The 72089-nt window shown below is 41.6% G+C and overlaps 1 protein-coding gene and 1 long non-coding RNA gene across 3 annotated transcripts; both read left to right on the plus strand.

Annotated features, from left to right (window-relative positions):
• The first annotated feature begins 1881 nt into the window (after window positions 1-1881).
• On the plus strand, window positions 1882-8956 carry MKRN2OS (MKRN2 opposite strand). Of its 2 annotated transcripts, XM_045551520.1 has the most exons (4): window positions 1882-2137; window positions 5669-5718; window positions 7256-7418; window positions 8613-8956. In XM_045551520.1, the coding sequence occupies exons 1-4, from the start codon at window positions 1920-1922 to the stop codon at window positions 8851-8853; spliced, it is 672 nt and encodes a 223-aa protein (XP_045407476.1). In that variant the 5' UTR covers window positions 1882-1919; the 3' UTR covers window positions 8854-8956. The 2 variants fall into 2 exon arrangements, with proteins under 2 accessions (XP_045407476.1, XP_045407477.1); XM_045551521.1 differs by lacking the exon at window positions 5669-5718 and having other exon boundaries at window positions 2080-2137.
• A 156-nt stretch (window positions 8957-9112) lies between these two features.
• Window positions 9113-23529, plus strand: LOC123638139. The gene is made up of 3 exons (XR_006735194.1): window positions 9113-9143; window positions 21527-21572; window positions 23506-23529. It is a non-coding gene; the product is annotated as an uncharacterized LOC123638139 (long non-coding RNA).
• The last annotated feature ends 48560 nt before the right edge of the window (window positions 23530-72089 follow it).

Raw genomic sequence — 72089 nt, forward strand, 5'->3', positions numbered from 1 at the left:
AGTTTTTGCCCTGTGTGGTAGTCATAGGAGGTTGACATGAAAATAATTAAACTAAACATTTGTTTTGTGTAGTGTTCTGTATCTGTGTTTTATAACAATATCTTAAAAAATAGAGATAAGGTAAGAAAGGATTGAAGATGCCTGTGTGGCAAAAGCGGCTGATGTATTAAGAATGTTTGTTATGGCATGCTACTACAGTCCCTCTTCCTGAGAGTGATAAGGCCTCTGATGTTCGTGTCATGAACATAAACACATGCTCAGTGCAAAGTGGCTTGGGTCACTCAAGCAGTCTAACAAACAATTGCAGTGTGGTTTATATTAATAATGAACAATCTGAGGACCTTGTCACCTGAGCTAGTGTCTAGCTATAACCTGTCTGCCTTCACTGTAACAGGAGAAGGTGGGCTGGAATGATTTCCAAGGTCTCTTCTAGCTCTGTGAGTCTGATGATCATTTTCATTTTATAATATTGAAGATGCACTTTTCTGCATTTTGGCATACTGTAATTTATTTAAGTACAAGTTATGAAATAACCTTTCTGAAGTGCCTTTGCCTGCCATGGCACCTTCTCTATGGGTCTTCCCTTTAAAACTGCTTATCTTGGCTAGCACTCTGGGAGGCTGAGGCGGGAGGATCGCTTTAGGCCAGGAGTTCAAGACCAGCCTCAGCAAGAGCGAGACTCCATTTCTACTAAAAATAGAAAAAATTAGCTGGACAACTAAAACTAGAAAAAATTAGCTGGGCATGGTGGTGCACATCTGTAGTCCCAGCTACTTGGGAGGCTGAGGCAGGAGGATTGCTTGAGCCCAAGAGTTTGAGGTTGCTGGGAGCCAGGCTGACGCCACGGCACTCTAGCCCAGGCAATAGAGTGAGACTGTCTCAAAAACAAACAAACAAAACAAAAAACTGCTTATCTGGGGAGCTGCAGGCATCCACAGGGCCTGGGTTTAGTGTAGTACAACCAAAGGTGGATTCTGAAAGGATGAGCTGAACCTGTATTACTGATATGGAGAAAAAGTTTCTAAGATGAAAGGAAAACACAAATTTCAAAACAGCATACAGCATAGCAATATTGGTGTTTTAACAAAGTATGTGGAAATATTCACCTAATGTACCATTCGTTTCTCCAGAGAGTAGAATATGGTGGGTGGGAAAATGTTATGGCAGGAACAAAGGGCACTGCCTTTTTTTCCAAATATTTTTTGTGCAGTTGCTTAAAATTATTTTAAAATTGAAAAATAATACAGTGCATATAGTAAAATGCACAGCTTGATGATTTTTCACAATGTGTATATAATCAACACCCAGATAATGATCAGAACAGCCCCAGGAAACCACCTCTGCCCTCTCCCAGTCAGGATCCTCCACCCAGAGTAACTACTATCCTTATTTCTAACGGTGCTGTTAATTTTGTATGAGCAAGATTACTTCTACAGTATAAAATGTCAAAAGAAAATATCTTTAATGTAAGGATTTATTTATGCAACAACAAAACAATCTATCTTATTCTAGGAACACAAAAAGCTGAGACTCCAATCCTAAGAAGCTTACAGACTAATGGGAAAAACAAAACTAAATGACTAATAACAGAGTTCTGGTAGAAATATGAATCCAATGCTGTCAGCAAAAGGGAAGACTGGAGGAAGCTGAGAAAGGTTTCACAGAGAAGTGGGGCTTTAAAGGATGACTAGGCACTGGCTGTTATCAGTGATAGTAAGTGAGCACAAATGAAAACTAGCTCTTTAAGAAACCAGTTCATGGGGCGGCCTGGTTGCTGGTTAATCCTACCTGGTTTGGCTTCTGGGGCTGTCAATCGGGATGACATCACCGTTGGTCAGGTTACCTGGCAGCCTGCATTTGCCAGCTGTATAACACGGAATAGGAAGAAACTTCCCCTAGCAGCCCGGGAGGTGAAAGCCATGCACTGCGCAGAGGTCGGAAAGCCTTTAATTAAATTCAACCACTGTAAGAAATCCATCTACAGCTTCGGCGTGCCCCAGCGCTGCCCCCTCTGCCAGAAGGACATGGGCTCGAGGAAGCTGGAGGAAGCACCTGTTAGCATCGCTAATCCATTTACCAATGGGCATCAAGAAAAATGTTCCTTCCTCCTCAGACCGACTCAGGGGACGTTTCTTAGGTACAGTGTTTTTCTGAAGTGTTATATTGAATTGTGCAAACTTTTCCTTCTGTGTTTTAGTCACTAAGACTTTCTTTTCCTAATATGTACTATACAGTGTAAGGTTTGGTGGACAATCTTTCCAGTGCTTTGGCCTTAAATCCTGAGATGTAGGCCTAGTGGCTTCACAAATATGGATGGGGTGTGCGTGTGTTCTTGCAATGCTAAGTGCAAGGATATATGCAGAACATATGCAGAGCAAACCTGCGCACACAATTTTATGAGAGAAAAATATGTGCTAAGAAGCTAACTGGGAAGATGGTCCAGCAGCTAATCTTACCGTAGTGATGCCAGTTAATTTGGAGCTTCTGTGGCAAACAGGTACTACGTAGAGGGCCTGAAGAACTGACACTTACACACCATTTTGTACGGAAGTGAATTACATTGAAGACTAGAGCTGGTCCATTTCCATTGCGGACACCAACTGGCTTTAGGAATGAATTCAGAACTCAAAAGAAAGGATTATGCCTTATCGTCCCTTGTGAAGTGTGCAGATGGGCTTGAGATCAGCCTGTGTGAGGCAGGCTTTAAAGGAGCACGGATGCCACCGAATGACGGTACAGGCTTTAGGAAGTGTGTTCAGCACCTACGTATCGTCACAGTCTAACGCTCCGTGAAATCTACCCTCCTAACTCTCCTATCCCCTCATGAGTGCTGGTTTGGGACAAGAAAATTGGAGTTGACTACGCACTTCCCTGCTTACTATCTTAATCAATTTCCTTCCGGTCCCTAGGAACATGAAATGAACCGAAGTGCACTGAAGGTGTCGGTCAAACTGTTGGGTGCTGAATAGACTGCACCCCGGGCTGTCCCGGGAGGACAGTGCAGGCTCTGGTGTCACACAGCCCCCATTTCCTATCCTGGTTCTTCTACTAACTCACTCCAGGACCCTCTTGGAGTCTCCAGTTCCTTATCTGTAAAATGAGGATCATACCAACCTTGCAGAGCCGTGAGGCTTAGTGATAAGGTATAGAAATCTGGCCCACGCATCAGTCATGATGTTTCGCCAACATGCTCCTTCCCACCCTATTTTCAGGTTCATGTCAGACCCTGACTCCACAGCCTGGCAGAACCAGGCTTCACTGCCATGGTAATCAGCATCATGCATCCCAAATTAGTAAGATTCCCTTATTCATGCTAACTCAGAGTCATTAACTGGCTGGATTCCAAAAGCTTTGGAGTAAAGTGGTCAAAATTCAGAATTCATTTCCCATAACATTGGTTCATTCAACAAATCCTTACTGAGCAGCTCTGTGTGGGAAATGCTAGGGATGTCACAGTGAACAAGCCACAGCCCTGCTCTTAAGAAATGACATGACACATGATGGACTTTCAGATTGGCCCTTAATAAGCATTTATTTATTCTATGATGTGGTGGTGATATCGACAGGCCTGGTCTTACTGGGCATTGGCAGAAGGGAAGTGGTGGTGTTGAAACAGGTCATGTGCTTTAGCATCGTCCTATCCCTTCCGGTGCTCAGGCCAGGATCTGCAGAAACCCCAAGACAGCCCCCGGCCTACCAGAGCATCTAGGGCCAAGTTCCAAACTATTTCCTTCCCTCTCATCCAAATTTCCAAACCCTTAGTACTGATTCTACAACTCACCTTGAGACAACTTCATCTACTTGGTAAAAGAGAACTGGCAGTAAGCCAAAGTAATCACCCACATTCTGATATAACTAGGTTAGAATTTCTCAGGGCTGCCATATATGATTGTGCAAGTTGTAGACTGCACAAAGATGCCTGGCCAAGGTAGTGGTGGCTGCTGAAACTCAGCTGCACTCCACTCACCAAGCCAAGCACCCTGTGTAGAACTCCATCTGCAGGAAGAGGGGGCAGTTTTTCCTAATTTGTACAAAGGTGTTGTATGAGAAAGGGGTGGCTGTCACCTTGCCCCTATCACATGCTTATATAACATTCCATAGTTTTTTTGTTTTAGCTTCACAGCACTTATTAGTCTATTAAAAACTTGTTGAAGTAAATCAAAAAATCTTCTCTGGAAGTGAGCAAACTCCATGAGGGCAGGAATCGAATCTTATCTCCTATGGTGTCACTTAGCCCTTCACTTAAAATGACGGGCCCAGAGTGGACATGCAATAAACATCTATTGCACAACGAAGAAATAACTGAAGGAAAGGAGGGAAGAAATGTCTAGAATTTGGGTGGGGGACAAAGTATAGCCACGCGCTCAGGGAGCCATCTCGGGGTAGCACTTTAACGTGCAGTGCTGGTATCAGTCACCAAGACTGTTTGTTTACCCCAGCGTCATTCTCAACCTTTGAACCCACCTGGTCTCAAAAAGCTCAAAGTGGCTGCAACAGGATGACCTGGGAGAAATCACTCTGAAGAAGGTGGGGCAGACACCTGTGTCCTTGGCCATTTTAAAGCCTGGGACTGCTTGCTTTAAGGAGGCACCAAACATCCAGAGCTGTGGTCTGACAAAGGAGCTTAATTGTTTGAAAATTGCCTCTCATTTATTTGACACCACGCGGGGCCAGACACTGACTAGGCATTTTGTTCTTACTAGCAGCTTGCTAGGAGGCTTATGATACTCCCATCTGGCAGATGAGGAGACTGAGATTAGAGAGAGTGACTTGTCCAATGTCCCAGACTAGCAAGTGATGGCCTGGGATCGTCTATGAAGATTCAATTACATGGAGTTATGCAGTTAACGAACAATCTTGTGTACAGAATAATTTCAGAAAACACAGGCTGTTGGGGAGAAGCAGGTGTGGCTGCCATGTTAGTTTTGAAAAGGTGGGAGGTCCACTGGTGCACGGAGGATCCTCCCAGCCACAGGAGCCTGAGGAAGAAGGACTGAGGAGCTCCTTCAGCGGCTGACCTCCAGCCCCTGGCACCCAGAGGTCAGGCTGAATCTCTGCTCTCCCAGGGTGGCCTTCCAGAACACTTCAGTGCTGGGGTTCCATGAAAATCCAGATTGGGCTTGGGGGCAGGGGGTATTTTCTACCTCAAACGTACTCGTCACTTAACCAGCTTTCTTTTTTTTTTTTTTTTTTTTTTTTGAGACAGAGTGTCACTCTGTTGCCCTAGAGTGAGTGCCGTGGCGTCAGCCTAGCTCACAGCAACCTCAAACTCCTAGGCTTAAGCGATCCTACTGCCTCAGCCTCCCGAGTTGCTGGGACTACAGGCATGTGCCACCATGCCCGGCTAATTTTTTTTCTATATATATATTTTTAGCTGTCCATATAGTTTCTTTCTATTTTTTAGTAGAGACGGGGTCTCGTTCTTGCTCAGGCTGGTCTCGAACTCCTGAGCTCACACAATCCGCCCGCCTCGGCCTCCCAAGTGCTAGGATTACAGGTTTGAGCCACCGCGCCCGGCCGTTAACCAGCTTTCAAGTAGGCCTTCCACCTACCTGGACGCTGATGCGAGTTCTGACCCCAGCCCAGAGGGGAGGCCCACGGCCCTCTTCTCACTTCAATACCAACTCTTCCTGCCAAACACACACAAACAAATCCTTGTTTCTTTCAGGGAGTATGATGGGAGATCTGATCTCCATGTTGGAATAACTAACACAAAGGGTGAGTGCATTTTCTTACTTTTTTTCAGCTTGGAAACACCCCACAACACCCAATTAGAGGAGAGCAGCATTTCTAGAGAAGATATATTCATGGCAACATTTAATTAGCAATTCCTTAGTTCACTGGTGTCTCCTATTGCACCTCGAAGTGGGAACTGCTACCCCTCAAAGTCAGAAATACTTGACTTTATGCCAAATTATTACTAATAGTACTAAATATTTGAAAGTTACTTAATGTTTTCTCAGCGAAGGCCTTTACAACCTGTAAAGTTTTCATTGGTTTTTAGGAGAGGAAAAAACAGATGGTTCCAGAGAGGTTGAGTTGACCAAGTTGTACATCCCTGGTGTCCGAACCAGAATTTGGACCCAGGTCCAAATTCCTTTTTTTTTTTTTTTTTTTGAGACAAAGTCTGGTTCTGTTGCCCAGGCTGGAGTGCAGTAGCATCATCACAGTTGCTGGGACTACAGGCACACATCACCATGCCCAGCTAATTTTTTTTTATTTTTTGTAGAAACGGGGTCTTACTATGTTGCCCAGGCTGGTCTTGATCTGTCCTCAATTGATCTTCCCGCCTCAGCCTCTCAAAGTGCTGGGATGACAGGTGTGAGCCACCGCACCAGCCTTGGTTCCCCAGTGCTATATTCAGCCCAGCTCCCACCCACTGGGTCCTTACATTCTAGGGTCTTCAGGGGCTATATATACTACCTTAGGATGTGGTAGGGCTTGCAGTGGTTGGCTTAAAAAAAAAAGCATGTGAAGATTAAACAAAACCATTGCTCTGGCCAGATTTAGCTCTGAGGTCACAGAGTTTGCAACCCCTAAAACCAAAAGCATTCTTGTCTCCCAGTGAAGGGTCAGGGTGGAGGGTCAGGGTGGGTCAGGGTGGAGTCACTCGCAGGAAATTGTGGCCTGGAAATGGTGAGCCAGGTGAGGCTCAGATCACAGGCCCCGCAGGTGAAGTCTGATAACAGCCTTTCCTTATCCCCTGGGGGCAGGAGAAACTGACACTGTGACCAGAAACCTACAACTGGTTTTTTGAACTCAGATTTACCCACATGAGCAAACTTACCATTAATCTTTACCTTTTTAAAATTTATTGCTGAATTAAAGAAACAACACAGACTGATTTGTAAATACAGAACTTCGATAAAAATATTTGGAGATAATATCCCGGCGCCTATTGTTGTCTCCGTTTCCTGGGGGCAACCGCACAGTGCTGAATAGCAGGTAGAGCAAGAACGGGGTTTCCCTGAAGGAAATGCTTTGCTGATAAGGGTGTGTGTGAGTGTGAGCCTGAGGCTACATAAACCCCTCCCTGACTCCAGGCCAGACCCTAACTAAATCTCATTAGATAGATGGAAGGAGATTCTAGAATCTCTCATCTGACCATTGTTCATTGCTCTCTGGCAATAACAGGAAAGTGCCACCCGGATTTAACTACAGTTACCAAGGTGGCTGCTGTCATTTTCTGATGTCCCTTTTTCACAGAGGGACATTTTTCCTTAAGCCTCCATGTGACTTTGGTTCTGGTTTGCAGGAGTTGTGTATAATTACAATGTGTATGGTGTCCAGCGAGATGGAACAGGGTGGGAGCAGAGCATAAGTGTCCCATTATTGCAGCCCAATATGTATGGACTGATGGACCAGTGGGACAAGTACCTGGAAGACTTCTCCACCTCGGGGGCCTGGCTGCCCCACAGGTACGTGGCTCAAAGACCACCCTCCACGGGCACTCACGCACCTCACAAGCTGATCCCCGTGCTCCCTGTGCAGTCTCAGCTCACAGAGGACAGAGCTGCATTTAGTCTCATGTTGAGCCCATACTTGAAATGTTGGTGCCTGTCATGGAACTTAGATGGGTTGAATTACTTTAGGTTTTCTGCAGAGGTGGGTCAGCATACATTTATAAACCAAAATCACAGCATTTTAAGAAAGGACTAGAATCTGTACTCTATTCAGTTATTTTAGTTATTTAAGTATTTTTACATATATTCAGCAAAAGTCATAATATTACATTTCCTTAAAACAAAAATGTTTAAAAACAATCTTCAAAATGTAAAAATATTTAAAGCTCCATATTTTCTTTTTAGTTTTAGCAATTCTAAAATTAATTTCTCAATTCCTCACTCCCTGAACATTTTAGAAAATGTAGGGGGTACTTGTGGATTTAAACTGTTTTGAGGTTTCCCTTGAAGTTAGTTTTATTTATTTATTTATTTATTTTGAGACAGAGTGTCACTCTGTTGCCTGGGCTAGAGTGCGTTGGCGTCAGCCTAGCTCACAGCAACCTCAAACTCTTGGGCTCAAGTGATCCTCCTGCTTCAGCCTCCCGAGTAGCTGGGACTACAGGCATGCGCCACCATGCCCAGCTAATTTTTTTCTATATATATTTTTAGCTGTCCAGATCATTTCTTTCTATTTTCAGTAGAGATGGGGTCTCGCTCTTGCTCAGGCTGTTCTCGAACTCCTGACCTCGAGCGATCCTCCTGCCTCGGCCTCCCAGAGTGCTAGGATCACAGGCGTGAGCCACCGCACCTGGCCTGAAGTTAGTTTAGACACTATGGGATAACATAAAACTTAGATATGGAATTTCACTTCTGAAATACAGAATTTCATTGAAATTAAGTCTTCCAAATTGGCCGTTTACATGGCACTAAGTCGCCACCCTGAACGCCTGGGGCAGTCTGTGCCTGTCTCCTTAAGTAGCAAGTAGAGATGGCGCCTGATGCCAGTGGCGCCCCCAGAATTGCGTAACCAAGGTGCCAGCACACAGAGGGGCCCGGCTCACACACGGGAGCCCAGTTTCAGCTACCAAAGTCCCACAGCAGCTTCACAGCCTGTTCCTGGGCAGCTTTGAAAGTGCGGGCTGCCCTTCCGCGCCCTTGCTCTGGCAGGTACGAAGAAGACGGGCACAACTGCTACGCTTACACGCTCACGTTCATCAACTGCGTTCTGACCACGGAAGGCAAAGAGCCACTGGACAAGAGCGAGTTCACGGAGAAGCACGTGGTCCCCAGGACGAGGCTGGCTTCCAAGTATATCACAGTCTACCGGGCAACAGAGGAGCGTGGCTTCTACGTGACCGACCACGCTGACCGGGAGCGACACCCTTCCTCGGGCGGTGGTTTGTGCTGAGAGCTGCGTGTAAGCGCAGAGGGGCCTGGGTATCAGGGCTATTACCGATTTCCAGACGCATTTAACTGTGATTAATAAAGTGTATGACTTCCCTGTAAACATATTTCAGCTTCCTATGGCATAAGAATTTGTAAAATTAATAAAAACTGCCCTGGTTTTTTTTTTTTTTTTTGAGACAGAATCTCACTCTGTTGCCTGGGCTAGAGTGCCGTGGCGTCAGCCTAGCTCACAGCAACCTCCTGGCTTAAGCGATCCTCCTGCCTCAGCCTCCCGAGTAGCTGGGACTACAGGTATGCACCACCATGCCCGCCTAATTTATATATATATATATATATATATATATATTTAGCTGTCCAGATAATTTCTTTCTATTTTTTTAGTAGAGATGGGGTCTTGCTCCTGCTCAGGCTGGTCTCGAACTCCTGACCTCAAGCGATCCTCCTGCCTTGGCCTCCCAGAGTGCTAGGATTCCAGGCGTGAGCCCTCCCAGAGTGCTCGGATTCCAGGCGTGAGCCACTGCGCCCGGCCTGCCATGGGTTTTAAAGATTCTATATATCACAACTGAATGATTTCATAGTGTTTGGGTTTTTAAACTGAGAATCCATGTTACAGCATAAAGTGGCAACACCTTTTATTCACAGAGCAATGGAAACTATTCCTATAAATTAATCCAGGCTGAACAAATTCACCTTTCAACGTGAATCCAGAAAGTGGGAATTTGAAGATAGGCAGGTGAGTGAGACACAAGTTATGAAGCAATGAGTACCTTGCCCTTTGAGTCTTTATTCTCAAAGTACATGGCAACCTTTTGATAGTTAATAGTAAAACAAAACAAAAACACTCCCCAAAACCCTTTAGAATCTAAGGTAGGCAATGGCCACTCCTTTTGAATGAGCCCTTCCGAGACTATACGCACAAACGGGACTGGTGGGGTGTTGGGTTTGCCACTGCAAGGCATTGCTTCTGCCCACTCAAAACACAGAATTCAGAATGGACACAAAGAAAGGGCTGTCTTCTTTCTCTAATACTTTCAGAAGGAGGAAAGGGGAAACTGGGATGAGTAACTATAAAGAAATGAGGTGATTTTTAACAAGTATATTAGAATTTGTACACCTAAATAATCATCAAACTTCAAATGGCCAATGTGCAAAACCTTCCAGAATTCCTCTCTGGAATTCTTCCCGAACTCACTTTGCTTTTGACCAAATGTGATATACAACTCTGCTTAATCTTATTCCCCAACCTTGGTAAAAAATGTCTGATTTCTAAAAACCAAACCCATTTCAAGGTACCAATGATTACCTCGGTTAAAATAATTTAATGGAAAGTATGCTGAGATGGATCCAACACCCAGGTTCCTACCGAAACTAAATGAAACTTAGGCTTGGCCAATCATGAATGGTCAACTGATCATTAGTTATACAATCAGATACTTTCTACCAGGATAACCCAGATAAGGCACTGCTCAAACTTTAACCAACCAACCAATTTCTTTTCTGTGCTTCCTTCTTCACCCTACAAAGGCCTTCCCTTCAAACTCTTCTGTTGGAGCTCCGAACCACTTTTGGTTTGGTGCTGCCTGACTCATGAATTGCCATTTGCTCAAATTAATTTTCTAAAATTTTAATGTGCCTTATTTTTTAACTCCTGGCAATAAAGATACTCAGAACACTTGCCATAGATCCTTAAAGCTTGTTTTCAAAGAGGTGTTTGGTCTATGTTTCAGCACAGGCAGCTTGGGTGGGAAAAAGGAATGGCAAACCAACGTTTGTGTAAGCCTGGTGGCAGGTACCCCTCCCTTCCCTAATGGAAAAAAGAAGTCCCTCCTATCCCTCAATACCCACCCCAAAGCTGAAACAAAGAAATTCCTCACTCCTCACACTGACATCTCCTGGCTGAAGAAACTCCCATCCCCCAGTCCTAAGAACCTATATAAACCCACTAAGACTTCTGGGCGGTGCGGCCTCTCTGGTACCACTCCGTGGGTCCCGTAAGACTCGCCCAGGTCCCTCTCTCGGGACTCGTTACCCCCACCCGGGAGCGCTCCAATAAAGCCTCTTTACTATCCCTTTCAACTCTGCTCGTCTTTCTTTTTCTGGCGCCGGCTACTTCAAAGAAACCTTACAGTTTGCCCTTACAAGTTCAGGTACTTTTCGTTAAAGAAATACAACAAAATTGCTTACCCAGAATATGATGCCATTTTAAACAGAATGGGGACTGCTTTTCATGGTGTTCAAGAAATCATAAAGACCTCAGAGGGTAAAGAAGAAAGAATTCCAGTTTGGCCCCATTCTCTTCATGCTCTATTTTAGGACTCATCTTCTCTAATTCTGTATCCAATTGATAGTAGCAATAGCGGCTGCATTTAATGAGTATTCATAAGGGACCCCACACCTGCCTAAACACTCCTTGTTCTTCCCTTCTAATTCTCAAGACCATCCTCTGAGGCAAGTCCTAACACTATGCTTGGTGTACAGATGAAAAGCAAGACTGAAGAAATGACTTCCCAAAGTCACACAGCGGCAAAACTGGGGTTCAAATCCAGGTTTGACTGCAAAGCCCATGCCCTTAACCTCAGGGCCACACCGCAGCGAGCACAGTCGCCAGCAACTGCTCCGAGGACGCGCAGTAGCTGGGGCAGCAGTTTGCTGTCATTAGAGAAGATAAGAGAGTAAGGATTTGCTTCCAACATTCACATATGGAAAGAGGTAAACAGTAGGTCATAAAACAATTCAGCTAAAATAAGAATTGTTGGCCGGGCACGGTGGCTCACGCCTGTAATCCTAGCACTCTGGGACGCCGAGGTGGGTGGATCGTTTGAGCTCAGGAGTTCAAGACCAGCCTGAGCAAGAGCGAGACCCCGTCTCTACTAAAAATAGAAAGAAATTATGTGGACAGCTAAAAATATATATAGAAAAAAAACTTAGCTGGGCATGGTGGCGCATGCCTGTAGTCCCAGCTACTCGGGCGGCTGAGGCAGGAGGATCGCTTGAGCCCAAGAGTCTGAGGTTGCTGTGAGCTAGGCTGACACCACGGCACTCTAGCCCGGGCAACAGAGTGAGACTCTGTCTCAAAAAAAAGAAAAAAAAAGAATTGTTAATATCAGGAATGCCTATTTCATGCTAATTTCTCTTAGGGGTTACATCATTTGATTTTCAAGCAAAGCTTTAGACAGTCTCCATTCCCTATTTTAGGGGCTGCTTTCCAACCTGGAGGTGACACTGGCAAGAGCTGGCTTCATTTCTTCTCTTTCACTTCAGCAGGATATAGATTCCCTACTCCTATAAAACCACATACCAATCTACAGGTTTTATCCCTAATCGAGGAAATTAGGCAATGGTTTACACCAAGAGATGGCCACGTTGCTCAGTTCTGTACAATTATGAACTTCGATCAAGTTTCCTTTACGGTACCAGCTAAATGCTAACTGAGGCAGCAAGGAGACAACACTGGCATCAACTCGGTTCCCGGGACAAAGTCTCAGGGTTCTTCCTGGCACCTAGGATGTGCTGCTTCATTTAATAGTTTAGCAATGCCCTGGGCACACATCTGCCACTCAATGGGTGCTCAGGGGATGACCACTGGGCTCCTTTTCACAGCCAGTGTCTCAGTGTCAACCTATTTGAAAGACTAAAACGACACACACAAAGGTGTTGTTTCCATAGCTTCTCTGACATGAATTACTCTACAACCAGGAAAACCACACAGCTCCCTCGGTACAGGAAGGGTTTACTCCAGCATTTCCCCTCCTCCCACTGCCCTGAGCTGTCTTCACTACTTCATCTCAGACTATTTTTCTAGCACTTCCTTCTCCACTGTCTTTACCTACCAGGGCATAAAATAGCCTTTCACTTCCCAGAGAATATAGTAACAGCAATGCTTACACTTTGTTTTATCTGAAAGGGAAAAAAGTATACCTACTATGTGCCGGATGCTTTTGTATGTCATCTCATTTTATTTAGTCTGGTAACAAACTCAGGAGCTACTAACTATCCTCATTTTATAGTGGAGGAAACCAAGGCTCAGAGTGATTATGTAACGTTCCCAAGGTCGCCACTGTTTTCCTAGCGTTGACTAGGAATGTGGACCCAGGTTTTCTGATTCCACCCTATCAGAACATGCCACTTAAAAGTTAGGAAGATCTGCCTTTGAAATGCTGCTTATAAAAATGTAAAGACTCTAAAATTTTAAAATGCTAGAAATCTTTCACTGAAAGGAAATTATGTTTCCAATAAAAATACTACTTCTTAGTTTATCAAAATATGCCTTTTCACATCAAGCATTCTTAAACAAGGTGTCCCTATATTTCACAAAATGGTAGATGGACTTAAAAAATTTTCCAGTTTTAAAATTTAAGATAAATTGGTGGGTTAAAATATCTCTTAATCAATTTTAGAAATGGGCCTCACTTATAATATTAACAGAGTTAACATTCACAGGATGATTATTCAAGTCTGTAATCAGATTCTTAAAAATTCTATTCAGTTGGTAAAATCATAAATGCTTCCATTTATTTACGGATGGTGAGGAGGAGAGAAATTTTATTTCTTTTTAACCCAAGTACTTCACCATAAGAGGGAAAATAAGAACAACATTTAAGGAAATAGAACTTTTTAATTTTTTTACTTATTTATTTATTTATTTATTTATTTTTTGAGACAGAGTCTCACCCTGTTGCCTGGGCCAGAGTGCCGTGGTGTCAGCCTAGCTCACAGCAACCTCAAACTCCTGGGCTTAAGCGATCCTCCTGCCTCAGCCTCCCGAGTAGCTGGGACTACAGCATGTGCCACCATGTCCGGCTAATTTTTTCTATATATATATATATTTAGCTATTCAAATCATTTCTTTCTATTTTTAGTAGAGACAGGGTCTCGCTCTTGCTCAGGCTGGTCTTGAACTCCTGACCTCCAGCGATCCTCCCGCCTTGGCCTCCAGAGTGCTAGGATTACAGGCATGAGCCACCGAGCCCGGCCTTTTACTTATTTTTATTATTATTTTTTGAGACAGGGTCTCGCTGTTGCCCAGGCTGGAGTGCAGTGGCGTGATCATAGCTCATCGCAGCCTCCAACTGGCGGGCTCACGTGGTCCTTGCACCTCAGCCTCCCGAGTAGCTGGCACGACAGGTGCATGCCGCCATGCCTGCCTAATTTTGTTTTTTTGGTAGTCATGTGGTCTCGCTGTTTCCCAGGCTGTTCTCAAACTCCTGGCCTCAAGAGATCCTCCCACCTTGGCTTCTGAAAGTGCTAGGATTAAAGGCATGAGCCATCAGGCCTGGTCAGGAAGTATTTTTTTCATCTTTCTTTTTCTTAAAATTTTTTTTAATTAAAATTTTTATATTGATTATATGCTGAAATGCTAATATTTTGGATGCATTATTAGAATTAATTCCACCTGTTCCTTTTTATTTTATTTTTTCTTTGAGACAGGGTCTTGCTCCATCACCCCAGCTAGAGTGCGTGGTGTCACCATAGCTCACTGCAGCCGACAACTCCTGGGCCCAAGCGATTCTCCTGCTTCAGCCTCCCAGGTAGCTGGGACTATAGGCATGCCATCATGCCTGGCTCATTTTTTTTTTCTATTTTTTGTAGAGACAGGGTCTCGCTCTTGCTCAGGCTGGCCTTGAACTCCTGAGATCAAGCGATCATCCTGCCTCGGCCTCCCAGAGTGCTAGGATTATGGGCATGAGCCCCCACAATTGGCCCTCGGCCAGAAACTTTTTAAAAAGAGAAAACAAATATGCTGTAATGATAAAGGTAAAATCATTAAGACACATTAAAAACAAAATGTTATCAATAACTAACAATGAAACTTCGGTTGTGTATATTATACTCAAAGATGTAGGGAAATCTAACCAGCTTCAACTAACTTCTCTACCCTTGTAAATGTGCCTAAAACCCATGTTCCATACATGTTGGTTTAATCGCTGCAAAGTGTTATGTATTACTTTATGGAAGTGAATTTCTTTATTAGAGAATATAGGCTGTCGGTGCATAGGAGTTACCATTTCCCCTTCTATTTAATAGATTGGGGATGAGGTCAGAAAATGTCAGCCTCTGAAACTGAAGCTAAGGGAATCAACATAAAATAAACAATCATGAGTAACTTTTTTTTTTTTTTTTTTGAGACAGGGTCTCACTCTGTCACCCCTGCTAGAGTATCTGGGCTCAAGGGATCCACCTGCCTCAGCCTTCTGAGTAGCTGGGACTTCAGACGCGTGCTACTATGCCCAGCTATTAATATTTTTTTCTATTTTTTGTAGAGACAGAGTCTTGCTCTTGCTCAGGCTGCTGTCAAACTCCTGGCCTCAAGCAATCCTTCCCACCTTTGCCTCCCAGAGTGCTAGGATTACAGCTGTCACCTCATCTGGCCAATTATTTCTTTAATTGTAGTTTTTAGGACATACACGTGTCCACCTTCCCCCAACACGAATAACCACAGCAGCGAATTACTGGCAGTGTCACATTCCAGGCACTGTGCTAAGCACCTTACAAGCAACCCACCTATTCCTCCAGCAACCCCTACAGGGTGATAACATTATCTTTTACTTAAAAAAAAAAAATTGAGATGATTCACATTACATAAAATTAACCATTTTAAATTGAACAATTCATTGGCACTTTGTATAGTCACAACGTTGTGTAACCACCACCTCTATCTAGTGCCAAAACACTTCCATCACCCCAAAAAGAGACTCCATTCCCACCAAGCAATTGCACTCCAGCCCTCCTTACCCCGTCCCCTGGCAACCACCAATTTGCATTCTTCTCTATGGATTTGTTTATTTTGGGCATTTCATATAAATGTATGAATGGAATCATAATGTGTGGCCTTTTGTGTCTGGCTTCTTCCATCTGGCATGTTTTTGAGGTTCATCATGTTGCAGTAGGTGTCAGTACATCATTTCTTTTTATGGCTCAGAAATATTTCATTGTACTAAGACATCAATGACATTAACTGCATTTTAGAGATGAGGACGTTGAGGTTAGGATCACACAGCTAGAAAGTGGATAAGCTGGGATGCAAAGCTGGGTCTAATTCCAAACCGGAGCTCTTAACCATCCTGCCCCCACTCAAGGACAAACAGATCAAGGAATTGCTGAAACCTAGTACCAAAACCAGAGTTTCACAGTTTCAAAACCCTGAACGCCGTGAACTGCCAACTCTGCCCTGAGGAAGTGGAGCCTTGAAGAGGGCAGGTCTGCTATTCTAGAACCACCTTTACCCACACCACTGCTTCCCCAGGGCTTGACCGGTCTTCCAGGGGTGTGCCCAATCCCAGCGCCCAGGCCCCTTAGGAGGTAGGACAGAGGTGACTTGGTTCAATCCAATGATAGGGCAGCCCCTCCGGCCTACTGGTATGCACCACCATGCCCCACTAATTTTTAAATTTTTTTGTAGAGCTGGGGTCTTGCTATGTTGCCCAGGCTGGTCTGGAACTCCTGGCCTCAAGTCTCCTGTCACCTCATTCCACTTTCTGTGCACAATGTCTGCATTTGTCATCAAATGGGCCTGCTTTCCAAAAGCACATTTCAGTTCTCAAACCAGACTCAGCTGTGAATAGACACAAGTCGACACTGTGTCTTCTCAGCCTCTTGCCAGTTTGGTGGTTTCAAGTTCCTCCTTGCAGGCAGGAAGGGGACACCCCATCACGTGGCAGGCGATTGAGGTGCTTTTTGCATTCTCCTTCTTTATCCACAGAACCACATGACGATGCCAACATTATTGTAGCCCCCAGTTTGGAAATAAGTAAATTGAGGCTTATCAAGAGCAACTAAATTGCCCAAGGTCACACCACCACTGTGAGGCAGAGCTGAGATCTGAACAGTTCTTTTCTAGAAGGTTCATTCCACTATCCAGCCTTCAGTAGAATGATCTCTGGGGAAATGAATTAAAAGCCAAGCTGGGTGTGGTGGCTCACACCCTATAATCTCAGTGACTTGGGAGGCTGAGGCAGGAGGATCGCTTAAGTCCAGGAGTTCGAGGCTGCAGCGCGCCAGGACTGCGCCACTGCACTTCAGCCTGGGTGACACAGCAAAGACCCCATCTCTAAAAGAACTCCAAAAAAGCCGAGCCCTATACATTGCACTGGAGTCCTTAACCCTGGATCCACGGGTAGTCTTTGTGGAGCCTGTGTCCCTTCTGATACTGTTAGCAAAATCATATGCACAACCACGTTCCTGGTGGGGGGCCTCGGGCTGCACCCCAACTTGAGGTGGAGGACCACTGCCCAGCCGTGTAGTAGCACAAACTTATCCCTGCCTAACAAGGTGGGTGGCCTTCCTCATCAACCTCCACCGGACAACAGGGCTGTACCTGTGACCTCTGTGGCATTCCAGGACAGTGCCATCTCAGCTAGGGTGACCACTGGGATGCCTGACAGCCACCACCTCTAAGCCCCAAATACTCCCTCTCTCTACCTGAGCTCACAGGCTACTGTGGGGAGAAACACACAGATATCTTCCCCATCTCAACTCCTACTCTCTGAATTTCACCTTATATTGGCTATCCCAATAAAATACAGTGAATACGTAAGAGCTTGCAGCAAAATCACTCAAGCTGTGTCTGGACTGGACAGAGAATATAATATGGGCTGCCCTCTTAGCTGACCTCCTGATGCTCGTGGTGTTTAGACGTGTGGTGTATTATCACATTGCTTTCCCCATTTTATTAAGTGAAACTGTCGGCAAAGGAAGTGGAAAAGCCCAGGAAATAGGTGAGGTTTAGAGACCTAGGAAATCTCCTGCGTTAGAAAAAAGAAGTTGGAAGTGATAAAGTGTACTGAGAAAGGTAAACATAGTAAAGATACAATCTTGGAGGTGGGCACAGTGATGCACACTTGCAGTCCCAGCTACTTGAGGGGCTGAGGCAAGAGGATCACTGGAGCCCAGAAGTTCAAGGCCAGCCTGGGCAACATAGCAAGAACCCATTCCTAAAATAAAAATAAAGATATAATCTTGGCTAAGCATGTGTTCCCCTTTTGTGTGTACAATTTTTTTGCAGTGGATGACAAAAGAAAATTTGTGATAATACCACTGATTCCTGAAAGTTTCATGGTGTTCCTGAGCACAGCATACTAAAGCTAGTCAGTTCCTTGTGCTGAGGCTGCATGGCCAGCACGTGTGACGCCACTGAGACTAGGCTGATGAAGCAGAAGGCTTCATCGCCTCTGGAGGGCTGAAAGTGATGGAAGTGATAGGATTTGGTGAAGGATTTCAGTTTTAAACAAGTCTGGAAGGGTCAAAAGATGAAGATACACTTAAGCTTGATGCTTTGCAGACTATGGGTGAAGCAATTTTTGATCTAAGTGAGGCTACAGCATCTCCCCCAGTAAACTGCAGAAAACTTTTTTGTCTTTTCTTTTTTTTTTTTTTGAGACAGAGCCTCGCTCTTTTGCCCTGGCTAGAGTGCCGTGGCGTCAGCGTAGCTCACAGCAACCTCAAACTCCTGGGCTCAAGCAATCCTTCTGCCTCAGCCTCCCAGAGTGCTAGGATTACAGGCGTGAGCCACCGCGCCCGGCCTGCAGAAAACTTCTGAAGGTGTTTTTATCACAAGGCAAATTTCCAATACTGATGAACCCATTAATTTTTTTGGAAAACAAATGTCATCTTGTATATATGAGAAGAAAAAAGTGCCAGGACATAAATCCTCCAAAGGTAAACTAATACTGCCTTTAGCTGGAAACTGAGGGCAATGTTAAACCAAAATCCTGGCTGGCATGTTACTCCAGAACCCCCGGGGCCCCTGGGTAATGCTACAGAGTGGACAACCTGCTACAGGGTGTCCAACTTGTATACGCAAAGAAGAAAAATCTTTCCTACAGGCTTCCTTGACTAAAGGTGAAGCTTTTGGACATTATTCTAGAGCTTTCAGTTATAAATAACATCCACATGTTTTTTTTGGCTTTTCAAAACTACATCATTACTGTAGCCTGTCTGTCAAGGAGTCATCACAACCCTCTAGGCATATTAGTTGATGATAAAGTAGCTGATGTAGATTGATGATATTTATGGAAGTTTTTTTTTAAACCATAAAGGCATTTGATGGAATGATTAAGGCTGGAAAGAAGTACTACCACAAATAAATAAAATAGGGAAGAAATGGCTTTTGAAATTTTTTTCTGACTTTCAAGGTTTTCAGAAAGTGATTCAAAGCAAAAAATCTGTGACTTTGCTAAGGAGCCTGGAGAAAGCAACATGGGACAGTAAATAAGTCGAATAAGTATTAGCATCATTAACGAAGAGCCAAGGACTTACTCTAAGAAACTCTTCTAACCGAAGGTGACTACTGGTCTAAGGCAGGGAGGGAGGAAGAGGAGATCCATTATTTGAATGTCTTGAAATCTAGGTTATACAAACATAATGTGTTTGTTGTAAAAGAACAGGATCATGACATGAACAGATGCACTGGATTAAAACATAACTACAAGCAAAAAAAATTTTTTTTTTTTTTTGAGACAGGATCTCACTCTGTCACCCAGGCTGGAGTGCAGTGGCCCAGTCCTAATTCACTGAAGCTATGAACTCCTGGGCTAAAGTGATCCTCCTGCCTCAGCCTTCTGAGCAGTAGCTGGGACCACAGGTGTGCACCACCATGCCCCACTAATTTTTAAATTTTTTGTAGAGCTGGGGTCTTGCTAAATTGTCCAGGCTGGAATTGAACTCCTGGCCTCAAGCAATCCTCCTGCTTCAGCCTTCCAGAGTGTTGGGATTACAGGTGTGAGCCACCGTGCCCGGCCATGAAGAATCTTATGTTATCAGGAATTCTAGATAAAGGGAATGCAAACAGATGCCCACTTTAGTTTTTTTCATCCCATAGCTTCCACATATGGTTCTCAGCCATTCACTTCTGGAGTCTTGAATGTCAGAAGACTGTCCACCAGTTTCTAGAATTTAGACACTGGATGAATCTCAGACATCTGTTTCCCTCACGCCTTCACTGGCCCATTCTGGTTCTCTTCTCCCTGCCACCGAGAAGCACCAACACTCTCTACCCATCTCCCGCCTCTTGCCACCAAATGTCCCCCAGACAACTCTTCATCCCTCTGATGTCACTGAAGCATCTAACTTCAGTATGAATCCTTCTGATTAGCATTTTCACCACATACTCATTCAGCCGTTGCTTGGATGACTTCAGTGATTAGTAAATCACTATCTTGCTTTATGAAAAATCTTGCTGAATGAAAATTCATATCTTGACCGGAAAACTCTGTCTTTCTAACTTCCAAATGCACGTTCATGTGCTGATCTTTCAGACCAAATACTAACTTTTGCCACTATGACAGCTCTTCCAACACCTTTGTGATCTACATATCCTGCTTGCTCTACAATATCTCAGTAGATTCAGCACAACACAAATTTTATAGTCTGTTTTTTTTTCAGATAGAGAACATGACAGTTATGGTAAATAGCCTTAAAAAGTTACAGGAATTAATCAGTCACAGCTGGATTAGAGGAGATCTTCCCTGACTTCCACTTAGGAAAGCTAGAAAATTATGATTGTCAATTCTCAGGTATCATGTGGGAAGGCTATATTTTGTCTCTTTGGTTAATTCTGAGTTATTTTAATTATATAGTAATTATGTTTTTAAGATATAGAATCTCATAGAATTAACTCATCTAGACATGGCAAATGCAGAATCCTTCTTAGGAATACTCACCAAGTGATGATGCCTCAGCGAAGGGAACTCAGTAAAGTATCTGGTATTTCATTCCACCTTCATGATTTTTAGAATATCCTTCCATTGAAACTTTTACTAAACAGACTTGAATACTATAAATGCTTCACCATATTAGAAGTGACTTGAATTTTTTTTTCAAGTTTATTGTTTTTATTTTCTGTTATACAATAAAGCTTTCTTTTTTTGTATCATTCTTTTTTTCTAACTGGATGAAGTAAGTTTTTTCATGGGCTTATTTGCCTTAGAGATTTAGATAAAAATAGCTCTTGGGGATATAAGTTAAAAGAAGTTAATTAATAATATTGTTATAAAAGAATGTTGGTTCTGAACTTCCTAATCACAATTACAAAGTTTTAGAAGGTGCCAGAGACCTGTTAGGGGCCCTTTGGGGATTTTCCCAGATAATTTTGTTTATCCATTTAAAGGAAAAAGAATACTTAAAAAAAATCTTCAGGGAAGCTAAAAACACAGAACAATTTTCAGCCTTCTTAAAATATTGCTGTCATAGAGAATATTCTCGAACAATGGTCTGGGCATGGTTGCTCATGCCTGCAATGCCAGTGTTTTGGGAGGTTGAGACAGGAGGGGAGGACCACTTTAGGCCAGGAGTTTGAGACCAGCCTGGGCAAAAAAGTGAGACCCTGTCTCTAGAAAAGGGGAAAAAAAATCTCCAACAATCAATATTCTGGAGTTCTAGATACCATGTAGTATCTGTCTATATTAACATGCTGTTTTAAAAGTTTCAGATGAAAATATGGCCACAGTAAAATTCCATTATGTTTTTCCTCCCTGTCCTGCCTGTGTTCAAAAAGATGAGCCCTTACACAGAACTCAGCCTAGTACAACTCTGTTCTTCCATTCTCTTGACTTACCTCTCAGAGCTGCAAGCTTGCCATTAACTCCCATTGTATTCCCTGGTATATATTTTTTCAATAACAATTCCTTCAGACATTTTTCTCTTAACTAAAAAACTCTCTATTTTTTTTACCTTAACAGAAATCTGACTTTCACAAGAGAACACTGGTTCCACCGAGGCTTTTGGGTGAGAATGTGCATCCTCCTTTTTATGTACCAGAGAGAGAGGAGTACATGGCTGGAGAGACAATATCATTGTAATAATATAGCAATAATATTATATTGTTTTATATTTATAATTCTATTAATTATATATTATGCAATATACTATGTAATAAACCATATGAAATGTATGATATATATTAATGATATACACACATATGTTATATTAATATAATTATATATTTATAATCTATTAATTATATATTATGTAACAGACTTTCCAGCACTTTCCCCTCACCACATCAGTTTGGACAACTATTCATGCATACAAATACCTTCACAAGACCTAAGAAAATCATCTGAGAGAGTACAGTACCTGAATGTAGCACAAAGATAAGAAAAGATGCATTGATGAGGTAGAAAAGACAGTTTCACATTACCCATGTCACCCTTTCCCCAGCCCTAGGCAGCACAGTGTGGAGAGAGATACCCTCCTCACTGGGGACAGAGAGGGAAGTTAGCAGCAGACTTTTGCACTGGACTTGCCCAAATAAAACCCACCTCCAAGTAGTCCCCCATAGCCCCAGACTCCAGTTCAGTACCTACAGACAAGAGTTTCCAGGTCTGACCTACCACTAGGCCAATCCTAGTGGCCCTAGGCCCTAGACTGGCCCCAGTATGGGCTAGCCCCCACAGACTCGAACTCCAGACCTACCCCTGTGTCAAGTTGACACCCCTAACCTCAAGCACTAGGTTGGCACCTGCACCCACAGGTTTCAGGCCTGCCCAGTGCCAGGCCAGTCCCTGCAGCTGCATCCTCCCCATTCTGTGGCTCCAAGCTCAAGCAGACCCAAGCTTCAGGCCCACCCCAGTAGGGCTGGCCCACACATACTGACACTCTAGGACAGCCCCTGTAGACACAGGTTCCAGGCCTGACCAGACATAATCAGGCTGCAGGACTCCCAACTTCCAGCCATGGTCTTGTGTGCCTTTTTTCCCCCTCCCTGCCCCATTTCCAGTCCACTTTGGGCCTTCTGCCCCTGATCACCTGGGTTCGCCTTGCTGTCACCTGCCGCTGTTGTCGGGAGGTGGGTGAGGTGATGCAGAAAGCCCCATTTTTGCCCCCTGCATACCCACCCATGGGGCCATGCCCTATTTTTGCTCCTTCCGCCATTTTCCTCCAGTGAGGGTGGACAGAGCACGCTTTGGGTCTCGGGCTCCTGTGCGTGGTGACTGGGAGAGGCGACCAAATGTTTCTAGTGAGTGTGAGGAGGGGAAGTTTGCCCTGACGGATGTGTATGAGGGTGTCACTTGGTCAGTAATGGCCTGGGAGATGCACATAGTGGGTGGAGGATGGAGTGCTGCAATCGAGGGTCACAGGCCCACGAGGGTTCAATCCAGTTTTTTTCTCTGGAATTAGGAAAAGGTATTGTCTAAAGTGGCCTGGACAGGGGCCGGGCGCGGTGGCTCACGCCTGTAATCCTAGCTCTGGGAGGCCGAGGCGGGTGGATCGCTCGAGGTCAGGAGTTCAAGACCAGCCTGAGCAAGAGTGAGACCCCGTCTCTATGAAAAATAGAAAGAAATTATCTGGCCAACTAAAAAAATATATATATACAAAAAATTAGCCGGGCATGGTGGCTCATGCCTGTAGTCCCAGCTACTCGGGAGGCTGAGGCAGGAGGATCGCTTAAGCCCAGGAGTCTGAGGTTGCTGTGAGCCAGGCTGATGCCACGGCACTCACTCTAGCCCGGGCAACAGAGCGTGACTCTGTCTCAAAAAAAAAAAAAATAAATAAAGTGGCCTGGACAGACACTTTCCAGTCTTTCTAGGAAGGATGCTTTGTGGGAAATAAGACGATTTCATTTTTTTCTAATAACAGTTTTAGGATGTGGTTTATTTAGCAGGCTCTATACGTCCATGAATTCAGCTTACCCTTTTTATTCCTTTTCTTATCCAAGGGATTGGAATGTAGTAGGCCCCTGGTGATGGCATATTGACTAAATGAATTATGGAAGGGCCCGGTTGTTATCCTCATTGTGTACGCCATTTTGCAAATTGTTTTTAAAATGAGAGTAGAGCGGGAGAAAGAACAGACTGACCCCAAACCCAGCAGAAGGAGAGAAATTAACAAGATCAAATCAGAACTAAATGAAATGGACAATAGAAAAACCATACGGGAGATTAATAAAACAAAAAGTTGGTTCTTTGAAAAGATAAACAAAATCGACACACCTTTGGCTAGACTAACCAAGAGCAGAAAAGAAAAATCTCTAACAACCTCTATCAGGAACAGGAAAGGAGAAATCACAACTGATGCCACAGAGATACAAAATATCATCTATGAATTCTACAAAACCTTTATGCACACAAACTGGAAAATATGGAGGAAATGGACAAATTTTTACAAACACACAGCCTCCCTAGGCTCAACCAGGAAGAAATAGAATTCCTGAACAGACCAATATCAAGAACTGAATCGAAACAGCAACAAAAAACCTTCCCCAAAAGAAAAGCCCTGGACCAGATGGTTTCACACCCGAATTTTATCACACCTACAAAAAACTGGTGCCTCTCCTACATACACTTTCTTCACTATAAACTTATCTAGTAGGAATACTTATTTTGTATCTAGTAGCGGAAAGAGAAATTGCTTATCCTACTTGTTTTCTTCTTTGGCATATTTTTATCTTTGGGTTTAATTTTCAGACTTATGAGATTTGGTGTGTATATACATTATAGTTTTACTTGAAATGTGAAGGGAAAAGGGACTGGAGAATTAATTAGTATTAATTAAAATGAAAAAAAACTCTACAAAAAGAGGACAATTACATATAGTTATCATTTTTCCAGCTCACCTATAATGCAAGAACTGATATTTTCCTTATGATGAATATGGAAATAAAAGTGTCATTTGAACATGATAATTTGCAGGGAAGGACATGTGACAAGAGTGACTAAGCATTCCTACTATTGGTTATCCTGTGGCATGGAGTTTCTGAGGCAGAAGTTCACCAGTACTCTGGAAGGTGGAGGGTACAAAAGGAACTATGCTGCATGTAGTCAGATGAACTAAATGCCCTCAGAGAATGAAGGACTTCCACAGTAGCAGTTGCATTCAAATAATGAGTTTCAGGCTATTTTTAAAATAATGTAAAGATGTGTAAAACATATGATTCTATCTCTCATCACAGACAGTGATAAAATTTAATAAAATAGCATTTCTTTAAAAATATTCTGTTATTTAGGGTTTTATTGGCAAGTTTACATCCACCTCCCATTTAAATTATTACTAACAGCTCTGCCATGTAAATCAGAGTACCTGTTTGAACACTAAAACCAGGAGAGCACAGACTGTAGAAAAGCTATGATGAGGTAACATTTGCCCAGGAATGTTGCAGAAATGTATAATGTATAAGCTTTGGAGTCAAATGTTCCCAAACTAGTTTCCCACTCTTTAAGCAAAAGAAATTTTCTTTGAGATAAGGATTCCCTGATCTTTGACTAGAAGTCCTTGAACTTCGATCATTCTATCTCAAAAATTTACCAAACATTGGAACAGGTTGTATTTTTCTTTTTCTTTTTCCTATGTTAATGGGTTACTTTATTAACATGTCATTTTAAACATAACATAAATACAGCCTACATACAACAATATCAAACATCGTTCCAGTAAGAAGTTCAAGAGTACATTTAGGGCTATTTTAAGAAATGCAAATACTTTGGCTTCTGTTATTACATCATATGGAAAAAAAAATCAAAGAACAGTTTTGTCTCCTGCTATGATTAACAACAAAACCAAGTAGAAAAATGGGGGGGGGTGGTTATTAAATAAAAAAAAAAAAACTCAAGTACTTTTTGAAGGACATATTCTCTTTACTACCATGCATACTTATACAAGCTACTTACTAATCTAATGTGAGAAGTGGTTCTTTACCTATATTAGGAACTCAGTAAATATTTGTTGAATGTACTATCTATGGATATGAATGTACTACTTTAATTTGTGCTTTTTTTTAAAGAAGTTTCCTTTTCAAGTAAAAGAGTAATAGTCAACATAATAAAGTTCTCATTTTGTTCAGATCATAAGCCTACAGAATAGTGATTGTTACAAACACTACTCATAATAGCTAATAATAAAATTAATATGATTTTATCAATCTACTAAGAAAAATTCCATGATGTTTCAGAACTAATTCTAACCTAGTAATTTACTGGGCTTCAATCACTTGTGATATGCTCAAGAAAAGGGGCTGGGACTGCTAGGTCTGAATTTATTTCATCTACGGATGAATTCCTATCTTTGTGGTCTCAGTCCCCCTGACATTCCAATACACACACGTTTAAAAACGTGGCTAAAAATAGTAGCTGCAGCATGTCTTCGCCCTTTTGTTAGTTTGGCTCTGAAAACTGTTAATGCTCCATGTTCAGAAGAGGGACGTCAGAGCAGGAAACAAAATTGACTAAGGGAGCTCACACAGATGCAAAGGAATTCACAGATCAGCTTTGTTCTTAAAGTGAGCTCACAGGACACACATGAGAAAACTCAAAGTTGAGCACTTTGTTGAGTATTAATAACTGAGGTGAGGTGACATCAAATTGGGCAGAATATAAATTGCTCTGGTGACTAAATAATCACATTTCTGAGGGGTAGGGATAAAGAATATGAAGATCTAAGCCTGCCTTCCTACCTTTCTAGCACCACAGGTCATATGTTTGAGGCACTGCTTCAATTAACTCATAAAGATACCTATCTATTGCATTTGGAGGCAGAAAACGATGTATAATAGGGTAACTAGTCAATATTAGATCAGTGCAAATTCATCTGTTCAGCAAATCTTGTCTAGTGCATGACAGATACTGCTTCAGACATTGGAGATACAACTATTGGGGAAAGGATGCCTTCAGAGAGTTCATGGTGTAGGAAAAATACAAATACAAACAAAATATTTTAACAACATACAACAAATAACTGGAAACGATACACAGGGTGGAGGAGAAGAATAGAAAGGAGACATTCATTACCAGATAATATACTTACTAAGATGTCTGTCTCCATTTAAAAATGTGACCTGGCTGTGCAGAAGCCAAAGAAACAGTCACAAGAATAAACACACAACCTACAGAATGGGAAAAAATTTTCGCACACTACACATCAGATAAAGGACTGATAACAAGAATCTATTTAGAACTCAGGAAAATCAGTAAGAAAAAATCAAACAACCCTATCAAAAAGTGGGCAAAGGACATGAATAGAAATTTTTCAAAAGAAGATATAAGAATGGCTAACAAACATATGCAAAAATGCTCAACATCTCTAATAATCAGGGAAATGCAAATCAAAACCACAATGAGATATCACTTAACTCCAGTGAGAATGGCCTTTATCAAAAAGTCCCAAAACAATAAATGTTGGCGTGGATGCGGAGAGACAGGAACACTCATACACTGCTGGTGGGACTGCAAATTAATGCAACCCCTGTGGAAAGCATTATGGAGATACCTTAAACAGATTCAAGTAGACCTACCACTAGATCCAGCAATCCCATTATTGGGCATCTACCCAAAAGAACAAAAGTCATTCTATAAAAAAGACACCTGCACCCGAATGTTTATAGCAGCACAGTTCACAATTGCAAAGATGTGGAAACAACCCAAATGCCCATCATTCATGAGTGGATTAGTAAAATGTGGTATATGTATACCATGGAGTATTACTCAGCTATAAGAAATAACGGTGATATAGAATCCCTTTTGTTCTCCTGGAGAGAGTTGGAACCCATTCTATTAAGTGAAGCATCCCAAGAATGGAAAAATAAGCACCACATGTACTCACCAGCAAATTGGTTTCCCTGATCATCACCTAAGTGCACATTTGGGAATAACACCAATTGGGTATCGGACTGAGGTGGGGGGTGGGGGGGAGGGGGAGGGGATGGGTGTATACCTACATGATGAGTGTGTTGCACACCGTCTGGGGAATGGTCATGCTTGAATGTTCTGACTTGGGGGGATAGGGGTTGGGGGGAGGGGATGGGGTATAACTACATGACGAATGCAATATGCACTGTTTGGGGAATGGACACACTTGAAGCTCTGACTGCGGGGGATGGGCGGGACATGGGCATATATATATAAAACCTGAACTTTTGTACCCCCATAATAAGCTGAAATAAAAAAATAAAAAATAAAAAAATAAAAATAAAATAAATCATATGAAAAAAATGTGATCTGAAGGTAAATTATTGAATGAATGATTAGATTTCTTTCTCCAGAACCAAACAATGCAGACATCATCCTGTCTTAGCAGGGAAGAGGGTACTAATCTATTCTTTAGCCTGACTTCAGCCATGCAAACCCTAAACCCGGAATTAAGACACAGACCATCTTATTCTCCTTTCTACAGAGATGTAATGTCTCACCTGACTTCAGATAATGATATCATAAAAAGTTACTGCTACAAAGAGTTAGAGAGATCAAATAAAACCATCTCATTTTAAGCTAAGGCTCAAGGAATAAAGTTACTTGCCCACTAACAAAAATGGCTAGTTAGTGGGAGAATGGGCACTGGAACACAGATCATTTTTTTTACTACTTTATATCACTCTTTGCATTGATTCTCACATACTTTTAAAGAGGTTTCTCTTCAATTTTTCTCTATAACTTGGCTATTGCAAAGAATTAATTTTGCAATGATACAATGAGACACCTGGTAGAAGTTCTAAAAGGCAGAACCCAATTTTATCTGAAGAGAACAACCATAGATGTGCATGGAAACGTTTTACATTCATCACAACTGTTCATAGATATGACTTAAGGATATTCTTTTCGTGACATGTCTTGTTGATGAGTTTTATCCATTTTTTTTCTATTGAGCAAGCTTTCTCATATTTATTTACAGAAGCCTTTTGTATATTCTGGATACTAGCCTCTTTCTCCCTCTATGGCAGAAATACAACCAATGGCTCTCTAATAAGACAAAAGTGTGAATTCTTCTGGAGGCATGAAGGGACCTCCTTACTAATCAGTCCACTGATGCAGGAGTTAAACTCCACTGTGACCTTGTCAGAAGGAAATAACAAAGTACATCTAACAGCAGTCCCAAGCAAAGCTCAATTTGTTGCTACGTTGGTAAGAGAAACCGTATCACTCAGTTGTGAGTTCTTAGATCACTCAGAAGAGAAATTGAAAGGACTAGATATGGGCAAAAAGAAAGAGGTACATCAAATTTGGCAAAATTCTAAATTCAAGTCTCTGATTCCTGGGTGAAGTGGATCATAAACTTTGTAAATGTTTGCGTTTCATTTTCTTCTCACCAATTCTGGACGTCTGGTGTCAGGTCTGGGGTAGGTTACATAGATTCCAGTGGATGTAGGGTCATTGACTGGATACATTTATATATGCGTGCTTAAAGTTTGGCAATACTTTGAGGGGTTTTCTAGTAATCTTTTTTGACTTCCCTGCAGCTTACTACACCAATAGTGTAGCACTGTCTCTTAATGCTGGGGTTTCCTCCTTAGCAGTCAGTCCTCTTAGTGAAACACAAGTCATAGTAACTAGAATTTCCCATTAGCAGGTAAGGAGCCATATCAGAGTAGGCATCACTAAGAAGTCTGAGATCTGTCAGGTGAGAGTACTGGCTACTGGAAAAACAAAAGGAAGTTGCCTGTAAAGTCCCTGAGACCAGAGTTTCAAGAAGGCACTTTGCTGGAGAAAAGGTAGGGACAGAGGAAGTCTGATAAGTCATAGGGAGTCTGGGATGTGAAGGGGAAGAAGAAAGTAGCTGAAGATAAGGTTCCTATTGAAAAAAACAGTATCAAAAAGTCAGAATAAATGATACCTCACACACACACAAAGTACCTAATAGGAAAAGGGAATAGAAAAACACTCCCTTAAACTGAGAACCTGGGAAGCCACCCAAATCCCTCTCTAACCTCCTCTGTTGGTTTGCCTCCATTATTGCTAGAAAAAGCCAACATCCATAAAAAGCCACAATACAGCATCCATACAAAGATACGGTAATTTTCAAAAGAGAAGATGAAAATCAAAAATTCTGGGCAAATGATAGAACATACACATATATGCATAAACAGCCAATGGGGGAAAAAACAGCCAATGAAGCAGAGAAAAACTATAACATGAAACCAACATAAATTTTAAAAATTAAACAAATGATTTCATATCTAAAAGAACACAACAAATAGAAAAGGTTTAGGCTATAATAATAAAATTTAAAATATCTCAAAAATTAGGCAAAATATTTTAATATGTATTTCACCAGAAAATGTATGTAGATGACCAATTTGCACATGAAAAGATTCTCTATATGATCGGTCATCAGGAAAATACAAATTGAAATCAAAATGACACACAGCAAGACACCTATGAGAACAGCTGATACAGAAAAGACTAACAATATTGAGTACTGATGAGGATACGGAGCAACTGAAAATCACAAACATTACTGTAGGGAATAACAAATGGTACAGCCACTCTGGAAAACAGTTTAACACTTCCCTATAAAGCTAAAATGTACATACCATACAGTCTCACTCCTACGTATTTACCCATGTGAAATGACAACCTATATGCTAAAGTCTATAGCAGCTTTATTCAAGATAGTCAAAAACTGGAAAAAGCCAAACTGTCCATTTATGGGAGAATGAATAAATAAACAAATTGTGATGTAATCACTCAATGAAAATTACATTCAGCAATATAAAGGAATGGACTTCTGATATAACCGACAACATGAATGCATCTGGAAAGTATTTTGCTAAGTGAAAACAGACAGACACAAACGTCTACATTTTGCATGATCCCAGTTTATATGACATTTTAGAAAAGGCAAACTTATAAAAACAGAAACCAGACCAGTGTAAGGATATTGACCACAAAAGACACTAGGACACTTTTCAAGGCGATAGAAATGTTCTATGTAGTAAATATCATGGTGGTTACATAATTGCATACATTTATCAAAATCTCACCTAACTGTATATTTTAAAAGGGTGAATTTTATTATATGTAATTATCTCACTGAACAAGACTTTTAAAAACATACTGCCAAAGTCCATTAAACAGTTTCTTTATTAAAAACTCAGAATAAAAATGGAAAAGCATTAGGTAGATGTATAACAGGAACTGACAGAACTCAGGGGAAAAATGGAAAAATTTTTTATCAAAAATGATCTCTATAGATATACACTTTAAACAAATAATTTTTCGTAAAAGAAATAGGGAAAATTTTCCAATGAGATACTTCTCACACAAGCAACAGGCACAGAAGATTTTGCAGAGGAATTTCACCACAACTCAAAGAGCTGATAATCCCAATGCTACAACTGATCCTGAGCACAGAAAATGAAAGGACACTTCCATATCCCTACGTGGGAATGAGTATAACATTGATTTAAAACCTGGTGTTCATTGACCTTCTCTGCAAAATTGCCTCACTATACCTCCCAATGCAAACATACTAAAAACAAAGGCCAGTTGAACATTAAAGAATAATGTGTATAACCAAGTGAAGTTTACTGCAGGAATGGAAAAGTTACATAATATCAGGGAATCGATTAACATAATTCATCATATTAATAGATCTAATTTGAGCTTACTTGTCATTTAACAAAATTTACTATCTAATTTGATTTTTAAAAAAATCAGTGACAGAGGAATTCCTTAAAAAGATAAAGTATATATTATATAATGGGGAAACACTGTTCCAATTAAGTTAGGACAAGGACAAAGAAACCTACTATTGCCACTACTATTTAACCTTGTAATGCAAGCCTCTGACAAATCAAAGAACCAAGCAGAAACAATTAGAGGCACAAGAATTATAAAGAAATAGGTAAAATTGTATCCCTGTTAAGAACATATAAAAACATAACTTAAGCAGGGCCGTGTGGCTCACGCCTATAATCCTATCACTCTGGGAGGCCAAGGAGACAGGAGGATGGCTTGAGCTCAGGAGTTCAAGACCATTCAGAGCAAGAGTGAGACCCTCGTCTCTACTAAAAATAGAAAAATTAGATGGGCGTGGTGGCATGTGCCTATAGTTCCAGCTACTCAGGAGGCTGAGGCAGGAGGATCGCTTCAGTGCAGGAGTCGGAGGTTGTAGTGAGCTACAATGACACCACTGCACTCTAACCAGGGCAATGGAGCAAGATTCTGTCTTAAAATAAAATAATAAACACAAACATAACTTAAAAAATCTAAGGGAATAGATAAAATAATTTCCAACAAGAGAATAACAAGAACAATTCAGTAGTAGATTGGGATATAAAATTAACATACCAAAATTAAGAGACGATATATATCTAAACTATAATCAATACAAAAATACAGTGTAAAGAAGATCTAATCAAACTACAGCCATAAAGAGAGATGTCAGCATACCTGTTTCCAAATCAGACATATTCTATCAGATTATAACATAGAGTAACTGAGCAAATAAAATGATGTTTATAAACTTTCATTTATGTAAAGTCCATTATTCGTATAAGAATTGTACTTTTTTTGGTCTATGAAAAATTCAAAATTAATTATGTATTTGGCCACAAAGAAATCTTTAACAAATTTAAAAAGTAATTTTTTTTCAGAGCACGTTTTTATAATTCATTTTTAAGAAAGCAAAAAATTAGAAAAATGGTGACCTAACATCCTCAGTTGCTTAGTAATAAAGAAACTCCCCCCTAGATAACCCCCAAATCCATGGTGAAATCAAAACTAAAATTTAAAAAACTGGAAGATGGAAAATATTGAAATTCTTTGTGTCCGGAGGGAGGGGCCAGGTGGTGCCAAGACGAGCTGGCTAGGCCAACCAGCCTAGCAGGTGACAGCCCCAGCCTAGCAGGTGACAGCCAGCGGATGGATCTGTCCAGGCCTGGGGCGGTGGTGAGGCGGTGAGGCGGTCCGCGCAGTTGGGCGAACTTGACCGGGACTCGGCGGAAGAGACCCGGGTGCGCAGGCGCGCGCCGTGGGTCACGGGAGTGCTCCGTGGCGGCCGGCGCCCGCGCAGGTGTAGCTGCTGCCGCCAGAGCCGCAGCCCCGGCAGTGCGAGGTCGTCGTCGGGGTTGTCCTCATCGCCATGGCCCGCTGGACGCCGACCAAGAGGAGGAAGTCCGCGGTTGGTGAGTTCTCGCCCCCCCCCCCCAAGTTTGTTGGGAGAGGCCCTGCGCGTCTGGCAGGGAGCCCGGCCTGGGCTCCACGTGTGAGCTGGCGGGCGCGCGCCGTCCGGGCTGAACCGCTGCTGCTGGGCTGCAGAGCCTGTGGCGGCTGGAGCCATCGCCCTCCTGGGAGCGGCCTTGAGGAAGTCATCTGTGGTTTGGGGACTCTGGCTCAGAGTGCAGCTGGGCTTCAGGACCCTAGTCTGGCGCCCAGAGCCTGAGCTCCAGTGCTAGGCAGGGTGGAAACCTCAAGGGAGGGAGCGCGCCTGACGCCCCGGGGGGACCTCGCGCTGCCGTCCCCCTCCCGGGGCCAGACCTGGAGCTGGCCTGCAGTGTCATTCAGGTTGTCTGTTTGCTCTCGTGACAGTGTCTTTGGCTGTGCAGAAGCTTATTAATTTCATCAGGTGCCATTTATTTACTGTTGTTGTTGCTGTGATTGTCTTTGGGGCCTTCCTCATAAATTCTTTGCCTAGGCCAATGCCTCTAAGAGTTTTTCTCAGATTATCTTGTAGACGGGGATTTTCTTTTTTTTTTTTTTCTCTTTCTTGTGATTTTTTAAAAAATTCTTATTTCGGCATGTTGCGGGGGTACAAAAGTTTAGGTTACGTGAATTGCCCATGCCCCGCTCCCCCCGAGTCAGAGCTTCAAACGTGTCCATCCTTTTACAGTGCTCATCGCACTCATTATGTATGTATACACCCATCCCCTCCCCGACCCACCTCTGTAGGACACCCGATCACTGTTTTTCCTAAATGTGCTCTTAGGTGGTGATCAGTGAAGCCAATTGGATGGTGAGTACATGCAGTGCTTGTTTTACCATTCTTGGGATACTTCACTCAGTAGAATGGGTTCCAACTCTATCCAGGAAAATACAAGAGGTGCTATATCCCCATTGTTTCATATAGCTGAATAGTGGATTGATGGGCACTTGGGTTGTTTGCACATCTTTGCAATTGTGAATTGTGCTGCTATAAACATTCAGGTGCAGATGTCTTTTTTATAGAATGTCTTTTGTTGTTTTGGGTAGATGCCCAATAATGGGATTGTAGAATCAAATGGTAGGTCTACTTGTATCTGTTGAAGGTATCTCCATATTGTTTTCCACAGAGGTTGCACTAGTTTGCAGTCCCACCAGCAGTGTATGAATGTCTTTGTCTCCGCATCCATGCCAACATTTATTGTTATGGGACTTTTTGATAAAGGTTATTGTGGTAAGGTGTCAGGAATTCAGTTATACTACCAACTGGAATCTAAGTTTTAGTGTTACCCACTGTGAATACTCTTCATACAAGGTAGCAAGGAGAGTGGGAGGAAAGAAATATTCAGGTAACATAAATATGTTAATTAGCTGCAACTGTTTTTGCTTTTGGTCATGAGGCCAAAGTTGATCATCATAATTTTGTTTTTGTATCAGCCATTCCATGTTCAAGCTACACTTTGCTAAACTGCAGGACAGGGATTTTTGTCTCATGAGATGATCCAGATCTTCATTTGATAGGATCAGTGTCCCTGGTGATCCTGTCTTTATTTGCTGGCTGCAGTTCTTCCTTGACTGTATTATGGGACATGTAAATGCTAAAAGGGTCCACAGAGAATCTCCTGGATCCCAACTAGTCCCATGTGCCCAATTTCTCCTTGTTAATCAGTGTTACAGTAAGGTAAAGCCAGCGTTGCCAGTTAGGTCAATGCCGTTAGGAGCTAAAAAACAGCGAAGGTGCGGTTTCAGATCCCAATTTAATGGAAACGTAGCTGTATTCCTTGGCAGAAGTGTTCCTTCCTTAGAAAGCAGAATCACCAAAGCCACTGAGTACAAGGTTTTGGGTAAAGGAAAGACAATTCTGTGAGTATGACATTAGGTAAAATAATTCTATTTCTTGACCTGAATCTATTTTTTGGTTCCTGAACCTACACATTCTGGCTTTTGGAAATATGGCATTACGTCTTAGCTGATGGTTTAATCTGATAGGCCAGCGCCACAGTTTCAAACAATACTGTGTCCCAGCTCACATTGAAACTGAGCCTTGAGGAGGCCATTCCATCATTCTGTCAGGCCAGCTGTTTATTGGTGATGGGATATATGGGAAAGCATGAATTTCATAGGCATGAATCTACTGTGAAATTTTTTTTTTTGTCGCAAAATTATTTTCTTGGTCAAAGGCAATGTAGTATGGGATATTACAGCAATAAATAAAGCATTCTATCAGGTGACATATGATGACACTGGTAGAAGCAATGAAGGCAGAAAAAGAAATCCATTTCTAGAAAGTGTATCTCTTTCTATGTAGACAAATGATTGTTTACTCATAACGTAAAGGTCTAATGTAATCGGCCTGCCACCAGGTGACTGGCTGGTGTCCCTATGGAATGGCACCATATCAGGAGCTCACCGACTGGCATCTGGTATTTTCAGGTCAGACACTATGTGGCAGTAGCCAGATCAGATTTGCTAAAGGGTAGTGCATTTTGTTGAGCTCATGCATATTGACAGTCCGTGCAACTATGATTATTTTCTTTGTGGTCCCACTAAGTAAGCACTAGGGTCACTAGGAAAAAAGCTTGGCAGACATCCACAGGAAAGGTTATGCACCTAATCCGCCTGATTACTGAGCACTTTCTCTTTAGACAGTTTCTCTGGTGAATATGTATGAGGTGGAGGGAGACTTGGTTACTAGGCAGGAGTAGATCATAGGGGTCTGAGTCACCTGATCATTCAATATCCTGTGACTCCCATTCCTGTTCAGCCTCAATTTCATCTATATCCTTTCCATTTTATATTGACCTGCTAATTTTCACGCACAATTTTACGATTCGGTAACTCAGCACACAGTTAGTGATGAACGCTTCAAATCACATGGTTACATAATGTCAATGGTCAGGAATTTTGTCTTCTCCTAAGTTCAGTTAACAAGCCAAACTTCTCAAATAGAGAAAAATATTTGGCAGTAGGGGGCATGGCTTTGTTCATCATTGAGTAGGTGAACTGTGATTGTCTTCTAGGGATTAGCTAGAGGCTTCGAACAGCATCACTCTCAGCCGCAGATACTTAGATCTACTGAGTCATAACACCGACATAGCAGGGGAGCTTACAGTACCCACTGAACCTGCTGCAAAGAGCTCTTGTGTTCTGCTCCTTTTCTAAAAACTGGTAGAACTTTAGCCCATAAATGGGTTAGAATGTGCACAAACCTGGTAATGCTGCTTTTAAAATCCAAAGAAGCCTCTCAAGCACTCTGCTTGGTGGACAGTACAAGATGCAGTTACCTGTCATTCTCTGTAAAGGAGATATTAGTATATACCCCACTTTAATAGCTACTATATCAGCTGGGATCCTTGCGAGAGACAGAAATCTCACTCAGTGGCCCACCATAGAGACTTTGGTGAAGGGCCTGTTTACCTCAGTGAGAGCAGGATTTAGAAACCTGACAACGGATACTGTAATACTCAGGGACAAGAAACAGGGAAAAGTTGTTACCATCCTGGACCTGAAGGGACAAGGAGTATAAATTACATTATTGGAGTGCAGGAAGAGCTAGTGCTGTGGAGAAGAGTTATCTAGCAGAAACTATACTCATGCAGAATCACAAAGGAAATAGGGAAGAAATGCCAGGATGCCTCTCTCTCCTCTTGCCCTCTGACCTCCTGCCAGAGGTCATTAGAGTAACCCAATTTAACTAGAAGGCAACTGGCAGAGGAACCTGGGTGATATAGTCTAAGTTCACATCCTAGAGCACAGAACAGAGCAGAGAAGCCTGGAGAAGGAATCTGGGTGAAGCATACAGAACAACCAACACATGTTTCTGTTCCAATATGAGTCTTTTTTCTATAACTATGAATTTTATTTCATTTACATGTGAAGATTTGTCATCTTATGTAATGATTTTACTGTGATTGTTATCTTATTTTTTACACTTTCCTATAACATATTCCAGTGTGTATGCATTTCTGTTTGTTTCCATCAGACTTCGTATGTATGTATATGTGTAGAAGATATGAAGGTACATAGTAGAAAAAATTAGAACTGACTTTTAAATTTGCAAACATATATAAAGTAGAAGGGCACCAAATAAATACTCAGCTAAATACTGAAAGGCTGAGTATCAGCACCACTCTTCACCTGAAGCTAAATATTACTATCTAGAATGAATCTAAGGTTTTATTAAATTCTATTTTGATTGCAATTTTCTTATTGAAATTTCAGGATTCAAAGTTTTGATTTGTTTTTTTTTTTTTTTTTTGAGACAGAGTTTCGCTTTTTTGCCCAGGCTACAGTGAGTGCCTTGGCATCAGCCTAGCTCACAGCAACCTCAAACTCCTGGGCTTAAGCGATCCTACTGCTTCAGCCTCCCCAGTAGCTGGGACTACAGGCATGCGCCACCATGCCCAGCTAATTTTTTCTATATATATTTTTCATTGGCCAGATAATTTCTTTCTATTTTTTAGTAGAAACAGGATCTCACTCTTGCTCAGGCTTGTCTCGAACTCCTGACCTGGAGCGATCCACCAGCCTCAGCCTCCCAGAGTGCTAGGATTACAGGCGTGAGCCGCCAAGCCCGGCATGGGATTCAGTTTTAAAGATTATTATTACAGTTCAGGGACAGAAATTTCTTAGCATTGTCAGATGCATGATTGATCCTGTGGTCACCATAGTGCAGGTAGATGCTAATTTGACTACCTGTCCATTTTCATACTTAGGATGAAGCTCCTGCCTAATTATTACACTTTTTTCCCCTGTAATATTAAAGAAATATGTAAGGCACTTTAAGATTCTAGATCCTGAAGATGTGGTTGATGATGATGATGATGCAGCTTCATTGAAGAATCCCAGCAACCACAGCTTTTTACATTGAATATTTTCAGAAGCAGAATTAGAAATAATGTCCTGACTTACATGTTTTTATTTCTCTATTTTCGTGCACTATTTTGCACCATAATAACTTAGGAATATTTGTCTATAAGTCTTAGCTTTTAGATGTGGCAATGGAAAAATGAAATTAGCTTTCAAGATAAAACAGTTGCCTCTGAATTTTCAGCTGTATCTAAACTTTCACGATGCACACTAATTTCAGCAATTTCCCCAGTTTAGGATGACAGGAAGATCTTTGCCACAGGTATCCTATAAGAAATATGTGCATTTGAAGGCATATTAATGGCTTTGTCAAAAAATTCTAGCAAACAAACTAACTTCTCTTTAAGCAATCACTGGATCTCAATAAGTCCTTCTATACAAACTGTGCTATTGAGTTTTGTTCATTCAAGCAGCCACTTTAACATAGAATTATTGCTAATTCATCTTGTATAGGCTCATAACAAAGCAGCTCCGAAATCTTATGCATGTCATGTAGCATGTCTTTAGCTAAAGATTTTAAGGTTTCACCTAGGCTAATCAACTCTTGAAAGTAAATATTCAGATAGTGTAATAAATCTGAAGGAATGTGGGATCATTGATTCCATATAAGTTCAGGGATCCCAGAAATGATGACAGAGTAGGCTTGTTTAACTTGATCTCCCAAAATATGAGGCTAAAACTGAAGGTTAGTGGGTGTGCGGTCCAATATAGGGGGTAAAACTGAATGTGGGTGCGTTTTCAATGTGTATGTATGTGCACACATGCATGCACACATGGGCATGTCTATGTGTGCTTGCGTGAGATATGTATTCTCCAGCGCCCTGGGAAAGTAGTGGCAAAGATAGACACATGGACGCTGACCCTGCCTTTACACATTTGTTGGGGATATGGACTGATTCTTCTTTTCAGAGAAAAATTATGGATTTCTAATAAACACCAAAGAATAAGGTGAAGTATTATAGAAAGTTCACTTCATATTATAGTCTGAGTAAAATATCAAAATACTGGCATATGGATGATCTGATGGCAATGCTGATTTCCTCTGCTGAGTAAGGAAGGGGATGTATTCGTTTTTTTATGAATTTGGGTATTTGTTCTAAATTGGGACTTGACATATTTCTGGGACTTAACAGAAAACCACAACCAACCAGAATCTAACCTTGTGATCCCTTAAGAGTTTACTTCATTCACCTGATTAAAATGTGGATCCTCTATGATACCTATTCATAATCCCTTTTAGTCCACATTTGCTCCATTATATCCAACTCCCACCCATCAGCTGTTGATCTACAGTGAAAGCTGTTTTTAAGACTGTATAATTAATTATTGAAAATATGTATTTCCCAACTCCACAGACTCATAAAATCCATATTAACCTCTGAATTTCATTGCTTATCCATCTGAACCAGTGGTCAGGAAAAAAATGGGACATGATTCACATATAAGCCCTTCACTGTCTCTTATTTCCTTTTGTTTACTAGTCACAGGAGCATAAGAGAGCAAAAGGATTGAAGGAAGAGGGCAGGTAATTTAAAAATTTTATAAATATTTTTATATTTATAATATTTTATATGATATATATGAGATTCTGACCCTACGCTTTCATCTGTAAATCATAATTATTCTAACTCTTCTAGTTACCAGAGGGAAAATTTTCTTTATTTATGTTATTATGTTGTTCATCTTAGAAAGGTAAAATAAGAGCTTTGTAATAACACCTAAGATGAGGGCCTGACAGATGGTGTGATCATATGGGATAGTGTGTTTTATAGTTTCAGATTCCTTAAAAAAAACTAGGCCACAACTAGAGAATATTTGATGTACAAGCGGAAACCAGATAAGAAGAAGAGCAAAGAAAGCAACTAAAGATGCTCATCTTGGAAGACAGAAGCTTTAAGGGTGACATTGGAGCTACTTTCAAATATTTGAAGGCTTGCCAGTGGATGGCCAGGGAGACAAATTTTATATTGCCATAATGGGTAGAGAAACGAATGTTGGATACACGTTTTAGGATGGCATATTTGATCTACTATGAGGAATTAGTGATAAGGATCAGGTGTAGATTGCTGTAAGGGGTTAGGGATACAGACAGAAGAGTTATAACAGAGTCTTGTTAGGAATACTGTAGAGGAAATCTGGACATTGAATGGGATGTTAGACTAATTAAGCTCTGTTGACCTTTTCAATTCTGATTCAAATTGTATGGATTATATAAAATTATAGTAAATTATACTGATATCTAAGGATTATGGTGGTTTTTTCCTATTAGTTGGGCTAATAGAAGTGAAAACAGTGCATGATAAATGTGGTGTAGTGTCGATGACAAGATTTGGAGTTGGAAAGTTGGGGCTTAAATTCAGTTCTATTAATATCACTGACTCCAGTGATATTTTTATTTATAATTATATATAAAAATTATATAATATGAATATAATTATAATTTTTATTGATATTTTTATCCTAGTACATTAGAATAAAAATTAACTTATCTGAGTCTCAGTTCTTTTATTAAAAATAATCATAATTATACTATATACCTCACAAGGCTGTTATGTGAGTTAAATTAGGTAGCACATATTCACTACAACAAACCCTTAGAAATGACCTAATATGTGCAAGACAGTGTTACAAGCTGAACCTCAAAGATGAGAGAGAGGCAGTTATGGCCTAAAATTTTGCTAGGTTTTTTTTTTAATTTTTTTTTTTTTTTTTGAGACAGAGTCTCACTTTTGTTGCCTGGGCTAGAGTGAGTGCCGTGGCGTCAGCCTAGCTCACAGCAACCTCAAACTCCTGGGCTTAAGCGATCCTACTGCCTCAGTCTCCCGAATAGCTGGGACTACAGGCATGCGCCACCATGCCCAGCTAATTTTTTCTATATATATATTTTAGTTGTCCAGATAATTTTTATTTCTATTTTTAATAGAGACGGGGTCTCGCTCAGGCTGGTCTCGAACTGCTGACCTCGAGCGATCCACCCGCTTTGGCCTCCCAGAGGGCTAGGATTACAGGCGTGAGCCACCGCGCCTGGCCTTTGCTAGGTTTTTATAACACATAAAGAGATAGCTATATTTCAACATATTAAATGGTATAATGGAGGTGAATTAAAAAGTATTTTATGAACAAATAAAGTTGAGAAAGTCAGGTTCATTTGGGAGATGAATTAGAAAAAATGCCAAAAAGAGATTCCATAAATCTTGCAAGACAAAGAGAATTTAGTCAGTATTTTAAAAATTTACCAGAAATAGCATAAGCAAATGTATAGATGTGAATCAAAGTCTGGTCCTTCTGCAAAAAAAAAAAAAAAATCAAAATTAAGCCCCACCTGCTTAACAACAGATAGTAAAAGCTGACTTGATTGTATACTGGGAAACATCTAGTATGGTGCATAGAAGATACCAGGTACCCAATACATGCTTTTAAAAAACAGGTTGTTTGATTTCTGGCTCTGGTCATAACAAAATAATGGACTTCAGACTTTTCTCCTGCAATAAGCAACCATAAAACTAGACAAAATATATGATACACCAGTTTTAAAGCATTGTACAACAAACAGCATAGCATTGTGATCCTTAAACTGAACTCCACATTTTAAGTTGGCCTCCTTTATAGGGCTACCTCCAAAACTGCAGCAAAGGAAAGAGGAACCCAATCCATAGCAGCAATTTTTCTGAATGGAGAAGCAGATTGTAGGATGAAGCTGAGGTGGCTGGAATTTATGAGAAAGAACCCAGAGAGGAAAGAGTTGCACTGAGAAAGAGATCCAGAAACCTACAGATGGATCTTCTTGAATTTTTTTTTTTTTTTTTTTGAGACAGAGTCTCACTCTGTTGCCCCGGCTAGAGTAAGTGCTGTGGCGTCAGCCTAGCTCACAGCAACCTCAAACTCCTGGGCTTAAGCGATCCTACTGCCTCAGCCTCCTGAGTAGCTGGGACTACGGGCATGCGCCACCATGCCTGGCTAATTTTTTCTATATATATTTTAGTTGGCCAGATAATTTCTTTCTATTTTTAGTAGAGATGGGGTCTCACTCTTGCTCCGGCTGGTCTCGAACTCCTGACCTCGAGCGATCCACCCGCCTTGGCCTCCCAGAGTGCTAGGATTGCAGGCGTGAGCCACCACGCCCAGCCTTGAATTTTTGACTGAATACTGTTTAATAATTATGCATGCACAGAGTTAGATTTCAGAAGGCCAGACAGAGAATAGTTCCTGTGGGACAATAAGCTGAATGGAGATCCCACTGGTTGAGCAATGCAGAGAGGCATTATGGTTTCAACAAGCCCAAGTGAAGAGACTCACTGAGCATCTCTAGATGTTTAAGTGAGAACCTGGAAAAGTAATGCTTTGAAGTAGGGCTAATCTAGTCCTATAAAAAGAAATACTCTAAAAATCAGCCTTAAAAAGCTTAGAACCGAGCACCAGCTGGATCAAGCTGATGTGCCAGTAAACTAGCTGCCTTCTCAGAACAAAATTCAACACACTTCCACAAAAGATGGACATCTAGAATCTAAATAACATAATATGGAAAACATCAAGCATAAAATAAAGGCAATTATTAAACATGCAAAAAAGAAAAGCAAGAAACTGTGACAAAATCAGGAGAAGAAACAAGAAATAGAAACATACCTATAGATAATCGGGACATTGTTAATAGCAGAAAAGCACATAACAGGTATTCAAATATGTTCAAGGATTTAAAGGAAAAGATGGAAGAGAGGGAAGAGATGGGGAATATCAGCAGAGAGATGAAAATTGAAAATTCTTAAATGTATCCAGGAGGAAAGGCACATAATATGAAAGAGAATAATGATAAACAATACTGCTGACTTCTCATCTGAACAAATGTAAGCCAGATGACAACTGAAAAAATATTTAAAGTTTTTAAAAGAAATAAAAAGTTATTACAGAATTATATATCAAGTGAATATAATCTTCAAAAGTAAAGGCTAAATGAACACTTTCAGATTAAAATAATAGATGAAAGAATGTGTTACCAACAGAACAGTAGTACTACAAGAAATGATAAAGCAGTTTCCTAAGGCAGAAGGATAGTGATACAAAATGCAAACTCAAACATGCCAAAGACATAAAGAGTGCCACTGTGGCGCAATGGCAGATACATTTTCCTTAAGGAACTATGACAAAAGCAAAGAATTAGAAGTTTCAATAGGAAAATCCATTAGTTTTATTATCCTTGTCAGATAGCTTTAGATTAATGTCTTGCTTTAGTAATTGTCATATTTGATGATCTCTGACAAGGAAACTAAGATATCCAAGGTTTTGGGTTTTTTTTTTCCCCAAAACATGAAGATAACTTTTTATTGAAACATGAGCTGCTATAGCTACCAAGAGAAAAGTTTTTTGAAGCCCTAAGACTTCTCAAGCTTATTTTGAAATCCGTTTCTTACTTCATGCCTGTGAGATATTACAAAAGAACCTGAGAATGTCCACGGTAGGGCAAAGGAGAAGACACAAACAAACAAAAAAATGGGTTTGTTATGATAAATTGTATTAGTTATGAAACCAGGTATCTACAGGGATATCTTTATCTAAACAATTGTATTTAGTCTAGAAAATTCTGGAAAGGTGGTTTATTAATTTCAAAAATTTATCTCTGTAAATATTATATAATGAGGATTATTTTCCCATATCTTGTATAGTAATATCATCAAGTGTGTAAACTGGATAATCTACCAATCATTTTATGAGAATGGCAGTAGTCCCTTGAATTAAAGTAGTCACATTTTTCATGTTTTCCATCTTTCTGGGTATCTCTAACTGTATATGTGCACATACTCACCAAAATAAAAGCAGGCCTCAATAGGTAGTATATGTTTCTGGGCAGCTAATCTAAAAATATATTTACCTAAAAGTCAATATGACTGCTTAAATAAATAATTTGTACATTTTTCCAAGTATGCGTGATTATAAAATATCATCAAGCCTAAAAGTAGTGAACATAACAAATTAATTTTAATAATCAAAAGTTGAAAAGAACCCAAAAGCCCAAAAATTGGAGAATAAATTAAATAAAAGCTGTGACACAAAGAATTGAAAACTCTCCTAAATAGTATAGCAATAAAAAGTAACAAACTACTTTTACATGCGATAACATGAAAGAATCTCCAAAATATGCTGATCAAGTCAGACACAAAAAGTATGTATTGTATCATCACATTCATAGAAAAGTTTCAAAATGGGCAAAACCAATCTATACCGATAGAAACCAGATTAATGGCTGAAGGGTGATGAGAAGTGTTTGGAATGTGGCATGAGAAATATCTGGGGTGATGGAAATCTTCTATATCTTAACTGAGGGGTGGGTTAGTCAGGTGTATGCTTTTGTTAAAACTCAGTGAACAATGCCTTACAATTTGTGTATTTCACTTTACCTAAAGTATACCACAATTAAAAGGAAGGAAACAAATCTGAAAACATGGGAAAGTAAAACTCTGTGTATTAGTCTGAAAAACCAATGATTTCTGATATTCTTCTTACTCTATTAATATGATTTTTCACTTCACTTTGAATCATCTAGGTTTTCCAATGTAACTTCAGTCCAGAAAGTGAATTTTTAACAAAATGTGAAGAGAATATATTTCAGTTATGTGATGGCCAAAAAGTAGGCAATAAAAAATTTATTACCAGATATAGCACATAGCCCCTCAAAGATGTCCATACCCTAATTACTGAAATCTGTGAACATGGCAAAGGGACTTTATAGCTGTGATTAAGGCTATGAAGCTTAAGACAGACAGATATTCTTAATTGAATGAGCCCAATCTAATCAGATGAACCCTTAAAAGCAGAGAACTTTCTCCAACTGGAGAAAGAGAGACTTGGTAGAGTGAGAAATTAGAAAGATTCCAAGTAAGAAGGATCAAAGGTGTTATTGCTAGTTGGAGATGTAGTGGCCCACATGGGAAGTCTAGAGACAGGTCCCTAGGAGTTGGCACCAGCAAGGAAACAATGACCTACAGCTGTGCAAGATACCAGACATGGTTACTCACAGCTTCAAATAACTAAATTCTGCCTCAACCTTAGTGCACTTGGAAGCATACTCTTCCCCATAGCATCCCAATAGGAGCCCTGTTGACTGACCCCTTGATTTGGACCTTGTGAGACCTGGAACAGAGGAACCAGCTGAGCCCACTCAGACTTCTGACCTACAGAACCCTGAGGTAATAGTTTATGTTGCTGAAGCCATTAAATTTGTTGTTACTTGTTAGTGTGGCGATAGAAAACTAGTACATTATTTTAGAATGAGACTGGAACATAAAGGAATTTCGAGTTTCAAGGAGGTTGAAAAACATACCTCGTAGATCTTGTGAAAATATGAAAGATCTAGGGGGAGAATAGAATTGACATCTTTTACATGTATATGTTATTTGTATTAAGTTCTGCTACGTCACTTCTGTTAAAGCATTCCTTTCCTTTTTGTTTTCCTAGAGCTTCTCATTGCTTATGTTAAGATCTTTTCTAGGTATAAACTTTGTTTTCAATAAAACCTTGAGTATCCTTGGCGTTTTCACTTCATTTATATGTAGGGAACTTTCTTCACCATGCCAAAATTCTTCTTTTTATTACTTTAGTAATTCAGGGGAAGATAATGGAAATAAAAACCAAACCAAAATCTTCTGATACTGCCTCAAGGCCTGTTTGTCAACCTCATCCATTTTATAAACTGGCATCAGTGACCACTACTCTCAGATTGCTTCCTTATTTCGCCACATACGCTCTCCCTACTGCTCCCAGGAAATCATTACTTCTAGTTTAAATAGATTTTTCCCCATTTTTCATTTCTGTCACCATTTTCAGGAAAGCTTTTAAGAACGATTGCTGCTTTCTTTCATCAAATGCAGCTCCCCAAATACAATGTATTTTCTTGCTTGTGAAGGGTATTTTTTCATGCTGGAAAGAAGCAAAAGATTACAAACAAAACTACACAGTCTTGCTAACTGTAGTCACCAGAGTGGTAACTTCACACCATTGCTCGAGACAAATGTGTTGGGGTTTTTGAATTCAACTTGATCTGAAAACTTCTCAATTGATGAAAAAATATATATCTAATTGAAAAAGGATCTGTTCTCTGAGTCATTATTCAAGAGACACTAAATCAAAAAAGAAATCTTAAAGCTCTTTAATGGGAAAACTTTATTTTCTTGCTGGAACATCAAATGATAGCTTATTCACATTAAAATCTATGATTGCCACAAGCCCCAGTGAGAAAGTCTGGCTATTTTTCATTGATAACAAAAAGGATAACAGTTGTAGCAGGACAGCTGAATTTATTGGCTTTAATTAAATGAATTTGTTCTAAACTGGTATAATTTAGACAGAATCCATAGAAAAGATCTATTGTATATTTCATACTGACTTGCCTGTCCACATAAGAATACTTATATATAGTGAAAATAAGTCTGATATAATATACAGAAAACTATAAAATCTCTAATTTATTTTTTAATTTAAAGGCCAAGGTTTAAGATAAACTCTATATATTATAAAGTAAGATAAAGTGTTCTTTCTTTTCCTTAATTAAAACAGATCATGTAGTTAAAAAATAATGTTGACCTCAGGTGAGGTCAATCTAAAAGTAAAATCTAAGGTAAAAGAAACCATGGAGACTTCTACTACTGGTAAAAGCAGATTTGAAATGGATGTCAACTGTCCCATGAAAGACAAAAATAGCAACAAAATCTTCTTCAAGATATTAAGTGCTAACAAAATAATAGAGAATTACAAATCCACGATTCAAGAGGTGAGCTTAGCATTGAGCATCGCTTTTCAGTTCAAGCTTTCTACTGATTCGAGGAAGTTATAAAATAGATTGCAAAAGTGAGGAGTACTTTTGGCAGTCAAGTGTACATATGTTTGTGAGTGTGCATAGGAGTGTGGTGGGAAGAACTGGAGTCTAGGACCCTTCACCCTAGTCTCAGCCTTGATGAAAAACTATTAATTATTCATGAGGGAAATTTAAATTAAAACTGTAATGACAGGCCATTCTACACCTACCAATTTGTCTAACATTAAAAAGACTAACAAGACAATTATAAGTGAAGATATGGAACAATGAAAATTCTCACAGACTGCTGGAGAGAAAGTAAATGGGTGAAACTATCCACTTACATATTTACACCACAAGATACATCAAGGATGCTGATAACAGCATTATTTGTTTAAAAAATATGTAGGATGAATTTTTTAAATTTCATATTGAATACTATTGCGCAGTGAAAATGAACATATTAGAACTACATGTAACAACATCTCATGTGCATAATGTTATGCAAAAACAAAACAACAGAAGAGTGTATATTATTTCCATTAGTTTCCTAGGGCTGTTGTAACAAGTTGCCACAGACTTAGTGACTTAAGAAAACAGAAGTTTATTCTCTCCCAATTCAAAAGACCGAAGTTCAACATGTGCTTTGCTGACCTAAAGGCAAGGTGGCAGCAGGGCTGCATCCTCGCTGGAGGCTCTAACAGATAATCCGTTCATTGTCTGTTTCATCTTCTGAAGCTACATTCCTTAAATCACGGTTCCTTCCTCCATTTTCAAAGCCAGCAGCATAGCATCTTCAAATCTCTCTGCTTCTGTCATCACATTGGCTTCTGTCTTTGTTGTGTCTGCCAAATCTCCCTCTGCCTCTCTTTTATAAGGACACTTGGAATGGCCTAAAGGGCCCCTAAAGGGCTCACCCAGATAACCCAGCATGATCTCCTCATCTCGAATTTCTTAACTTGAACACATCCACAAACACTGTAATTCAAATAAAGTAACATTTATACAGGTTCCAGGGATTAAGACATGGACATATGTTTGGAAGCCATTAAGGACCTAGCAGAGTGAGTATATGAATTTCAAAACATTAAGAAAAGTAACTCCAAATAGTGGGTATCTTAAAAGACAAATGAAGGAGTAGTGAACTATTTTGCAAAAAATGTTTCTTCCTCTAAGTGTTAGTTGCTGAGGTATTTGTTTTGTAATCATTCCTGAAGCTGTATAAATCTTATGGTTTGGGTTTTATATGTATTGATATGCATGAATTATACATAGATATACATATAATTAACATTTAAGAAAGATACTATAATGACCCAATCACCTAAAGTTTTTCATGTTTTTCCTTTTCTTACTAAAGGTGTGATATTTTAGGTTATGATGTCAAAGAAATAAATGTAGTACCTTTAGTTAAAGAAGCAGATATTTTATTCTCTTGTTATAATTTTTTTATATATTCTGCTGTGTCTATAGATAGATGGAGAGAGAGATACATGTGGATACATGTGTGTATATATATAGTATATATATGTGTGTGTGTTTGTATATATATATCTTCTATCTGTATGCATATCTATCCAAGCATTTTGGAGTATGAAACTTGACACACATATAATTATTTTATGGCTTTTATAATAATTGTAAATGTTTATTACTTTTGAATTTGAATAATGCAAAAAATTTCAAAGAAGAAAAAATATTACCCCAAATGAATTTTACCAACTGTTGGGGTGCTTTATTTTTTTACACTTTCTGGTATTGCTCAAACTTTAAAATACTACACATGTAGTATTTTTATAAAAGCAGCAAGATCATTACTATAAAAATCATGTAAATGAAACCTATGAAGAAATTATAATAATGAAAATAATAGGAATAGGCATTTCCATAGCCAGTTATTTAGTACCTATCGTATATTATGCATTATTCAGTGTGTATTACATTTGTTTTTTAACTATGACAGTTTCTCAAGAGAGATACATAAAACAAATCATTGTATCTATTTTATAGATGAGGAAACAGATGCTTTGTTAGTTTAGGTGACATGGTCAACAAACAATATTGCTGGGATATGGTACCCAGGGCTGCTGATTTCAGTGTGAAAAAAAATATTCTATATGTTTCTCTACCACATATGGTGAGTCCTAAATAATTATGACTGAATCAGATGGATATGTTGGCATTTTAGCGGTACAGACTATTCAATGAGTTCATCATGAACCATGTAGATTACATGTTTGTTTTCTCCCCAAACATTTCTATCCTTCCTCATGCTCCATTGCCTAACCTCTTTCTCAAAACACACATAAACACAACTAGTTAAGAGTTGAGACCATAGCTAATATGTATTTCAACACCAGAGTTCAGCATAGTATGTAGCACTAAAAGACACCATCAAAATATTTGTCATGAATGAGTTAGTGATTAGATTACAGCTTAACCTGATGACCATCAACTCAGTTGCCATACTTCTAAATAAGAGTTAGGTCCCCCATTGAAGCTAGGCGGTTGTCACTTATGCAGAAGCTTTGCAAGCAAAACCAGAGCTTGAGTAGTGGGCAGCAGTGATCTGTACCTGCTTTCCATATGAAAAGACAAACTCATTGCAGTCAATAGCTATCATACCCAGAGGTCACAAGATAGCTGTCACAAGACAAGCATGGCTATAGTCTTCCAAAGTGATGATAACTGAAACAGAGAGGCAAAACAATTATCAAACAGAATCAAGTAAGAGTCTGACCACATTCTCTCGTTCAAGATTTTTGCATCTGAGGATATCATAAAGGAAAGGAATTCAGAGGTAATCACATGCCTAATGTGCAAATCAATATCATGCTGCTTTAATGCTTGACTTCATGAGATTACTGTTATATAAATGGAGGCAAAAGCAAATAATCAGGAGCCAAAATTGTTTGTTATCAGGGCAAGTTCATAATTAGTTTGCATTTTGACAAAATTTCAAATAGTACTGATTAATTAAGCCAATATATATTTTAAGCAGCAACATCTACAATAGTCAGTCTGTTTGGGGAGAAGTATAAATCCAAAGAACTCAAATTTAATATCCCTAATTGTACCAATGTAAGTAACAATCAATGACAGAACATGCAACCCTGTCCCTAGAGTATCTCTAAAATTGTCTTTTACTGAATTTTGTAAGTGGTATGTAGAGAAAGTTAAAAGAAAAGAATACAGTGAAGGCAAAAATACCTAAAATGCAAATCATATATCATTAAAATGATACCATGAAAAGATGGGTTTTCACAATTGGTGTGTTCTCTCAACTTCAGTTTATCTTTTTTCATTGGTGTATCATTTTTTCAATTTTTCAATTTCTAGACATATTTATGCAATTCTTGTTTAGTAATATGTCTAAATTCCAGGAAAATTTTGCTCACTTAAATGCCATAGAACCAGATATACATAAATAATTCTGATATGTAAAGATTCTTTAGGATTTATAACCAAGTCCTTTTATTCCTTACTGAATTAATAATATTATCTTATATCTGTGCCCTGATTAAAATATAATGGAATAAAGTAAATATTTTAAGAAATGTCAGTTTTCAGCATTATATTTCTCTTTTGTATCTAGTAAGAAAACTAAATAACTAGTTCACCTTTGTATAAGTAACAGTTCAACACTCTCCAAGAACAAATGTTTAATTTTGATAGATTCTGACAAATAATAATACAGATATGCCTTCCTTTCCTCCAGTATACAGTAAAGAGAAAGAGATCAAATTGACAGAGAGGAGGAAGAAAGATGAGTTGTTCTTGAAGACAGACAGGAAAGGTCAAGGTATGAGTTTTAGATAGGGTAACAGCTTGACAAGTGCAAAGAAAAAAACTTTCTGATCTGTAATATACTTGCAATGTCAGAAAAGATAAGGTATTATGTTTCAACTTCAAAGTATCGAGTATGGTACAGTGGTTAATGCAAGGGATGTGGGTTTTAGGGAGAACAAAGGGATGGAGAAACAGACTTGTCTGCACTTTATCCAGGTGTTTCCTCTGAGTCTTAATCAAACTAAGGTTCCAGTGTATTTGGGAATCATTGCTAGAACTTTAACGTGCCTTGTTGTTGCCTTTCAGCTGCTTCTTTGTTGCAGGAACTAGGTTGATTTATTGATTTTGATTTTGATTTGTAAGTTCAAGAGGGATATTTTAGTGCCAGACCAAGGTATCCAGTTTATAAGGTACTGAAAATATTGTGTGAAGATGCATCCTTTCCACTAAGTTTGTAAGGAACTTAATTGGCCTACTGAAATAATAGGTTTGACTTAGAGGCCTGATTGCTTACAAAGTGCTGCTGGCTCAGATCCGTCCCTTTCAAGCTTAATGAACAGTCTTTGTGCAGCTTCCAAACATTTCGTATGGTTAGTACTTGATGGAACACAATATATTCACCAAGAAAGGGAAGTTCAGTAAATACATTTACTCATAGCTCCGAACTGAGTTGCCTATATAGAGTCAAAATGTAGCCTATGTGTCTCTAATAATCTATATGCTTGGAGGAGTTCTGGGTTCACTGGATTCTTTACGCTGGGGCACTTGTGTAAAATGTGCTGCCAGAACATGCTTGATTGATTTGGTTTCATTGCTGATACTCACAAAATCTTGATTCCCCTTGACTTCCCACTCCACAAGCTAGCAAAGAAAGGTATTAGTGACAATATCATAGCACGATTCTCTGAGGTGCACAAAGTATTTTTCAAGCATCTTCTGATTAATCTTCCTAACATTCCTATGAGGTTAACCAACAGAGACATTGTATCTATTTAGTAGTAGGGATCAGATTTCTCTACAAATAGGTGACGTCTACAGAATTTAGTAGAATATCAATGGAAAATTGGGAAGAAAATTAGGTTTCCTATATCTTGCTTGTCTATAGAATTTATTCTCCAAACTAGAAAACTGGTGAAAGTAAAAGGGACACTATTAACAACCAAGCCAGGACAACAGTCATAAACTGAGACATATGGCCACCCTACCTCTACCCCACTGAATGGAATAGTAACAAAACCACAGTGCCTAGTTGAAAGTCAGAGGTTTAAGACACAAATATTGAACTTACTCATGTAAAGAATATTTATATATGAATATAAGTAGTACATCAAAGAAGTTGTTTCATTATTTTCAATTATTAAAATGTAAATTTCGACTACTAAGAGTTTGTTGCATTTACTGTAAGTCTTTTGCTATGTGATTTATCAAAAACAGTTGAAATTATACCTTACATGTAATGTGGTGTTAAGAATTTTTTTTTTATTTCAGCTTATCATGGGGATACAAAAGTTCAGGTTAAGTGTATTGCCCATTCTCCCCCACCCCCCCGAGTCGGAGCTTCAAACGTGTCCATCCTTATACAGTGCTCATCGCACTCATTATGTATGTATACACCCATCCCCTCCCCCACCCACCTCTGTGGGACACCCGATTAATGTTTTTCCTAAGTGTGCTCTTAGGTAGTGATCAGTGAAACCAATTGGATGGTGAGTACATGCAGTGCTTGTTTTACCATTCTTGGGATACTTCACTTAGTAGAATGGCTTCCCATTCTATGCAGGAAAATATGAAAGGTGCGGTATAACCATTGTTTCTTATAGCTGAGTAGTACTCCATGGTATACATATACCACATTTTATTAATCCACTCATGGCTTGATGGGCACTTGGGTTGTTTCCACATCTTTGCAATTGTGAATTGTGCTGCTGTAAACATTCGGGTGCAGATGTCTTTTGTATAGAATGTCTTTTGTTCTTTTGTGTAGATGCCGAATAATGGGATTTCTGTTTCAAATGGTAGGTCTACCTGTATGTGTTTAAGATATCTCCATATTTCTTTCCACACAGGTTGCACTAGTTTGCAGTCCCACCAGCAGTGTGTGAGTGTTCCTGTCTCTCCGCATCCACTCCAACATTTATTGTTATGGGACTTTTGGATAAAGGCCATTCTCACTGGAGTTAAGTGATATCTCATTGTGGTTTTGATTTGCATTTGCCTGATGATTAGCAATGTTGAGGATTTTTCTACACGTTTGTTGACCATTCTTCTGTGTTCTTTTGAAAAATTTCTACTCATGTCCTTTTCCCACTTTTTGATAGGGTTGTTGGATTTTTTTCTTGCTGATTTTCCTGAGTTCTCAATAGATTCTGGTGATCAGTCCTATATCGGATGTGTAGCAAGCAAACATTTTTTCCCATGCTGTAGGTTGTCTGTCTGCTCTCGTGACAGTTTCTTTGGCTGTGCAGAAGGTCTTTAGTTTCATCAGGTGCCATTTTTTTATTTTTGTTGTTGCTGTGATTGCCTTTGGGGGTCATCTTCATAAATTCTTTGCCTAGGCCAATGTCTCCTCTAAGATTTTTTCCCACATTTTCTTCTAGAGAGGGATATTCTTTTTTTAATTGTGGCTTTCCTTTTCTTTCCCCCCTCCCTAATAAGAGTGTGTTTGTAGCATATGTAGGGTAAGGACTTTGGCTTTGCTTGTGGGTACTTTGATGGGGGATAGTGTAGTTTCTGGATGGATACCTTCTTCATAGATATGGGTAGGGTGACCATTTTGTCAATTGGTAGCCACTGGTAGGGTATAGTCCTGGAGTGCTGTGGCTTCGGAAGATTCCCGGTGTCTTGTCGGAAAGGGAAGATGGAAAACTTTGCAATTGTTTGTGTCCGGAGAGAGGGGCCAGGTGGTGCCAAGAGGAGGTGGCCAGGCCAGCTAGCCTAGCAAGTGACAGCCCCAGCCTAGCAGGTGACAGCGGACAGATCTGTCCAGGCCTGGGGTGGTGGTGAGGCGGTGAGGCGGCCCGCGCAGTTGGGCGAGCTTGACCGGGACTCGGCGGAAGAGACCCGGGTGCGCAGGCGCGCGGCTTGGGTGACGGGAGTGCTGTGTGGCGGCCGGCGCCCGCGCAGGTGTAGGCGCTGCCGCCAGAGCCGCAGCCCCAGCAGTGCGAGGTTGTCGTCGTCGTCGTCGTTGTCGTCGTCGTCGTAGTCGCCGCCGCCGCTGCTGCCATGGCCCGCTGGACGCAGACCAGGAGGCAGAAGTACGCGTTTGGTGAGTGCTCGCCCCGCCCAACCTTGCTGAGAGGGGCCCTGCAGGGCTTCAGGGAGCCGCAGCCGGAGCCAGGCGGTGGGCGCCTGCCGGGCCACGGGGCTGTGGCCTGTCCAGCCGGCCTGGGCTCCACGTGTTGGCCTGGCAGGCGGGCGCCATCGGGGCCGAACTCCCGCTGCGCGGCTCCAGAGCCTGGGTCGGAGCCCCCCCTGTCTGGAGACAGCGCCCGCCCTTGGGGACATCATGTGTAAACGGTTTGGGGACTGCGGCTCAGAGTGCAGCTGGGCTTGGGGACCCTAAACTGCGCCGGGATCCCGAGCTCCAGCGCTAGGCAGGGTGGCAACTTCAAGGGAGGGCGCGCGCCTGAGGCTCCCGGGGGGCCGCCGCGCTGCCACCCGCCTCGTGGAGCCAGAGCCAACATGCGGTCTCATTCCGGAGTAGGTAGCCGCCGGGGGTCGGCACGTGGCTTGCTGCTCCTTGTCGCTGTTGCTTGTCGGCTTCCCTCTCTGTAGGTTCTTCTCCCATGCTCCGAAGTGAGGAGTCCAGGGTGGAGAGCCACCCTCCCCTCTGTCCTCGGGGGACTGGACTCCCTGTAACAGTTGTCAACTAAATGGAAAGGAAGTCTTGGCGTGGTGGTGGTGGAAGGGACAGGACATGTGTGGCGTGGGCAGGGGTGGGTGGACCTGGGGGCTGTTGGTGTGCACACTGGTCCCCTAATGGAGCGTTTATGGAGAGGGTGAGAAGGCTGCCTTGTGCATCCCGAGTTTCATCAGGGAACAAATTTCATTGGAGGAGATTTTATTCAGACAGCGGTGACAAGCCCAGTGCTGGGTGCTGGACATTTCTAACAGCTGTGGTGGAGGGCCACTCTCTCAGGATGCCCTCAGAGAGTGCTTGTTGTGTTGCTTTGGATCTCAAACAATGGATGTGTGTGTGTGTGTGTGTGTGTGTGTTGGGGGGTGTCAACCCAGGTGGAAAACCTGGATCCTTTCATTTTTTTTTTTTAATCAAAGAACATGGTTGTTGAAGTCAAATGGGAAGACTTCTGCCATTAGCAGGGGCAATTACTACCGGCTGTTACAATCAAATATCAGCTAGGGGTATGGCCACAGTGATCACTTTGGTCATTTGCAGCATTGAGGCTTTGTGACCCTTTTACCTTCAGATCCTTTGTGTTCCTTTGCTTTTCTTCCTTTCCACCATCCTGTCATGCTTCCTCCCCTTTTCCTTTAACCTCTTTTGTTGCCTTTCTCTTCTCGTCTACTTTACAAGTTCCCATAAACCTAAATAGCCTAAGCAGTTTCCTCCTCCTGGTCTTTAGCTGGTAGTCAATAGTTTTTAAGAAGATTTTGTTGAATTTGAATGATGTTGAGTCTTTTTTTGAGTGCATCGTGTAATCTTTATTTAAAGGCACAAACATAATGTCTTTTGTTCTTTTGGGTAGATGCCCCATAAATGGGCTTGCTGCACCAAATGGCAGGTCTACCTGTGTGTGTTTAAGGTATCTCCATATTGCTTTCCACAGAGGTTGCACTGATTTGCAGTCCCACCAGCAGTGTGTGAGTGTTCCTGTCTCTCCGCATCCACGCCAACATTTATTGTTATGGGACTTTTTGATAAAGGCCATTCTCACTGGAGTTAAGTGATATCTCATTGTGGTTTTGATTTGCATTTGCCTGATGATTAGCAATGTTGAGGATTTTTCCATATGTTTGTTGCCCGTTCTTCTGTCTTCCTGGGAAAGATTTCTGTTCATGTCCTTTTCCCACTTTTTGATAGGGTTGTTGGATTTTTTCTTGCTGATTTTCCTGAGTTCTCGGTAGATATTTGTTATCAGTCCTATATCGGATGTGTAGCTTGCAAAAATTTTTTCTACTCTATAGGTAGACTGTTTGCTCTTATGACAGTTTCTTTGGCTATGCAGAAGCTTTTTAATTTCATCAGGTGCCATTTGTTTATTTTTGCTGTTGCTGTGATTGCCTTTGGGGTCTTCTTGGTAAATTCTTTGCCTAGGCCAATGTCTCTAAGAGTTTTTCCCACATGTTAATCTAGACAGGGAGTTTCTTTTTTTAATTGTGGCTTTCTTTTTCTTTCTTCCCTCACTATCAAGACTTTGCTTGTAGCATATGTTGGGTAAGGACTTTGGCTTTGCTTGTGGGTAAATAATCACTTTCACCCTCCTGGTCTTAGCTGGTAGTCAGTAGTTTTTAAAAAGATTTTTTTGATGGTCGGGCTTTTCTTGAGTGCATTGTGTAATCTTTTATCTGAAGGCACAAACATGATGTCTTTTGTTCTTTTGGGTAGATGCCCAATAATGAGATTGCTGCATCAAATGGTAGGTCTACCTGTATGTGTTTAAGGTATCTCCATATTGCTTTCCATAGAGCTTGCACCAGTTTGTAGTCCCACCAGCAGTGTATGGGTGTTCTTGTGTCTCCGCATCCACGCCAATATTTATTGTTAGGGGACTTTTTGATGAAGTCCATTATGACTGGAGTTAAATGATATCTCATTATGGTTTTGGTTTGCGTTTGCCTGATGATTAAAGATTTTGAGGATTTTTTCATGTTTGTTGACTGGTCTTCTGTCTTTTCTTGAAAAATTTCTATTCATGTCCTTTTCCCACTTTTTGATAGGGTTTTGTTTGAGTTTCTCTTGCTGATTTTCCTGAGTTCTCAATAGATTCTTGTTATTAGTCCTTCATCGGATGTGTAGCATGCAAACTTATTTTCCCATTCTGTAGGGTGTCTGTTTTCTCCTGTGACAGTTTCTTTGGCTGTGCAGAAGCTATTTTTCTATTTCAGCATACTGTGGGGGTAGAAACGTTTATATTACGTGTATTGCCCTTTCTCCCCCACCCCCCGTCCCCGAGTCAGAGCTTCCAACTTGTCCATCCCTTATAGGGTGCACGTCACACTCATTATGTATGTATACACCCATCCCCTCCCCCACCCACATCTGTAGGACACCCGACCAATGTTTTTCCTAAATGTGCTCTTAGGGGATGATCAGTGAAACCAATTGGATGGTGAGTACATGCCGTGCTTATTTTACCATTCTTGGGATACTTCACTCAGTAGAATGGGTTCCAACTCTATCCAGGAAAATACTAGAGGTACTATATCACCATTGTTTCTTATAGCTGAGTAGTACTCCATGGTATGCATATACTACATTTTATTAATCCACTCGTGTTGATGGGCACTTGGGTTGTTTGCACATCTTTGCAATTGTTAATTGTGCTGCTATAAACATTCAGGTGCAGATGTCTTTTGTGTAGAATGTCTTTTGTTCTTCTGTGTGCATGCCCAATAATGGGATTGCTGGTTCAAATGGTAGGTCTACTTGTATCTGTTGAAGGTATCTCCATGTTGCTTTCCACAGAGGGTGCACTAGTTTGCAGTCCCACCACCAGTGTAGGGGTGCTCCTGTGTATCTGTAACCATGCCAACATTTATTGTTATGGGACTTTTTCACAGAGGCCATTGTCATTGGCTTTAAGTGTTAGCTCATTGTGGTTTTGATTTTCCTTTGCCTGATGATTAGAGAAGTTAAGCATGTTTTTCACAGGTTTGTTGGCCTTTCTTCTGTCTTCTTTTGAAAAATTTCTATTCATATGTTTTGCCCACTTTTTGATAGGGCAGTTTGATTTTGTCTTGCTGATTTTGCTGAGTTCTGCATAGATTCTCGTTATCAGTCCTTTATCAAATGTGTAGCATGCGACCATTTTTTCGCATTCTGTAGGTTGTCTGTTTGCTCTCGTGACTGTTTCTTTGACTCTGCAGAATCTTTTTATAGATGCTCTCAATAGATGCAGAAAAAGCATCTGACAAAATTCAACACCCTTTTATGATAAGTATGCTTAAGAAAATAGGCATAAACAGGGCCTATCTAAAAGTGATACAGGCCATATATGACAAACCCACAGCCAACATCTCATTGAATTAGGAAAAACTGAAAGCATTCCCACTTAGAACCGGAACCAGACAAGGTTGCCCACTGTCCCCATTACTTTTCAACATAGTACTGGAAGTCCTTGGGAGAGCTATCAGGCAAGAGAGCAGAATGAAGGGTGTCCAAATAGAAACAGAAGAGATCAAACTCTCACTGTTTGCTGATGATATGGTATGATATCTAGAAAACCCCAAGGATTCAACCAAGAGACTCCTGGAATTGATCAATGAATTCATTAAAGTGTCAGAATACAAAATCCATACACACAAATCAGAGGCATTCATATATGCCAATGACAGTCAAACGGAGAGCCAAATTAAGGACTCAATACCTGTCAACGTAGCAACAAAGAAAATGAAATACCTAGGAATATATTTAACTAAGGAGGTAAAGGACCTTTATAGGGAGAACGTTGAAACACGGAAGGAAATCGCAGAGCATGTAAATAGCTAGAAAACCATACCATACTCCTGGATCGGAAGAATCAACATTGTTAAAATGTCTACACTACCCAAAGTGATCTACAGATTAAATGCAATCCCTATTAAATTACCAATAACATTTTTCACAGATGTAGAAAAAATAATTTTTTGCTTTGTGGAACAAGAGAAGATCCCGTGTAGCGGAAGCAATTTTAGGCAATAAAAACAAAATGGGAGGTATTAATTTACCAGACTTCAAACTATAGTACAAGGCTGTGGTTGTTAAAACTGCTTGGTATTGGCACAAGTGCAGGGACACAGAGCAGTGGAACAGAACAAAAAGTCGAGATACAAAGCCATCGTCATATAGTCATCTAATCTTTGACAAAGCAGACAAAAACATACTCTGGGGAAAAGAATCCTTATTCAATAAATGGTGCTGGGAAAATTGGATAGCCACGTGTAGAAGACTGAAACAGGACCCACACCTTTCACCTCTCACAAAAATCAAATCACGGTGGATAACAGACTTAAAGCTTAGGTGTGAAACTATTAGAATTCTAGAAGAATATGTGGGAAAGACTCTTATAGACATTGGCCTAGGCAAAGAATTTATGAAGACCCCTAAGGTAATCACAGCAACAACAAAAATAAATAAATCGGACTTGATTAAATTAGGTACTATTTTTGATAGCTCTGAAATGAAACAAATTGGGAAATTTAGAAATATGAAAGTATTTTGGGATGGATAGAGAACTGTGCTTCAATAGCTAGAATTGTTGTAAATGATAATGATAGAATCATAACCATATATCACAATTTTAATTCAAGTTAAGAGATGATTCAGCACTAAGTGACTTTGTGTTCAGTCCCAGACATTGAGTTAGAGTAATTTACATGTCACCTGCCTTGATAAACATTTTTGTTGGAGACCTGGATATATCTGAGTCTGAATGTGGGAGTCAGCTATACTAAATAAAGGAAACTTTATAGTGAATAAATAGTTTTCCATGGAGGTTTACATGTAAATAATGCATTACATATTATGCAATCATCATGAATTTTAACTTTGTATGAGTAGGTCACATATTGGAAACTTGTCATGGATTCAGATTTTATTTGATTTATAAAAGCAGTGAGAATGAACATTTCAGAATGATTACTGGGAATGGTAGAGATAAAAGAAACATGAAAACAGAACTAGAAAGGAACAGTTATGTAAAATGAGATCCAAGGACAAGAGTTTGCTCACTACTCACTCTAGGATTCAGAAATGTGAAAAGATTTGTATTACTTTTATGAAACTCTGACTTGTCTTCTTAGATTGAAATTCTCAAACCAGTAGTGTCAGCAAAGGGAAAGAGAGAATGAATTTTTTTTTAATTTTTTGAATTTGCTCTTGCATTATTTAGGCAAGAACTTTCTGATAACAGCCATTAAAACATTTTTTAAAAAAAAAATTTAATTAGTACCTAAGTTTCTATATCCCTCTATATTCTCTAAGAAAAGATCCATTCATGGGAATTTGCATCAAGGAATTGATGGTCCCTGCTTATTGAAACTCAACATGGAACTTTAGCTCATTATAGAAATTGTAATGTGTGGCAAAATCCTGTGTGTCAAATAAACTGCTGTGGATTAAACAGTAGAGTTACATATCATCTTCCACAGCTCAGAACATTTCTCTTGTAGTTGATGTAATTTTAACCTTGGTTAATATATTTTCCCCTTTCTGGATCCACTATTTCCTGCTTTTCCCTGTCCTATTACTTACTGGTCCTATCTTCCTGGATGCATGTTCTGATGGCCTAAGACTGGGCAAGAATTTCCTGCTCTGGCTTCCACATCACTGATGTTTTCTTCTCCTGCAGCATGTATCACATTGTATTATAAATGTTGTTCACATGCATTTACTAATCTGAGTAAAGCACAAGTAGAAGAAGATTTTTCTCCTCTCAAAATGACTGGGCCTTTGCACAAAGAACACATTCAAAGTGTGTGTGAAAAATTAACAAATAAGAAAAACATATTTCAATGCCATCTTTTTTCAAGATAATCTAGCAGAAAATGGAGTAAAGTAAGACTTTACCACTTTGAGATTTTTTAAGTCAGTAGATGCATCCTCACTGAGTTTGGTGCATGGTGTTTCACCAAACTAGTTTTTTTCATGCCTGGTCAGGTAGGAAAACACACTAATATCAGTGAGTCTCAGAACATAAAAATCTTGCCTTCTCTTTCCCTGGAGAGAGGTCCACTTTGATATTTATGGAGCCAGCTGGATATCGTCCTGACTCTTGTGGAGAGTTGCTAGACAGACCTTCAGGGCCTGACTTGGCTGCAAGTTACATGTACATGTACATATATACATACAAGTAGCCCACTGACATACTTACATTTCAAATAAAGCATTGGTATCTAAAATAAAACTAATCTGTTATAACCTAAATGTTTTAGACAGCTTTACATTTAATTCTGATGAACCTCAATGAATGGGCTTTGATTGAAGGCCTCAGCTTCCAATAGGGAATGTCCTAGGTATATCTCTACCACAAAAATATCCCTACCTCTTACTGATGTATAAGATCCCTAAAGATAGAATGCTGTTTCTTTAATATGTCCTCATATTTTGTACCTCATAGGTACTTAACTAATTTTTTTTAAATAAAGAGTGGCTGAGATACGGATCTGCATCTGCCAAGTGGCCCTAGTGAGTTACTGGGATCTGAAGTATGATGTTAGGTTCCTTGAAGCTTTCTGAATTAGTCTATTCAGATTATTTTTTATTTGCATATTAGTATTATTTGAGAAGCTTTAAATAAGTACTGGGATTAATCATATTTTTTTAAATTTCAGAATATTATGTGGATGCAAATACTTTTGTCACTTTTGCACAGCCCGAGTCAAAGCTACAAGCATGCTCATCCTGCAGACAGCACGTACTACACCTATTAGATGTGAATTTACACCTCCTCCCCCTTCCCACCTGCCAGTTCCCTGATTAATATTACTTCCATATGTGTACATAAGTGATTAGTTCCAAGTTAATGGTGAGTACGTGTGGTGTTTGTCCATTCTTACGATACTTCACTTAGAATAATGGTTTCCAATTCCATCCAGGATAAAACAAGAGGTGTTATGTTTGTTGGCCATTAGTCTGTCTTCTTTTGAAAAGTTTCTGTTCATGTGCTTTGCCCACTTTTTAATAGGATTGTTTGGTTTTTTTCTTGCTAATTTGCCTGATTTCTGTATAGATTCTAGTTATCAGTTGTCAGACGTATAACATGCAAATAGGAGCACACCCTGATGACCTGATGCAATAATAGTTACTTCCCAAGTTTCTACCTCCAATCAACATACAAATTTTGGGATTAAGTTTCCAAGACTTGAAATTTTGGGGACACATTGAAACAATAGCAGAAAGACTGAGGTTTTTTCTCTTCTTTTTTGTATCAATGTCTATTCTAGTCTCATTGTTTGAAAAGTCCATGATTTCTTCATTAAGTTGCCTTTGCACTTTGGTCAAAATCAATTAGCCTATAACATGGGGATCTATTTCTGCACTTCATATTCTGCTCTCTTGACCTGCACATCCTTTTGCCAGTATCACACTGTCTTAATTATTTCAGAATTATAGGCAACCTAGAAATCAGGTAGAGTGATTTCTTCACATTTACTCCTTTGAAAAATTGTTTTGGTGATTTTTATTTCTTTGGATAGTGATATAAATTTGAGAATCAACTTTCTACAAAAAATTTCACTTGGAATTTCATCTGAGTGCATGAGATGTATATACTTCAGTTTAGAATATATGGACATGTTAAAAATAATCTTCTTATCTATAAATGCAGTATATCTCTTTATATATATTAATCTTTTATTCTTTAATTAGTTTTAGTTTTGTAGGATACGTATCTTGCACATATGTTATTAGATTTATGCTGAAAGTTTCATGACTTTTGGTGCTGCTAGACTGTTAAAACTTTAAAAAATTTTTGCTATCCAAGTATGTCCAGAAAGGGCAGAATTATGATTGTGGTATTTATGCAGATGCTAGGATGTAAAAGCAATAAAATTATGGCATTTTTAAGAAAAAAATTCGATATCCAATGTTCATTAGTAACAAAAAATAGAACAAAAAACCATTGATAGCATATTTTGTGACTTTGCTGAAATTCCTTATGACTACCATGAGGATTTTTTAGATTAAAAAAATTAGGCACCATGTTATTAGCTAATGATGTTTTTCTCCTATGCAGTATATCTATTATACCAAATTTTTTTTGCCTTATTGCATTATCTGTGACTTCTAGTACAAGGTCATAAAGTAGTAATGACAGTGGAAATTCTTGCCTTGTTTCCATAGAGGTAAATGATTCACTCTCCCACTCTAAGTGTGAAGTCAGGTGTAGATATTTTTTGCAGATGCCATTCATCACAGTGAGGCTGTTCCCTTCTATTTATACTTTCTGTTTTTTTAAAATAGTAAGCATTGAGTTTTGTGAAATGTTTTTCTGTGTTTTTAACATGATCATATAGGTTTACTATTTTACATCTGTCACCTCAAACATTTATTAGTGCTTTTTCTTACGTACTTTCAAAATCCTCTTTCCTAGCTTTACAAATATACATACTGAATTATTAAACCATATTCACACCTCAGTACTACAGAATACTAGAGCTTATTTTTACCATCCCTCTCATCCAGTTGTAACTTTGTATCTGTTAACTGACCCTTCCTGTCTTCATCTCCTCTGAAGTTTATCAGCTTCTAATAATCATAATTGTAATCTTACTTCCATGTGCTCAAGTTATTTTTAAGCTCCCGTATATAAGTGAGAACATGTGGTATTGATTTTCCTGTGCCTGACTAATTTCATTTACTGTAATGTCCTCCAGGTTCATCCACGTTGCCATGAATGACAAAATTTCATTCCTTTTAATGGCTGAATAGTACTCCATAATGTGTATACACCACACTTTCCTCATCCATTCATTCACCAGTGAATATCTTGGTTATTGGAGAATGGAGCTATTGTGACTAAACCTACAGTAAACATGGAATGCTGGTATGTCTTTGATATACTGATTTCTTTCCTTTGGATAAATACCCAGTAGTGAGTAGTGGGATTTCTGGATTGTACGGTAATTCTATTTTTAGTTTTTTGAGAAACCTCAATAACAATTTTCATAAAGGCTGTAGTAATTTACATTACCACCAATAAAATTTCTCTTTTCTTCAAATTCTTGCCTGCATTTCTTATTTCTTCTCTTTTTGATAATAGCCGTTATAATTGAGGTGACATAATATTTATTTGTGGTTTTTGTGTGTGTTCCTCTGATGATTAGTGATGTTGAGCATTGCTGTGATGATTGAGATATTTGGCCAATTTATAAATAGGATTTTTATTCTATCTAGTTGTTTGAATCCTTTGTATATTCTAGATATTAGTCCCTCATCACATAAATAGTTTGCAAATATTTTCTTTTATTCTACAGATTATCTCTTCACTCTGTTGATTGTTTCCTTTGCTGTGCAAAAGGTAGTTTGATGTAGTCCTATTTGTGTATTTTTGTGCTTGTTGCCTGGGCTTTTGAGCCTTTACCCATAATATCATTTCCTAGATTAGTGTTCTACAGCAATTTTCCCTATTTTTTTTTTCTGGTGGTTTAAGAGATTGGGGTCTTATGTTTAATTCTTTAATCCATTTTGAGTTGAGTATTATATATGGTGTGAAATAGAGTTCTAGTTTCATTCATCTTCACATGGATATCCAGTTTTCCTAAGACCATTTTTATTGAAGAGGGTGCCAGAGGGTGTCTTTTGCCTAACGTATGCTTTTGGTGCCTTTATTGAAAATCAATTGGCTGTAAATATGTGTATTTATTTCTGGGTTCTCTATTCTGTTCCATTGGACTATGTGTCTGTTGCCATACCAATATCATGCTGTTTGGTTACTATGGCTTTGTAGTGTATTCTGAAGTCAGTTATTAGGATGTCTCCAGCATTGTTATTTTTACTTAGTACAGCTTTGGCTATTCAGGGTCTTTTGTGATTCCACATGAATTTTAGGATTGTTTTTTCTACTTTTTTGAAAAATATTATTGGTATTTTCATAAGGATTGCAGTGGATGTATAGATTTCTTTGGGTAGTACGATAATTTAAAAAACTGTTAACTTCTCTAATCCATGAGCATAAGATGTCTTTCCATTATTTCTGTCCTCTTCAATCTCTTTCATCAGTGTTTTGTAGTTTCCCTTGTAGAGATCTCTCATCTCCTTGGTTAAATATTTCTCTAAATATTTTATTATTATTATTATTATTATTATTTTTTATTTATTTATTTTTTTTGAGACAGAGTCTCACTCTGTTGCCCAGGCTAGAATGAGTGCCGTGGCATCAGCCTAGCTCACAGCAACCTCAAACTCCTGGGCTCAAGCGATCCTTCTGCCTCAGCCTCCCGAGTAGCTGGGACTACAGGCACGTGCCACCATGCCCGGCTAACTTTTTCTATATATATTTTTAGCTGTCCATATAATTTCTTTCTATGTTTAGTAGAGACGGGGTCTCGCTCTTGCTCAGGCTGGTCTCGAACTCCTGAGCTCCGACGATCCACCCGCCTCGGCCTCCCAGAGTGCTAGGATTACAGGCGTGAGCCACCGCGCCTGGCCTATTTTATTATTTTTAAGCTATTTTAAATGGGATTCCTTTCATGATTTCATTTTCAGCTAGTTGATTATCGGTGCATATTAATGCTACTGATTTTTGTATGTTGATTATGTATTCTGAAACTTTACTAAATTTATCAGTTCTAAGAGTTTTTAGGTGGAGTCTTTAGATTTTTCTATGTATAATATTATTATGTCTGCAAAGAGAGACAATTTGCCTTCCTCTTTTCTAATCTGGATTCCCTTTATTTCTATCTCTTGCCTATTTGCTCTGGCTAGCATTTCGAACGCTGTGTTGCATAAGTGTGATAAAAAGTGGGCATTCTTGTTTTTGTTCCAGTTCTTAGAGGAAAAGCTTTCAATTTTTTCCCTATTCAATATGTTACCTGTGGGTTTGTCATATATGGCCTTTATTGCATTGAGGTATGTTCCTTTTATACTGTATTTGTTGAGAATTTTAAAAGGATTGACACAAACCTTCAATGTATCAATAAAGTTTATAGAATGAGGACATAAAGAAAGAAAATATTTTTATATAGCTATATAATATCTTTGTTTTAAGCTAACTGTCCTCTTAAAGAACAGGACAGATTCTCCAAACAGAAAATAAAAAAAAAAACAATGGACTTAAACAGAACTCTAGAACAAATGTGCCAAGTGGACATTTGTAGAACACTCTACCCAAAACCAGTAAATGTACATTTTTCTAATCACTTCTTAGGACATTATCTGAGATTAACCATATTCTAGGCTATAAAACATGTCTCAATAAATTTAAAAAATGGAAATTATACCAGACATCTTCTCAGACCACAGTGGAATAAAATTAGAAATCATCTCCAACAGAAACACTCATCTCTAGAAAAAGTCATGGAAACTAAACAGTCTACTGTTGAATGATAGTGCAAGGAAGAAATTAATGTGCAAATCAAAAGATTTTTTTGAACTAAATGATAAAGGAGACACAAATTATCAAAATCTGTGGGACACAGCTAAAGCAGTCTTGAGAGGAAAATTTATATCCATAAATGCCTACATTCAAAAGACAGAAAGATCATAAATCAACAATCTAATGAATCATCTCAAGAATGGAAAGATGATGAAAAAACCAATCCCAAACCCAGCAGAAGAAAAGAAACAAATATCAGAGCGGAACTAAATTGAATCAATAATAAAAAAAATCCAGAAGATTAATAAAACAAAAAGTTGGTTCCTTGAAAAGATAAACAAGTGTCTGTGCCAGTGCCTGCTCTAGGCCAGAGATGCAGCAGAGCAGAAAATGTGCAGAAACCTGACATTCAAGCAGAGGGTGGGTGGGGAGAGTGTATCCCTAAACCACCTAGAGAATAATGTATTTTGTCTCTGCTGGCCATGGAGAAAGGAAAGCATGCAGGGGTGATGGGGGAGGCAGTTTAAAATGAAAAGGTCATATCCCCTCCCTGAGCAGGTGCGAGTGTTCTGAGAGCAGAGTGCAGGTGACAGAAATCCCCAAGAGGACAGCAGTTATTCTTGGGGACCCCCTGCCACACCTTCTAAGAGAAGGAGCATTTCACCTGGAGCCTGTGGCGGGCAGGGGTGGGGAGATTCCTTAGGGCCCTTCCTGGCTGCTGGGCTGGAGCAGCAGAGGCCAAGGCTTGAGCTCAGTGTCATGAGCTGGGATGTAAGGTTGAGGAAATGGTAGACATGTCCCATAGCAGTGTGGCTACCTGATTGGACAAATGACAGAGAAAGATGAGTGTGGGTCTCATATCTTTTAATTTTTATTTCTGCACAGATAGCAGTTGAGATCAAGGTAATTGACAGGGAACAAAACGCAAAATGACAGGAGCTTAACCAGTAGAGTAGTTTGTTTGTCACACATGAGGTTTCATGCAGGGTTAGTCTGGCTGGTCTCTATTCATAAGGGATCCAGGCTTCTGTCTTTCCACTTCATCATTTTATTATGTGGCTTGCATCCTTTAGGTCACTCCCTTCCCCCATGGTCCAAAATAGTTGCTGCAGCTCCAGCTGTCACATCTGGATTCCACATAGCCTGAAGGGGAAAGTGCTCACCTCTCGGCTCACCTAGCTTTATTAGCCTTATCAGAAGTTTAGAAGAATAATTTCCACCTACGTCTCATTGATCAGAAGTTTTCCCATTAGCCACACTAGCTGCAAGAGAAACTGGGAAATATTTTCTCTGTGCAGTTTACCACCCTGTAAAAAACAGGGTTTCTTTGCCTAGGGAACAGGGGAGTGTGGGAACTTGGAGGGCAGCTAACAGTCACTGTTGCAACCTGTGTTTGCTAGTGCATGCATCAGTTCACTCTGCAGACAGTCGTGGACACTGTTGGTGCCAGGCCCAGGCTGGGGAGACAGGATGTAGGGAGAAGTCCCACCCTCTGCCCTGGGAGGCTGCCAGCCTGTGGGGAAGGCAGGCTCTGGGACAGCTGCAGGGAGCGTGGTGGAGGTCACGAATCCCAGGGGGCAGGTGGAGGATGAACAAAGTAGTAGCAGGAGAAGCCGGGGCGGGGCGCCTGGCTAGTGGGGCACTCGAGGCCCGGTGTTGTGCCTGCTCCAGGGGGACAGCTGAGCCTGTGCAGGTTCCCTGGTGAGGGCAGGAGGGTTTTGAGCGATGTCGTAGGACTTGGGTGCCCTCCAGCAGCAGCGAACAGCCGGTGCAGTCGGGGCAGCGCTAGTGTCAGCTCAACACACCAGACCCCTGCAGCTGGCATGGGAGGAGAACAAGCACGTCTTGAAAGTCACTTGAACACAAGCACTCGGGAGAGGGACCGTCTTCAGATCCCTCTGCAGGAGCTGCTGTGCCCTCCCCGAGCCAGGCTACACCTGACCCCTCCGTCTGCTTGGCCATGGGGCCCTCGTGCTTGCCAGATACCTGCTTCCCGCCGCTGTCACCAACGCCAGTTTGTCTGCTGCAGAGGTTTGGCACGCCTTGTCCCACCTGTGGGTCACTGTGCGAGCCCATAAGCGTGTGCGTCCGCGGGCCCCACTGGCTCCTTCACTCCGTGGGTGTCCGTGTAGACTATACACTCTGACCTGGGGGCTCTGGGCCAAGCAGGTGTGAGCCGGGCCCTCACCCCGACTGTCCAGCCCCTCTGGCTGCGCCGGGTCATCTAGACTGAGTGTGAGTGTCGCTGTGAAGAGGCGTGTAGGTTCTGTGTCTTTCAAACACCAGCTGCCGACACCGGGGGTCTCGGGGGTCAGGCCCAGTCTGCTGTTCCGCTACCCAGGACGCCACGTCCAGAGAGAAGGCTTGTCTGAGGCGCGTGGGGCCCTCCCCTCTTCAGCTCTGCTGTGGGGACATTTGGGCTTTGACACCCGCTGTGGGGCCGTCACAGTTCCCGAGTGTCCTCCAGTAGCATTGCTGATCACTGATAAATGACCCGTGTCCTTGGCACAGGGTTCCCGGTCGCGTCTGTGCCTGGGAGGGAAGGGAATTAGACAGGAAGGCGGGAACCACAGTCCTCCAGGTGTTAATTCCCGGACACGCAGCCCCTGCCCACAACTCTTTCCCTCCGGGCTCACCACGGAAAAGTCCTTGGCAAGACGCGCGGTGGCCTGCTTTGCCCTCAGCAGAGTCTCGCTGGTTGTGAACAAGAGACGTGGGTAGGAGCAGGGGATCTGGGGCCAGAGCAGACCTAGGCCCACCAGCTGGGCAAAGCTGGTTAAATGGCCCTGCTTTGCTCATCAAGATGAGCCCTCTGCACCACAGGGTGACGCTGGGTGAGAGAGGACACAGAGGCCACCTGGAGGCAGGAGCGCTGAGCCCTAAGTGTGAATAGGGGCAACAGGGCAGCCTCTGTGAGGGCCCGGGGATGACAGGGCTTTGTGTGCTGCAGGAGGGAAGCCACTAGTCTGAAGGTGGGACTGGGGCCAGGCTGGGAAGGCGCGAATCCCAGAACAGACTCTGAGCCTGTGTTCTACAGCGGCCTGAGCAGCAGAGTAGTTCAATGCAGAGGGGACGTGATCGGGTCTGTGTCTTAGGGAGGGACATCTGGCAGCTCTTTGAGGGGGCTGACCACCCCCTCTCCCTACCTGAGTGTTAATTAGCTTGAGCCAGTCTCTAAAGTGACCTCATGTGACCGGTATTTAAAACAGTGTCCTAGCAGGTGGTTTCTATTGTGGTTCCCACATCACAGCTGGGAAAAGTAAGGCTTGGGGATGTTCCTAACCTGCCTGGGCGGTAAGAGGTGGGGCTGGGGTTCAGCCTAGGCTGTGGGAGCAGAGGCGCTCGTGCTCTGCTTTGCTGCCCTCGCCACCCTGCCCCCATCCCCTGTGGTCAGAGAGGGAAGGGACAGACCCCAGGAACAGTGAGGTCCAATTCGGCCTGCATTCCCAGGGCAGAGTCTGCTCTGGGTGTGAGAGAGAATGGCACAGTGGTGGCTTTCAGGGTTTGGACCACCCCGTGCATCTCCCATCCGGAATCTGCTTTGAGTAGCCCCTTGCCTTCCCGGGCCTCTGCTTGCCCATCCTGGCACGGGCGACCCTCCCACCTGGCTGGGGTATGGAAGGAGCAGGTGGGCACTCCACCCAGAAAGGAGCTTTGCAAACCTAGCGGCTCGGGGCAGCTCAGGTGTTGTAACCCACGTTCCCACCAAAGCAGCGGGGTGGCCTTCCTGGGGGTGCTGAGGTGCCTGGGGTGGAGGGTGGTGCGAACGGGGACAGGTGAGGGCAGAGGGAAGGACAGCAGTCTGCCTGGGTGCGGGGACTTGGGCGTGGGTTACCAACCTGGCACTGTTGGAATTTGGGGCCATCCTATGGATCGTAGGGTGGTCAGCAGTGTCACTGCCGTCTACCCACTAGGGGACAGTGGCAACACCCCTCTCAGTAGTGACAGTGAGAAATGTCTCCCAGTGTGGCTGAAGGACCCCTGGTGGGGAAGGGGTTTCTCACCCCCCATTAGGAGCCACGGTCTGGACGCAGAGCCGGCGTGGGCAGGGCGGACGGGGCACGTGCTGGTCGGCGGTGGTGGAGACTGTTACTCACTCACTTCACTTCCTCAGCACAGCCCTGAGCCCACAGGGCAGCCGCCGGCTTCAGCGAGGACTGCGTGGTCAGCAGTGGCTGTGACAGTGCTGGGCGTGACGAAGGCTTCTCACCTTTGCTTCTTGCAGGTTCCAGTCTCCAGCCACCGAGACCCCCTGGGGGACCTGGCCGCCTATGACCAGCAGGGACGCTGATTCGACAACTTCGGCTCTCTGAGCATCCACTGGGAGTCCACCAGGCCGCTGCTGGCCAGCATTGAGCTTGACCACCCACGTGCTGGTGTCCCAGCAGGACGGGAGCGGCCAAAAGAAGCTGCACGGTGAGCAGGCTGGCGAGCACGATGGCCCGGGGCAGGAGGACAGAGACCAGGGAACCGTGGCCAGACAGGAAGTGTGCCAGGGCAGGCTGGTGCCCGTCGGGAGCTCAGTTATCTGGGACTCCCCTTCGTCTAGCACTAAAATGCAGGGCGCTCTGTGAGCCCACTGCTCTTCTTCAGTCCTGCACGGACACTCTGTGACGTAGCAGGGAGAGGCTCAGGCCCCACGGCAGGGGAGTCTCCAGTGCCAGGGTGTGCGGCAGATCTTTCCAGCTCCACCACCTGTGCTACTTTATGCCCAGGTGCATCCGAATTCCCGACAGCCAGAAGTTAAATCTCTTTCCCCAACTCATCGCAGCTGCTCCATGAAGCCTTGCTCAGGGCCTGTTGACTCTTATAGTACGCATAATTTCAACAGACTCAGTTATTGGTTTTCAGATTGAAACTGCAAATCAGGAGGAAGGGGTTGCTTCAGCGGTGGTGATGGGGAGACAACCTGCATCAGTTTCCCTCTTCCTCGACTCAGGTTTGTGGCCATTTCAGTCCATGAGGCATCGGAACCACAGCCGTCACTGCCACCACGACTGGCTACCAGCTGTCCCACCTCAGCACGGCCAGAGTGAAGCAGGGCCCAGTGGTGGCAGAGGCCATGGGCAAGGCCAGGAGATCTCCTGATGCTGTCTGAATTCTGCCCAAATTTCACCTGGTGTCCAAGTGTCCTGAGAGCCCTCACTGGCCACAGCCCTCAGTCCCCAACGTGCTCCCTGAACTGGGAGTGTGCTCACTGCCTGGGATCTCCCCTTCTCCACTCCCCTTCCATGTGGGCTCCTGGAGGATCCACCGAAAACTCAGACGGACCCTATCACCTCTGGGCCCCAGCATGCTCCTAGTAGCCCTCAACCTTCAGGAGGAAGCTGTCCCCACGCCCCTGTCTTACAGACCACCCAGTGTGCCCGTGGGGGTCACACTATCAACGCACGGTCCCTGCTGCCGGGAATGCCCCCTCCCTCCTCTAACTCTCCCCCCCCTCTCCCCCCCCCCCCCCCCCGAGTAACCCTCTGTCGTTCCAGTCCCAGCTAAGATGTCAGCCCCTCCGGGGAGTGTCCCCAAGCCCTGGACGCAGACTGGCTTTCTGCCCCAGATCCCAGAGCCCTTGTGGCTCCTGTCACAGCACAGAGACACCCCTCCAAACACGCTCCACACACTGTTGCCACCATCTGTGCACACAGATCACCGCCCACTGGACCACCCCTCTCAGCCCCAGCATCTCATGGGGGCTCCAGGCAGGGGCGTTGCTAGTGGGGCCCAAATCGTGCATCTGAGGTAGGAGTGGGAAGGGTTCCCTGTGAACGGTCTTGCCTGACCTTGTGTTTTGGACAAGGTAGAGGCAGCAGAGAATGGCTGGAAAGGGAACGTGCCGTCTGATCCTTGGGACCCTAAATTGCTAGGATGGGGAGCTTCAGTTGTCACCTGGCTAGAGAGCTTTGGAAAAGGCCAGGGCCCCAGTGGGGGCAGCACTGAGGAGGCTGGCCTGGAGGGAGTGGCCTGTGACAGGGCTCACCTGTGCCTGTCCCTGGTGGCTGGGGCTCTTCCTCCTGCATGCCCGCACCAGGAATCCCTTGGCCAGAGCAAGGGCCTCCTGGCCTCCTGGCTGGGCCTAGACACCCCGACAGGATCCCTCCAGGCCTTTGCACTCACGCTCTGTGCCCTGGGGGCTGCCTGTCGCTGGTGTGGCTCAGGTGTTCCTCAGCTTGAGGTCTGTGCTCCCTGAGAGCCGCGCTCCCTGTCAGACCCCTCCTTGCCTGTGGCAGCCGCAGTGACCCGGCACCTTCCTGTCCTTCCCTCACTCTCCCCTGAGGGCAGCTGCTGCACCCCCAGTGCCTTGCACGTGCCTGGTGCACAGTGGGTGCTCGGTTAATCCCACTGGGTGAGTCAGACCCGGGCCGGGGCAGACAGTCTCCCTCGAATGACACCTGGCAGGAAGCAGAGCCATGCAGTGTGCTGGCCAAGGCAGTGAGGGCTGTCCTTGTCCTCTGGGGAGCCAGGCGTCAGGACTCTTCCTCGGGACCCTCCCCTACAGCTCGGCCTGGCCAGTGGCTTTCCCGGTTGCCCAGCCCCCGTCCACTCCCCCAGCGCAGGATCTGCCACGTGCTCCGAAGCCGGCCATCTGCTCTGCGGTCCCGAGGGTCGGGGTTGTGTGTGAGTCACCCACCCAGTGGGGCCTGGCAGGGGGGCTGGGCCGTCCTTTGAGCAGGACTGTTGCTCGCCCAGCCTCTGTGTGGAGTGGAGGAGGCGGCAGCTCACTCCGTCTTGGGTGAGGGAGGCCTCAAAGGCGACGTGGCCATTTAGC

This window comes from Lemur catta, chromosome 5, assembly GCF_020740605.2.
Source record: "Lemur catta isolate mLemCat1 chromosome 5, mLemCat1.pri, whole genome shotgun sequence".
Classification (NCBI taxonomy): domain Eukaryota; kingdom Metazoa; phylum Chordata; class Mammalia; order Primates; family Lemuridae; genus Lemur; species Lemur catta.

Excerpts from the sequence above, each read along its gene's own strand:
- MKRN2OS (XM_045551520.1), top strand. The coding sequence starts at position 1,920 with ATGCACTGCGCAGAGGTCGGAAAGCCTTTAATTAAATTCAACCACTGT. Across the intron at positions 2,138-5,668 it reads ACTCAGGGGACGTTTCTTAG|GGAGTATGATGGGAGATCTG; the intron begins GTACAGTGTTTT and ends TGTTTCTTTCAG. Across the intron at positions 7,419-8,612 it reads GGGGCCTGGCTGCCCCACAG|GTACGAAGAAGACGGGCACA; the intron begins GTACGTGGCTCA and ends TTGCTCTGGCAG.